This window comes from Aquarana catesbeiana, linkage group LG03 (genome assembly GCF_042186555.1).
Source record: "Aquarana catesbeiana isolate 2022-GZ linkage group LG03, ASM4218655v1, whole genome shotgun sequence".
NCBI lineage: Eukaryota > Metazoa > Chordata > Amphibia > Anura > Ranidae > Aquarana > Aquarana catesbeiana.
This window is the reverse complement of record NC_133326.1, coordinates 431,021,864-431,093,952: the sequence shown is the minus strand read 5'-3', so window position 1 is coordinate 431,093,952 and position 72,089 is coordinate 431,021,864.

Sequence of the window (72,089 nt, the reverse complement as noted above, 5' to 3'; positions counted from 1 at the left end):
CCTTTTGAATGCCAGTTTTGTAAGTCTGAACATATTGTTTTCAGTAAGGGAGTGAAATTATATTCAAAAATTTGAGATAATTTAGGGGTCAACCATATTCCTAGATATTTAAGCGCTGTGTTTACCCATTTAAAGGGGCAATTTGATTGGATAGTATCTAATTTATTTGTGGGAATCGAGACATTTAAAATTTCCGACTTGGTATAATTAATTTTGAGGTTTGAGAAATACCCAAAGATAGAAAACTCTTTCATCAAGGAGGGGAGTGAAATATGAGGGTTCCTTATGAAGAACAACAAGTCATCTGCATATGCCGCCACCTTGTATTCTTTTTTCCCCACCTCGAAGCCCTGTATTGCCCTCTCTGCTACAATCCGTCTGACAAATGGCTCTAAGGTTAGGATAAACAGCAGGGGCGAGAGAGGGCATCCCTGTCTCGTCCCGTTTTTTATTTCAACTGTGCTTGAGAGGGAGCCATTGATCTTCAGCTGCGCAGAAGGGTTTTTATAGAGCGTAGAGATCCAAGACATCATATTGTTTCCCAAGCCAATGAACCTGCATGTTTCTAGCATGAAATCCCAGGCTACGCGGTCAAAGGCCTTCTCCGCGTCCGTGGACAGGAGAAGGCCTTCGAATTTCCGCATCCCTGCCGCATGCATCAAATTGAGCGTTTTGATAACATTATCTCTGGTTTCTCTTCCTGGCATGAATCCTGCTTGCTCGCTTCCTATCAATTTGTGAAGTAAAGGTTTCAATCTGTTTGCTATTATTTTTTACATCAATTTCACATCAAGATTCAGCAGCGAGATTGGCCTGTAGCTTGCGCATTCTGTCAGGTCCTTGTTTGGCTTGGGAAGAATTGTAACATGTGCCTTAAGGAAATCCGCCGGGATCTCCCTGGGCTTAGACATGTAGTTCAGGGCCTTTAGTAATGGTCCCAGTAGAGTTTCCTGGAATGTTTTGTAATAAATTGCTGTGAAGCCGTCCGGTCCCGGACTTTTCCCTGTCTTTAGGTGTTTGATCGCTTGTTGCAGTTCATAAGTTTCTATGGGATTCTCTAGTTGGGTAATATCTTCAGTTGACAGTGAGGGTAGTTTAGAGTCTATCAGATATTGACGTATGGCATGTAATCTTGTTCCTTGAATTGAGCTAGGTTTCTGTGGGTTGGGTAAGTTATACAAGGATGTGTAATAATTATGAAAATGGTGTGCAATTTTTTCGGTAGTGATGTCTAGTTTCCCTTCTTTTGTTCGTATGCCTGAGATATTTTGTTGTGTTTTCGCGTTTTTTATGGCTCTTGCTAGTAGGCTACCTGTTTTGTTGCCTTGTTCGTAGTAGATTTTTTTTCTAAAAAATAGGAATCTTTTAGCTCTTGTGTCAAAGATCTGTTGGAGTGATTTTCTGTGGTTTAAAAGTTCATTTGCCTTGTGTTCTGTCAGGGATTGTTTATGTAGGGATTCTAGGGTGCGAATCTTCTCTGTCAGAGATTTAATTTCATTTTCCCTCTCTCTTTTGCGGTAGGCGCCCATTCTAATGAGTTCTCCTCTAATTGTGCATTTATGTGCTTCCCATATTGAAAGGGGGTTGATGTCTGGTGTGGAGTTAGTTTTGAAGTAGTCTGATAATGATGTCGCTATGTGAGGGAGTGTAGTTGGATCTGTTAACAGTGCTGAATTTAATCTCCATGTGTTTGCTTTGGGTCGGTGTTCTGTGAGTTTCAACGACATTGAAATAGGGGCATGATCTGAGAAGGTCTGTATCCCTATTTTAGCTCCAGAGACTATATCTAAGTCTCTTTGTGATATAAAGACATAATCTATTCTTGAGTATCTGCAATGGGGAATGGAATAGAAGGTGTAATCTTTTCCCTCGGGATTAATGAATCTCCAAGAGTCTATTAGTTGAAGCGAGTTCAGTAATGTTTTGATTTGTTTGAGTATTTTGTATGTGATATAGGTTTTGCCTGTGGACGTGTCACTGAGAGGGTTCAGTGGGACATTAAAGTCCCCCCCTAAAATGATACATCCTGAGCCAAAATCTTTGAGTTGTCCAACAATTTTACGGCAGAAGGTAAGGTGTGCCGTGTTGGGGAAATAAACATTTGCTAGTGTAATAGGCTTACCGCAGCAGTTCCCTTTCAGGAATATAAACCTTCCTTCTGGATCTATGAGTTTGTCAGTTAATTCAAAGGAAGCCTCCCTACCAATGAGTATGGACACTCCCTTGGATTTTGCTAGGTCATTCGTTGCATGGTATGCTTGTGTGAAGAATGAGTCTGTCATTTTGGGGATTTGTTGAGTTTTAAAGTGCGTTTCCTGTAAAAATACAAAACGTGGTTTACCTTTTTTGAGTTCCTTTAAGAGGGTCCTGCGCTTTTCAGGAATGTTCAGGCCCTTCGTGTTGTGAGAGATTACTGTAGGCTCATGTCCTAGGGATGAGTATGCCATCCTGAGGGTTCAGAGAGAGCTGTCGAGGCAATAACTGGAGAGATAACTGAAGTTTCCAATGAATTATACTTTACCCCTTAAAAGGTATAGGTAAAGAGAAATGAGGAAAAGAGAACAAGGAATTAGTACTCTGAAAGTGAGAGCACTTAAAAAATAAGAGTAAGATAATGTGATCTCCTTGGACACCCAATGGGGCCAAGGTAAAATGTTAATGCCTCCTGCCAGGAAAGTCTTCTCCTGTCAAGGGGCACTTTGTCAGAGCGTGATTGGCAGCCGTCCAATCACTTTGGTTATTCCAACCAGACAGATTAGATTAAACTGAATTAAAAATATAATACTCAATTAGTGAGCAATAACCGGCAGCAGCCCTAGTAAACATATTGTAAACGTTAATGGTCAACATTGCACCCTAATAGCAACCGTAAAGGAGCATACAATCTCCCCTGTTCTCTTTGACCCAGATAACTTTACAGGTAGAGATGTCGATGAGTTGTTTGATCATTTCTCTATTCTCCTGGGAGATTTCAAGGCCCCCCTCCAAGCGGGGGTATCATCTTGTCGTCTTCCCTTTAGAGGTGGATTTAAATTAAACCTATTATTTTGCGTTTTATTTTGCTTGCTTTTTTTTTTCTTTTTTTTTTTTTTTTGAGTTTTAAAGATATTTCTTTCATCGACATTTCCATAATCAATGCTTGCTGAAGTGAGATCTTGACAGTTATGCTTCAAGAACTGCACATACCCATTAGTATCAACTATTCTGATTTGTTTTCCTTACAACCATATTTTATCTATAGAATTGGCCTAAGCCATCGTGGGGGTAAAAGCAACAGTCCCCATAAACATAAATTCCAACTAAAACTGCTGAGCTATAAGAACTGGTACTTAGTGTGTTGTTGATTCTTGATGTGGAGTTCCATTCTACCAGATAAAACTAAACCAGCCGAAGTGACTCGGAATGTTGATGCCAGCAAGCATTAACTTTGGGGTCAGCATTCAAAGTGATATTTCAGGAAAGATGCTCGTCCTCTTCCTTGTGTAGTGTGGTTTTCTATGGACATTTTCAGGCTTCTTCAGAGCCCCTGGGAGTGTGAGGTCTGTTATTTGGAGTCCCCGCCTGTGAACCTCCAGGGCGTGCTGATTTCATCTTCTTGGAGATGCGTTTATCGGGCGATGAGAAGGGGGATCTTTCCAGTGGAGGTAGCATGAATTCCTGATACCACTCTGGCAGTTCTACCTGTTCCAAATGTAACGCTTGGCAAAAATCTGGGAGATCCTCTGGTGATCGCAAGATATGCTGTCTTCCATTTTGGTTCACTAGGAGTGCGAATGGGAATCGCCATGAGTAGCGGAGGTCCTTTTCTCTCAGCTTGTCTAGTAATGGGCTAAGAGCTCTGCGGTTCTTTAGGGTGATCTGAGACAGATCATGAAATAGCATGATGGTTTCTCCATTAAAGACTATCTGATCATTCCTGCGTGCTTTCCTCATGATGTCTTCTTTTAAAGCAAAGCTCTGTAAACAGCATATGATGTCACGTGGTGGCATGTTGTCAGGGCCTCTTGCTCTGAGTGCTCTGTGAGCTCTTACAAATTCAATGTCTGTCTCCTCTGGTCTTTCTAGCAGGCTGTTAAAAACCCTCTGTAAAGTTGGGGTTATTTGATCAGCCTCCACAGTCTCTGGGATCCCCCGCACCCTAATATTGTTCCTTCTGCCTCTGTTATCTAAATCCTCGAGATGTTTATTGATCTCTATAAGTTGCTGGGACTGTGTCTGTGTAACTCTGTCCAGGCGATTAAGAGCCTTATCCCTGCATCTGCCTGCATGTTCTGCCGTGGCCATCTTGTCTGTGAGGATCAGCATACTGGATTTTAGATCCGTTATCGCCGCCGAAAAGGTGGCTTTTATGTCAGCTGCAAAGCCTGACATGCCGGCATATGTTAGGGGGAGGTCGGAGTGAGGGGTAATCCTACCGTTCTCCTCAGCCGCTGATTGTGAGTCCTCACTGAAGTCGTCCTCCATTACATGCGGCGGCGCCATCTTGGCTCCTAACAGGCCTTCTCGTGCAGGCGGGGGGTTCCGGAACAAATCTTCAATGTTCCTTCCCTGATAAGCTGCCGATGCGCGGCGTGATCTCGTGCGGGGTGTCCCTGTGTTCCTCTTGCTCATTATCGAGTGCTTTGGGTGCAAGGTGACGGGTTAGGGCTGCCTGGATGCCGGAGCTCTTGTTTCAAGCGTCCATCGCTGTTGCGCGTCAAGCCACGCCCCCCCTTTCCCCCCTTCTTTACCTACGAGTCCAAACGAGGGAGTGTTTACATCAATGCGGAAGTGTCGGAACCATCTCCAGCTGTGTGGTGAGCTGACATCTACTGTCCCTGCAGAGGGCTAAATCTGCATGCTTCTAAGACCTTGCTATAAAAGAGGTCCAACGTGTCTGGTAAGGATACATCTATTATCAACCTTCGGATCCACTGGTGGTTGGAGGTCCCTTCACGTCCCCTTATTCCTTTATACACACTAAGGAATGCAATTCATGAACTTTGGATGTGCGTTTTTCCTGCGACTCAGGAGGCAATTTTGAACTTTATGACTTTGCACTTGGGTGGAATAACCTTTGTTTTTTTGTTTTTTCTTTTTTGCACACCAGTTTATAACTTTATTGTTGGTTTATATGTATGCAATGGTCAATATTAGTATTTGACTTACATGTCGCTGTTTGCTCTGTAGCATAGCGACTTTCTAAATCACTCACAATTAACTTTGATGGTGTTTTTTATTTATTTTTTATTTATTTGTTTATCTACTTATGATAATCATGTAGTAATATAGATTTAAATATCTAATGCAAGCGCACAATTTTTTCTTTGTATGTAATTTTTCACCTCATTGATATTTGTGGTTTTGTTGCAGCTGCAGTTATATTAATAATTTTTTGCTTGATAGCGCAGGTTTTCTCTTTCTTTTTTTATCCAGGATACCTGCATGAGGCAAACCATCACTCCAGAGCAGAGGCTAGTCGCCACGTTGCAGTACTTGGCAACGGGGAGAAGCCTGCAAGACCTCAAGTTCTCGACAGGCATCTCTCCCCAGGCTCTGGTGATCATTATCCCAGAGACCTGTTCTGCCATCATCCAGGTCCTGCAGAAAGACTATATTAAGAATTTTTATCCTTTAATATCACATTTTATTGTATTTAATGTTTGCTAATGTAATGTATTTCTTTACTCAAACACTAATTACCATGATTGCAATATGCTGTGAATGTCCCCTTTGTCCTCATGCATGCTGTAATTTTTTAATGCTCTTTTTGTCCTGCATGCATATTTGGCCTCACTAATCTCCCCAGCATACTATGCTGGGCCCATATCCACCTAGTCAAGTCACTTAACAATGTATTTTATCAGCTCCATTGTAGTGCTTTACTCTAAAATGTATCCAAATGGTCTGTGTGTCCTTAAATTGCTTTATAATCCCCCCCCAAAATGTACCCAAATGGTCTGTGTGTCCTTAAATTGCTTTATAATCCCCCCCCCCTAAAATTTATCCAAATGGTCTGTGTGTCCTTAAATTGCTTTAAAATCCCCCCCTAAGATGTATCCAAATGGTCTGTGTGTCCTTAAATTGCTTTAAAATCCCCCCTAAAATGTATCCAAATGGTCTGTGTGTCCTTAAATTGCTTTAAAATCCCCCCTAAAATTTATCCAAATGGTTTGTGTGTCCTTAAATTGCTTTAACCCCCCCCCAAAAAAAAATGTATCCAAATTGTCTGTATGTCCTTAAATTGCTTGATAATACCCCCCCCCCCCAAAAAAAATTATCAATGGGCCATCAGTGGGGGTGAGGAAACTGATTAATGGGCCTTATATTTTAGTCTTGAAATAATACTTAAAATTAATGTTATACTGATGCTGGGCAAGAATGTTTTTTTGTGTAATGTGCTTGCAATGTTATGTGCAAAAGTACTTATATTTTGTTTTTCTTGTTTGACTACCCAGTTTCCTTCAACGCCACAGGAATGGCAGACTGTGGCGTCCCATTTTGCCACTCGTTGGGACTTTCCCAACTGTGGAGGGGCTATAGATGGGAAACACATCCACATCGTGCCACCACCCCATTTGGGGTCATACTATTTTAATCATAAGGGGTTTAATAGTATTGTGTTAATGTCGGTGGTGTCGGCACAATATGAATTTCTGTATGTGGACTGAGGAAGAATGGCCAGATGTCGGATAGAGGAGTCTTCACCCAGACGGAGTTCTACCAGCGTCTCCAGAGTGGTGACCTGGGATTGCCACCTGATGTGGATAACATGGAAGGACTCCCCTTTGTCTTCATTGCAGATGAAGCCTTCGGTCTGGGCGAGCACCTGATGAGGCCATTCCCCCAAAGCACCCTAACCCTCAAGAGGAGGGTTTTTAACTACCGGCTGGCCAGAGAGAGAAGAGTCGTGGAGAATTCCTTCGGGATAATGGCCAGCCGGTTCCGCCTGTTTCAGACAGCCATCCACATGGCGGACTACAAACTTAATCACATTGTCCTAGCGTGCTGCATCCTGCACAATTATTTACACAAACATTCAAGCAATTATCTTGCATCTGTTGGGCCTGAGGCCGGACTTACAGAGAATCCTCTGACGGCCTGGATACTGGCCGTACTGGCTTGGCCCCCCAAAGCGCCTGTCAAGTTCGGGATAAATATGTTTTTTTTACGGGTAGGGGGGCCATTGCAATGCCAGACAATCTTTAATTTTTCATAATAAAAAATAATGATCAGATAAAATCTAGAAATGTATTTATTGCTTGCCTTTCTTTTTGACTGTCTCCTAGGTTCTCCTAGTGCACTTGTAGTGCCAAGTGTATTTTCCTTTAGTAAATAAGCCCCATTGTCACTGTAAACACCAAATAACTTACAAAATTGGTATTGAGCATTGAAAGAAGAAGCCACACATTTTGTTGATTAAAACTGAATTTTTTCTGATCATGCTCAGTTTGAAGCAGTTTGAAGCAGTGGAGCTTGGTGTAAGTGGAGCTGGATTAAGTGGGAGTTAAACACAAGAGTTTAAAACAGGAGGTTATAACAGGGGTCATAGTACCTGTATAGTGTGAGTATCTGAGTGTTGTCTGAGTAGTGTGTGTGGATCGTTAGTACTGTGTATTGTGTACCTGTGTATTGTCGTGTACCTGTGTATTGTCTTGTTGTGTACCTGTGTATTGTCTTGAGTATTAGTGCCAGGAAGCTAGCTGTTAGGTAATTTGGACAGGGTAAAATCCCCAATCCTCACTAAATTTAATAGGTACGATGCCCGGCGGGTGTGGAGAGGCGGCTCTTTGTACATCTTGCCGCATGTATGCGTTCCTTGATCATCCGATCGAGGGCGAATACTGCTGTGCAAAATGTAAGCACATTGTTTCCCTGGAAGCCCAGGTTCTGAATCTGGGGAAGCAACTGTCAGCACTGAGAAGTCCCTCCATACTAAAGGTGAGCCAGGAACGTACATGGCAGGTGCCGGCAGGGGCCAGCACAGAGGCGGGTGGAGACAAAGAGGTGCAGGCACTAGCAAAGAGTAGATGGGTGACAGTCAGGAGGGGTAGAGGGGGAAGTACCAGAGAGGCCGTTCCAGGACTGGAGCATCCCAATAAGTACGCTCCATTGAGTGACATTGGTGAAACCAGTCAGGGACCAGCACTGCTGGAGATGAGGGACTCTCCTAGCTGCCAGGGGAAGAACTCCTCCAGTGAGAGTGGGGGGGCAGCAAAGGGAAAGGAAAGACAGATTCTGGTGGTAGGGGACTCAATTCTTAGAAGGACAGAGAGGGCAATCTGTAACCAAGACCTGAAGCGCCGAACAGTATGTTGTCTACCGGGCGCTCGGGTTCGGCACATCACGGATCTTGTGGACAGATTACTGGGAGGGGCTGGGGAAGACCCGGCTGTCATGGTGCACGTTGGCACCAATGACAAAGTCAGAGTCAGATGGAGTGTCCTAAAGAACGATTTTAGGGACTTAGGAGCTAAATTGAGGAAAAGGACCTCCAAGGTAGTGTTCTCAGGAATACTACCGGTACATCGAGCCACACCAGAAAGGCAGAGGGAGATTAGGGAAGTAAACAAGTGGCTGAAGAGCTGGTGTAGTAAGGAAGGGTTTGGGTTCCTGGAGGACTGGGCCGACTTCTCAGTCGGTAACCGGTACTATAGAAGGGACGGACTGCACCTAAATGAGGAGGGTGCAGATCTGCTGGGAATGAAGATGGCCAAAAAGTTAGAGGGGTTTTTAAACTAGGCGATGGGGGGGAGGGTCCAGAGACAGTGATAGCCAGCGCGGAAGATATTCCAGAGGGTAGTATTGGGGGCATTAGTGGTAGGTTAACCAAAGCACAAAAACACAAGGTGAGTATAGTAGCAAGTCCTAGTTGCAATCTTGAAACACCCAATACGAGGACAATATGCGACCAGTCTAAACTATGTGGCATGTTCACCAATGCCAGGAGCATGGCGGACAAGATGGGTGAACTAGAGATACTGTTGTACAAGGAGGATTTGGATTTTGTGGGAATTTCAGAGACCTGGTTCAACAGCTCTCATGATTGGCTGGCAAACATTCAAGGGTATACCCTATACCGCAAGGATAGAGAAGGTAAAAAAGGGGGAGGGGTATGCCTATATATCAAGAATAATGTACAAGTGAGTGTGAGAGATGACATCACTGAGGGGGCTAGGGAGGAGGTGGAATCTTTATGGGTAGAGCTCCAAAGGGATGAAGCTAAGGGGAAAATAATACTGGGAGTATGCTATAGGCCCCCAAACCTGAGGGAGGAAGTGGAGACGGATCTCCTATCACAAATTGGATTAGCAGCAAGGATGGGAAGTGTTATCATAATGGGGGATTTTAATTATCCAGACATAGACTGGGCAGAGGGAACCGCGCATTCATTTAAGGCTCGCCAGTTCCTTAGTGTCTTGCAGGACAATTTTATGGGTCAGATGGTAGACGCACCAACTAGAAATAAAACATTACTAGATCTACTGATTACCAACAATACAGACCTGATAACATGTGGTAATACGGGGCAATTTAGGTAACAGCGATCACAGGTCAATTAGTTTCAGTATAAATCACACAAATAGGAAACATGAAGGGAACACAAAGACACTGAATTTCAAAAGAGCCAACTTCCCTAAACTACAAACCTTGCTAAAAGGCATAAATTGGGATAAAATATTAGGAACAAAGAATACGGAGGAGAGATGGGTTTGCTTTAAGAGCATATTAAATAAGGGCATTAGCCAATGTATCCCATTGGGTAATAAATTTAAAAGAGCGAACAAACATCCTGGATGGCTTAACTCCAATGTAAAAATGCATATAAAAGCAAAGGAGAAGGCCTTCAAAAAATACAAGGTTGAGGGATCATCCTCAGCATTCAGAATTTATAAAGAATGCAATAAGAAATGTAAGGGTGCAATTAGGATGGCTAAGATAGAACATGAAAGACACATAGCGGAGGAGAGCAAAAGAAATCCCAAGAAATTCTTTAAGTATGTAAACAGTAAAAAAGGGAGGACAGACCATATTGGCCCCATAAAGAATGAGGAAGGACATCTGGTTACAAAGGATGGGGAGATGGCAAAGGTATTGAATTTATTCTTCTCCTCAGTCTTCACAAGTGAATCGGGGGGCTTCAGTAACCAAAACTGCATGACACATCACAGGAAGCACCTACATGGTTAACAGAGGACGGAATTAAAATTAGACTTGAGAAACTTAACGTTAATAAATCACCGGGACCAGATGGCTTGCATCCGAGGGTACTTAGGGAACTCAGTCAGGTGATTGCCAGACCGTTGTTCCTAATATTTACAGACAGTCTATTGACTGGAATGGTACCAGCTGATTGGAGAAAAGCCAATGTAGCACCAATATTTAAAAAGGGCCCAAAAAACATCCCTGGGAATTACAGACCAGTTAGCCTAACATCAATAGTATGTAAACTCTTGGAGGGGATGATAAGGGACTATATACAAGATTTTAGTAATAAGAATGATTTCATTAGCAGTAATCAGCATGGATTCATGAAGAATCGTTCTTGCCAAACCAATCTATTAACCTTCTATGAGGAGGTGAGTTGCCATCTAGATAAAGGAAGGCCCGTAGACGTGGTGTATCTGGATTTTGCAAAAGCATTTGACACAGTTCCCCATAAACGTTTACTGTACAAAATAAGGTGCGTTGGCATGGACCATAGGGTGAGTACATGGATTGAAAACTGGCTACAAGGGCGTGTTCAGAGGGTGGTGATAAATGGGGAGTACTCAGAATGGTCAGGGGTGGGTAGTGGGGTTCCCCAGGGTTCTGTGCTGGGACTAATCCTATTTAATTTGTTCATAAACGACCTGGAGGATGGGATAAAGAGTTCAATCTCTGTATTTGCAGACGATACTAAGCTAAGCAGGGCAATAACTTCTCTGCAGGATGTGGAAATCTTGCAAAAAGACCTGAACAAATTAATGGGGTGGGCGACTACATGGCAAATGAGGTTCAATGTAGAAAAATGTAAAATAATGCATTTGGGTGGCAAAAATATGAATGCAATCTATACACTGGGGGGAGAACCTCTGGGGGAATCTAGGATGGAAAAGGACCTGGGGGTCCTAGTGGATGATAGGCTCAGCAATGGCATGCAATGCCAAGCTGCTGCTAATAAAGCAAACAGAATATTGGCATGCATTAAAAGGGGGATCAACTGCAGAGATAAAACGATAATTCTCCCGCTCTACAAGACTCGCACCTGGAGTATGCTGTCCAGTTCTGGGCACCAGTCCTCAGGAGGGACGTACTGGAAATGGAGCGAGTACAAAGAAGGGCAACAAAGCTAATAAAGGGTCTGGAGGATCTTAGTTATGAGGAAAGGTTGCAAGCACTGAACTTATTCTCTCTGGAGAAGAGACGCTTGAGAGGGGATATGATTTCAATTTACAAATACTGTACTGGTGACCCCACAATAGGGATAAAACTTTTTCGCAGAAGAGAGTTTAATAAGACTCGTGGCCACTCATTACAATTAGAAGAAAAGAGGTTTAACCTTCAACTACGTAGAGGGTTCTTTACTGTAAGAGCGGTAAGGATGTGGAATTCCCTTCCACAGGCGGTGGTCTCAGCGGGGAGCATTGATAGCTTCAAGAAACTATTAGATAATCACCTGAATGACCGCAATGTACAGGGATATGTAATGTAATACTGACACATAATCACACACATAGGTTGGACTTGATGGACTTGTGTCTTTTTTCAACCTCACCTATTATGTAACTATGTAACTATGTACCGATCATGCTCACTGTTAAAATCCCATCCCTACCCCTTAAATCCACTAATTGGAAATTGAATGAGGAACTCCTAACGGACGAAATTGATTAAAAAATGATAGATGAAGAACTATCCCTTTATTTTAAGGAAAACTCGCACCCTGATATTTCACCAGGGACACTATGGGAGGCTCATAAGGCCCATATTCGGGGCAAATTAATAGAATTGGGAGCTGTGAAAAAAGAGAACGCACATCCCATCAATCCAAGTTACCAGGGACACTATGGGAGGCTCATAAGGCCCATATTCGGGGCAAATTAATAGAATTGGGAGCTAGGAAAAAAAAGAGAACGCACATTCCATCAATCCAAGTTACTTAGCGAAAGTAAAATACTAGAACAACAACATAAAGCTAGACAGTCCCAGGCAATATTTTACACCCTGACTGAGAACAGGGAAGAACTGAAATCTCTCTTACACGTAGATCAAAAGCAACGGACCCACTTAGTGGCTCAAAGTTTTTATGAATGGGGAAACAAACCAAGTAGATTGCTAGCCCGTTCCCTTCAGCAAAAGAAATCTGCCTCTTTCATAGCAAAAATTTAAAACTCTTTAGCAACTATGGTACACGACACACCAAATATAGCTAAAGAATTCCGAGAGTTTTACCAACAATTATATCATGTCCAACACTCGATTGTTGATCGAGATGTTAAGACGAGACTCATTAGGGAATACCTAGTGTGTGCAAACCTACCTAGTCTCTCACCTGATATTTTAGCCTCGCTAGAGGAGGAGCTTACCACCTCGGAGATACGCATTGCCCTAAAAGCCATGGTTAATGGCAAAGCACCGGGTCCAGATGGACTTACAGTAGCCTACTATCGACCTTTTGCGGATATACTACTACCTCGTTTGACCGACTATGCTAACGTGACCTCTAAAGATGGTAACCTCCGACCCGAGACTATTCATGCGCATATCACAGTCATCCCTAAACCCGGAAAAGATCCCAGTATCTGTGGAAATTATCACCCCATTTCGTTGTTGAATATTGACGCTAAATTATATGCCAAAACCATCGCAAACAGACTTCTCCCCCTGATCCCGCAATGGATTTCAAAAGACCAAACGGATTCATCCCGGGTAGGGAAGCAAGGGAAAACTCCCTTCGCACTCTCTCATTGATGGCGCATGTTCACGGAACCTCCCTGCCCAACCTTTTACTTTCGACCGATGCTGAAAAGGCATTTGATAGGGTGGACTGGGAGTTTCTCATGGCAACATTGACCCATCTGGGAATTGGCCCATCTCTTAGATCCCAAATTTCCGCATTGTACAATCACCCCACGGCACAATTACGCATAAATGGCACACTAAGTGATCCCTTTACTCTACGCAACGGCACAGCCAAGGTTGCCCCCTTTCACCAATTTTATTTGCCTTATCATTAGAGCCCTTCCTTTCTATAGTATGACATAATCCATGTATTCACGGGATAGGTACAGGTAAATCAGAACATAAATACGCTGCATATGCGGATGATATTTTGTTTTATATTCAACAACCCCTGATAACCCTCCCTAACCTCATGGCAGAATTCTCAACACATAGTGCCATCTCTAATTTCAAAATTAATATGACCAAATCTAAAATTCTAAACCTATCTATCCCCTCTTCTACTGTGACACATTTAAAACAAGTCTTTCCTTTTAGCTGGCAGGCAAGAAAAATGAAATATTTAGGTATTTTTCTTACTCCAAATCCGGCCGCATTAATTCCATGCGAACTTTCTCCCCCTTCTGAACACAATTAGATCTGACCTGCAGAAATGGTCCCAGCTTGCTCATTCATGGTTGGGGAGAATTGGAGTTGTAAAAATGAATATATTGCCCAGGGTGTTGTTTCTGTTCCAAATGATACCGAATGGTATACCGGTAGGATTTTTTACACTATTAAGCTCTCTAGTTGGTAAATATATATGGAACAGGAGAAGACCTAGACTTCCTAGGTCCCTTCTCATTAGACCCAAGAGAGAGGGAGGCCTCGCACTACCAGACTTTAAGAAGTACTTTCGATCAATCGTCTTAAATAGAATTTCTGACTGGAAATATCACAGAGATACCAAACTCTGGGTAACCTTACAAATGGAGCTCAGCGGCACAGATCTTTCTACACAAATTTGGATACCAAGGAAATACAGAAATTTGTCTTCTGACACATCTCCACTAACACGTTCCTCTCTCATGACATGGGACTCCCTGTGTAAGGCACATAAATGGCCATAATATTGACCCTGGGATCTATACATGGAACCTTGGGTCCAAGATTCTATGACACCAAGTTACCAGCCCCTCAGGTATAATACCTCAATCCACATTACTACATAACTCCACCATCTCTACCATGGATCAATAGAGATACCGACAACTAGCGGCTTTTGTACATTCTCTCCTGAAACCCCTGAGATCCTTTTCAGATTTGACTCCATTGGAAGCCGCATTCTCCGAAGATCGACCTGTAGAGAAACCTATTTCCCACTTCTACAAAATTTTGCTAACTCTGGCTTCCACAAGAACCCCTACCTTCATTAGCAACTGGGAACAGGATTTACAAAGAGAATTGACAACAATTCAAAGGTCCAACATTCTCATATTGGCCCACACCTCATCTGGTGCATCTAGAATGGTGGAAGTAAACTACAAATTATTGACGAGGTGGCACTAGACACCTGTAATACTGCACAAAACCTTCCCACAAATTTCATCTACGTGTTGGAGAGGTTGCGGGGAAAGAGCAACACGCTCATGTTTGGTGGTTCTGTCCAAGGATACGTCCGTTTTGGCTGACTATTCTACACTGGATCAAGGGAATTCAGGGTTGGGAGGTCCCCAATGACCCGTGGTTTGTTTTATTTCACTGTACAGGTAAACCAGCGGGACCCTATAAAAAATCAATAACACCATACCTTCTCAATGCTGCAAAGGCACTTATTCCTCAATATTGGAAAAAAACGACCATTCCGACACTACATCAATGGCTGGTGAAAATAGACAACAGGAAGATATGACTCTCTCCCTTAGAAACAAATCTGTCCTAGCAAAGAAGATATGGTCCTGCTGGTTTGCCTTCAAATTCACCACCGCATACGCGGAAATTATGTCTCAACCCATGTAACATGTTTATAGACATGGATTTTGCATAGGTGAGTTTGGACCGAGGCAGCTATACCCCCCCCACCTCCCTTATTCCTATTCTTTCTTATCTTTCGCTTTTCACTTTTTCTTCTTTCTTATTTAAATTATACTGTTTAAGGATGTGTACCTCTGAGATGACGTACGTACAGTAATTTCTGTTATATTGTTTCAGGTAGCGCATCCTGAACCTTGATAGGAGGTATAGTTGATGCGTAGAGTGTATCTTTGGTACGCCCTGTTATTACAAACCTATATGACATGTCTGTTCAAATCTACTCTGTATTGCACATCGGTGTTATATGTTATGAAACACAGTGTATGCCTCTTTTTTTTTCAATAAAAACTAATTAAACAAAAAAAAACCTGAATTTTTAATCTATGCACATTCACATGTGCGTTTAGGAATTTTTTTATTTTTAAAAAATATATATATATATATTTTTTAAAACAATATATTTTTTTTTGGTTTTTAAAAATTTTTTTTTTACAAACAGGCATCATTGGTTTTTATTTATTTATATTTTTATGTTTTTTACGAACAAGCCTTTTCTTTTGTTTGTTTTGTATTATAAACAGGCCTCATTTTTTTTTGTTTTTTATTATAAACAGGCCTCATTTTTTTTTTTTTTTTTTTTTACAAACAGGCCTCTATTTTTTTTTGTTTCAACAAACGGGCCTAAAATTGTTAAAAGTCAAAAGCCCAGAATGGGGTCAGCAAAAAAGGAAATGAAGAACATGATCAATATTTTTTTGGGGAAAAAGGGATTAGATTCTCCCCAAAACATCGATCATGTTCTTCATTTCCTGCTGCATATTGTCCAGCCGATTACCCATTATGTCCAAAGCTAGTGCACATGGCATCAATATCCCTATTCCAGGCCATGATCTGCCCAATTAATCTTTGGGCACTGTCTGTGGTAAATGGTTCCCCTTCTTCCACAAGTAGCACATCACCTAAAATTGAGGAAAAAAATGTCTTTAGAAATATGCAGGCATACATAGATTGCCAGAAGCTGGGGTGTCAGACACTCACTTGGTGGGGTGCACATCACCCACTTCCTCCACCTCTCCTTCGTCAACATCCTTGGGGGGGTGCTTGTGCTTGGAACTGATTCCACCGTTTTCCCTTCCACAACCAGAACATCACCTAAAAATGATGAAACAAGATGTCTTTAAGAAATATGCAGGCATACATAGATTACCAGAAGCTGAGGTGTCAGACACTCACCTGGTGGGGTGCCCATGTCACCCACTTCCTTCGCTGCTCCTTCCTCCACATCCTCGGTGGGGCTTGGGCTGATTTCCCAATCCGGCAGGCAAGGTCGGGGGTCCCTGGGATCAGGTTGTCTGAGTGTTTTCTCCCTTATGAGAATGAAACAAAAGGTATGCTTAGCACACAGATATTTGAGTCCAGGAATAGGAATATGAAACATTGTATTGAAGTGGTGTACAATTGTCTGTTTGGGCAGAGATCCAAGTTGAAGACATGATTAAAATTCCCTTTGAAACAAGCCGGAATACTTACCTTTTTTGGCCACATTTCACAGATAGAGACACCCCAACAAATATCCACTGGAGCACCTGTGTGGGTTACCCTAAAAAATGTATTCTGGTGTCCCACACTAGTGCTCCTGAGTCCAGATGTGTAAACAGCTGCTGAGTGTCCTCTCCTTACATTCCACTGAATTAAATTTGCTATTCATTCTAAGACATCTAGACAACAATGTCCTAAACTTCTTTTAATAAGACAAATTTCCAAGACCAAAATTTTGTTTAAACCCTGGATCAACTAAATACATCATCATACACCCGCCATTGTTACTCCTACTGCGCACTGTAGAGAGAAGAGGTGGAGAATATTCATCAAAAAGAACTTCAGGGGCGGGCGACGCAGGCAGAGTTTCACGCATGCACAGTGTATATAAAGCTAACCCGCATGTGCTGTACGCACGTTCTGTGCGTAGAGAAAGGGGCGGGGAATATTCGTAAAAAAGAGCGTCAGGGGTGGGCGACGCAGGCGGAGTTTCAGGCATGCGCAGTGTATATAAGGCTAACCCGCATGTGCCGTATGTACGTTCTGTGCGCGGAGCAAAGTGAAGTTTGCGGAGTGAAGTTACAAGCGTCCGAAATGAAGGTACATTTTCTTTACTTTGTAGCGGCCTATACTGCTTTTAAAGAGTGATACTTATGTTTGGGATAAGATTATGTGAGTTTAGGCTGACATTAGTGTTTTTGTCTTGTGTATTGTCTTACAGCAAAAATGAATAACAAGTTTAAGGACCCTGAATTTCTGATACCATTTATTGAGAAGTACAGGGAGATGAGAAATCTTTGGCAGGTCAAACACGATTAATATTACATTAAACCAGTAAGGAAGTCAACGCTGGAGAGACTTCTGGCATTTGTGCAGACTTTCATCCCAGAAGCAACTGTGGAGATTTTGGAAAAGAAAATTGGGATCTTGCGAAATATGTATAGGAGGGAGCATAACAAGATCCAGACTTCCCTGAGATCAGGAGCATCAGCAGATGATGTGTATGTACCCAGGCTGTGGTACTTTGAGAAACTACATTTTCTTGATGACCAGACTGAAGCCAGGGAATCACTTTCGACCCTTCCCTCCACGCTTCCCTCCACCCTTCCCTGCACCCTTCCCTCCACCCTTCCCTCCACCCCAGCGGAGGCTGATGAGGACCAAGCTGGGACTTCCATCTTGGAAGATGCGACCATCCTAATATTAATGATGTTAACTAGATGTTCTAATTGATTACCTATTAAGGATTGTATCCGCAAAATGATGTCTACATATCAATTGACAGTAGTGGCCAAAAATGTTTGTCACCAGCTTGAAAAAATGCTGGTGGACGGGGGGCAGGAGGCGGAGCCTAGCGGAGCAGACATGCATTGTTAGAGCTCCACACCGCTGAGGAGAGAAGAGAAGGACAAAGTGGAGCCTGCAGGCTCAAAAGGTATCCATTTGAACCTTTTTACCCCAGGGAACAAACTGTGAAAGTTTGGGCAGGAAATATGGTACTGGGAGGAAACCGTGGCAGAAATAAAAATCACCTCACAAAGAGCTCACAGGCACTCACTGCAGCTGAAGCAGCTCCAGTCACCTCACAAGATACAGCATCAGGGCGCTCTCACAGACAGAAAATGTCACAGCAAGACTCTCCATTTGAGTCAGATACAGAACAAATCCTCTCACAAACTTCTCCACAAGCCTCCTCAGCATCCCCAGTAATATTATTACAGTTTGAAAAGATGCTTCATAAGGCTTTAAAACAAACCTCAGACCAAATAACAAAAAGCCTAACCAAAGAAATAAGAGAGCTGGGAAACTGCACCGCAGCCTTAGAAATAAAAATGGATGAAATTGAAATTACAACCCAAGAAAATATAACAGAATTGGAACAATTAAAAAAAGAGAATTTAATACTTCAAACTAAGCTCGAGGATTACGAAAATAGAGCCAGACGTTCAAACTTGCGCATAAGGGGAATACCTGAAACTGTGACAGACCTGCAATCTACTATTACTGCTCTATTACAAGAACTAAAGCCAGATATCCCTATTGAACGTTTAGAACTGGACAGAGTACACAGAGCCCTCACAGCCAAAAAGGAAGATGGACCCCCACGTGATATAATCACAAAATTTCATTATTACAGAACGAAAGAACAAATACTAATTGCTGCAAGAGAAAAAAAGGAACTTAATTTTCAAGGACACAATTATCAAATTTTTGCTGACCTATCCCAACTTACTATTACTAAAAGACGATCCATGAAACCTCAACTAATGGAACTGCAACGCCACAACATTATGTATCAATGGGGCTTCCCCTTTTCAGTCAGATTTAACTACCAAGGTACAATTTACAGAAGCAGATCAGCAGATGAACTACAACAAACCCTTTTAAAATTAAATCTGACAGAACCCACAAGCAGCAACACCCCCACACGCAGAAGAATGGCATCATCTTCACCTTCAGGCAGCACCCAGAAAATTTCAGAACAAAATGGGAATCATCATTCTCACAAAAGAGGCCGTTATGCCACATCATCCATGGACCAAGAAGATTCAATGGACTGACATCCTAATTCCTGATATCTCTTCATTTATTATACTAAGAGATGGTTCTCTATAAAAAACCTATATTTATAACTGAATGTAACTGCATTCTGATAGTCACACACTGTGTGGGATCATGTTACATTCCAGTTATATTTCTTATTACTTCTGATTCATATAGCCTTAGAATATATAAGTGAAATAAGGAAATTCTTGTTCAGTTATATAATATCAGGTAATAACAATAGATTTATTACATTTTAGGACAAATATGTTCAATAATCCAGAAGTAATGGAAGCTTTTTCTTTCTTTTCTTAAAACAAATATATTATTACCTAACTAGTTCCTAGAATTATGTTTTTGTTTATTCTAATCTGAAGCAATACAACCTCAATTTTATGAGTTAACATATCTAAACAGTTACATATGAATAAAATATGTAATTGTTTACTCTAAAAGGGTTAAAATCCCAAAATAATTCAAACTATCTTCATCAATACCAAAGTTATTAACAGTACCTTTCTAACTGAATTATTTAGCCTAGGGCAAGACTAACCATATACAACCACCCTGGAATAAATAATTTCAACAAAAACTATATTCTGCACTCCAATTAATGAAACATCATTTTGATGTTTTTTGACATAGCACTTCTCTCCTGTAAGCGGAAGATCCGTGTACCCCCATTAGCCCTCCTAATTCTCCCAACCATATTATGTGGGAGTGTGACGAAGGCACTTATTCCCCTGAGAGAGATATTTACTCTCTTTCACGGGTAAATTGTGATTACTTGCAAAAAATAATTTATACAATGTATCATCTAATCTCATATGTTTTTTGTTTACTCTTTACTCCAGAATTCACTGGTTTCTTTTCTATCTATTCATCTCTTCAGTCCACACAGGTTGATCTGCGCAGTCAGCTCTGCATAACAAAAAGTAAGTCAAAACTATTTGATCTGTTGCCATGGCACCACTGAATATACTTTCCCTGAATGTTCAGGGAATAAATGTCCCTCAAAAAAGGACCAAAGCCTTCCGTAGTTTCCATAACAAGAAGGCTCACATAGTATGCCTCCAAGAAACACACTTCACCAAAGATTCTACTCCAAAATATATTTCTCCTTTTTATCAACAAATTTACACGGCTTCTGCCTGTACCAAGCAAAGGGGAACTCTAATTGCATTTCACCGATCCACACCATTCACCTTATCATCAGAAATTAAAGACCCAGAAGGTAGATACCTGATACTCATGAGTTATATAATGGATACAGCAATCACTGTGATTTCCTACTACGCTCCTAACAAACAACCTACACCATTCCTCTCACATATATTACAAGTGATTAATACACACAAAATAGGAACAGTGATAATGTGTGGGGATTCGAACCAGGTCCTCCTCCCATTTCTAGATAAATCACCTTTTACACCATCCAAAATAACCTCTAGATTACCTTTTTCTCAACTTCTTTCCAAATACAATCTGGTAGATTCGTGGAGAGAAAGTAACCCAATGAAAAAGAAATTCACTTATTTCTCGCACCCTCATCAAACCTTCACCAGAATAGATCATATTTTTCTAACAATAGGAATGATACCAGAAATTATTGCATCAGATATAATTCCGATTCCGTGGTCTGACCATAATGCAGTATACACTACTATAGCCTCAGCCATACCAAAAGCGCATGACCCAACGTGGTACTTACCGGACATAATGCTCAAACACCCACTACATCAGATGGCCATTGAACAAGCTTTAAAGGAATACATATCAATTAATAATACAACAGACATCTCCCCAATAACACTGTGGGAAGCTCATAAGCCTGTCTTGCGTGGTACAATACAAAGACAAATGGCACTATTTAAACGGGAACGCAAAAATCTAGCAAAAAAACTAGAACTCAATTTTAATGCAGCCTACATATCATTTCAAGATAATCCATCTCAGAGTACAAAATCTCATCTGGAAAAATCTAGATTGGAATACGATCTATTTCTCACTGAGTCAGTTGATAAATCCCTCAAACGCTCCAAACACAATTTCTACATGAATACAAACAAACCAGGTACATAAATGGCTCGGGCATTAAATTCAACTAACAAATCTTTCAAACCAATACGTTTGAAATTATCAAAAAATGTTTACACTTGTAATCCAGTTAAAATAGTCCATAAATTTCACTCACATCTCGCAACTTTATACAAGACAAACAATGAATTTAATCCTACAGAGGCTGAATCCTTCTTCTCAAAAATAACCTTACCTGAGTTATCTCAGAATCAAAAAAGCAGTTTGGATGAGCCTATAACTATAGATGAAGTTGCTAACGCCATAAAAGACCTAAAACTTAACAAAAGACCAGGCCCAGACGGCTACTCGGCTTTATACTATAAAACATTCTCAGAAATACTCTCTCCCATTCTCACTGAAACTTTTAACAAACTTCTAGATGGACATTCTTTTCGGCAAGAAACACTAATGGCAATTGTTTGTATGATCCCAAAACCCCTTTCTGATGATACTTCCTGTGTGAATTATCGGCCTATCTTTCTGTTAAACCTCGATATTAAATTATTAGCAAAAATAATAGCAAAACGCCTCAATAGCATTATAGGAAAATTAATACATAGAGATCAAGTAGGCTTCATGCCAAATAGACAGGCAGGCGATAATATACGCAGGGCAGTGTTATTGGCACATATTGCTAAAAAACGGAAAATCCCTTTATGTTTTCTATCTCTCGATATTAAGAGGGCATTTGACACAGTATCCTGGCAATATATGCAATATTCATTACAAAAATGGGGTTTTGGACCCCACTTTTTAACATGGATCAAAGCATTATATAATAAACCCAAAGCCTATATAAAATATGCTGGATACAAATCTGAAGCCTTTAATATCGAAAGAGGTACCCGACAGGGTTGCCCATTATCTCCCTTATTATTTGCCCTTATACTCGAACCCATGGCCTAATACATCAGAACAAACCAAACTATAACTAGCATTGAAGTAGGAGGTATTACACACAAATTATGTATATTTGCAGACGATATATTACTTTTTCTATCATCACCACAGGTCTCTGGTCCTAACTTAATACCAGCTCTTGATGGATTTGCAGCCCTATCCGGCCTTATGATTAATCCTAAGAAATGCCTAGTGCTTAATATTTCACTCACAAACATGGAATTGATCCCGGCTAGGGCTGCACTCCCATTCACATGGGCAGAAAAATCAATCCCATATCTTGGGATTCATTTAACAGCATCTCATTCTGACTTATTCTCAACCAATTATCCTCCTGTATTAAGACAGATCACAAATCTAATAAAACAATGGTCGCAACTTCCTTTATCCTGGATAGGGAAGATTAATGCAATCAAAATGACTATTCTACCCAAATTGCTTTATCTATTCAGAGTCCTCCCTATTCCAATTCCTTCCTATTTTTTGAGAATAGTACAAAAAAGAGCAACTTCGTTTATATGGGGCTCTTCTAAACCACGTATACCTATACACACACTACATCTTCCCAAAAATAAAGGAGGCCTGGGATACCCTAATTTTACTAACTACTACAGAGCAGCACATTTGGCCAGTCTGTCCAAATACCATGCAAAACAGGAAATCCCATTATGGGTATTTATAGAGGTTTCAGAAAATGACCTTCTATTAATATCAAATTTATTATGGCTTGATCCTAAAGACCGCTTTAAAATTCATAATCCCATAACTAAACACTTCTTATCTCTCTGGGATAAACTAAAAACCAAATATCAGTTACAATCTCCACACAATCCTCTCCTTTCTTTTATCAGAAATCCGGCCTTTTATCCGGCATGGATCTACCCAAATTCTTTTAAAGCTTGGACAACATCAGGCATTCAGACACTAAATGACTTCATAGCATCTAAATCATTCCTTTCATTCCCATCGCTTAGAGAAAAATATGATCTACCAAACTCTGAGATATTTAGATATCTCCAAATCAAAAATTTCTATACACCATTCCTAAAGGGGGATACACCATTATCCCAATTATCCATTTTTGAATAAATCTGTACAAAAGATCCATTTGCTAAAGGTACAATTTCATCACTTTATAATCAATTATATGGAGTACCAAATCTTAATAGACCCTCTTATGTTCAGAGGTGGGAGGAGGACCTGGGACGAACTTTAGAAGACACGGACTGGTCTAACATATGGCTCACATCTAAGTCATCTTCACCCAACATCTTAGCACTGGAGACACATTATAAAGTCCTAACTCGCTGGTACCTTGTACCCGCTAGAGTGGCAAAATATTCACCTAATACCTCAGCTCTTTGTTTTCGAGGATGCCCAGAAATAGGCACATATTTACACATATGGTGGACATGCCCAGTAATCCAAACCTTCTGGAAGGAAGTCTTCGTGATTGCATCTAAAATATTTAAAAAAATAATACAACCAGATCCATATTTAACTTTACTTAATCTAAAACCGGAATGGTTAACACTCTCTCAATTCAAACTTATGATCCAACTAATAACGGCTGCAAAACAAACAGTGGCCAAGGCATGGAAATCTCCTACATTGGTACTAGCAGAAACAATTCACAGAATGAATAATACAATGTCCCATGCTAAGATGGTAGCCATCGATCAAAATCAAATTCCAAAATTTGAAAAACTTTGGCATCCTTGGATAAAACAACAGTTCCTGTCAAACTTCAATGACTCTGTCCTGTTGCCATGGTAACAGATTAAATGACTTACAGAGACACCCATTCTAAGGCTTCAAAGAGAACTAAAAAGAATAATAAACTGACGAGCGGGACAAGCTTGTGGACCATACCGCTACCTTTCAACCCTTTTTCTTCTTTCTCTTTCCTTTTCTCCACCTTACGATTAAAGCTCATTATCAGAATTTATTTGACCTATATACACTCTACTTGTAAACAATATGTATAGTAGGTATAAATCATTTAAATACCTACAAAAGTAACTAAGGAAATGATATATATCTTTAATTTAGATTTATGTGAACCCAATGTTTAATATTTGAAATTTCATGATATTTACCTATATAAACCCTACTGTAAAACAATGAGCTTACTTTATAGATCCTTGTAAACTTACTTTATGTATCTTTATAACATTGTATACTCAATAAACTTCTTTTGACAAGGAAAAAATGCTGGTGTCAGAATGATACTCTTTTATATGTATTAACATTGAATTTGCAAGTCATGAGCTGAAAATTGGGTGTGATTGATGAACCAAAAACTAAAACTAAAAAATGTGTTAGGGGCATCAAGAGACTAAGAAAAATTGGGACTTCTAAAGGCACAACTGTAACGGACTACATAAGGTATATAAAAAATTGAATTTTATTAATAACATACAAAAAACATGGGGAGAAGACAAAACAATGTTAAAAACACATCGACTATAGGCATACAACACATGTAATAACACCCTTAAGGATCCTATCCTGCAGTCTCCTAAATAATCCTATATACTCATATACAGTTATTTCATATTCCAAGTAAGAGGAAAAGAATAAACTTCCCCTAAGGAGTTGAGGTTACAGGAGCACTGCAGGTCTGGTAATCCAGAGTGGTGTATTCTCCAATTGCTCTACATGTTTCGCGTTGACATATAACGCTTCTTCAGGAGCTAGAGGTTCGAATGGATGTGGAAAAGAAAAAGAAAGTTCACAAAAATGGACTTGGTCAGCGGATCGCTGTTAAGTGATCAAAATAAAAGTGTATCTGAAAAAAGATTCAGACGGGCAGCAAGCAGGAACCAGGGCCTCCCAGATAAATGTCACATCAGGTGAATGTAGGTAAGGAGAAAGCTTATATAAGCTGCAATTCCCATGGTAAAAAAACTGAATCTGGGAGTGCACCGCTCTGCTGGGTTGCTGCCTCCAGGCCAGAGTCACCCAACTGGCTAGCGTTTGTTCTGACTACCAGCATCCATAACCCAACGTTGAACCCTTCTGATAGGCCTCAAAGGCCTTGACGCAACCGGCGATCTCAACGCAGAAGACCACAGGCTCCTCAGGACAATTAATTAGGAACCGCTGGAACTGAGTTGCTTTCAGGCGGGAAGATTGTTTCAAATGTTTCTTGTTGTCCCCCTACACCTCCTGTTACACCTGTTACCTCTCATTGTTTTGGTCGTACTTCACCATCTACATTTGACCGGCTGACCGGAAGACTCTTTTAGAAAATGGTCCTTGGCCCTCCTGGACTGTCTTCCCTGTGCTACCCTGGCCCGTTGGCCTTATGGAAATACACCACATTCCCATTATCATGGACTAATGTTATACAGCGGGAGACAGGGGGAAGACACATGGTCCTAGCTACCACACTCACATGAGGTTTTATCTTGGGGAGGGTCAGACCCATTTGGTCCTACCGCCATAATCTGAAGATAGTAGACTATATAGATATCTGCCTAGGGACCTCCTATCCGTTAGATCCCTATACTCTAAGTAGCTCCGCACTTCAAAGAATAAATAAAAAATGGGTACACCTAGGTCACAGTGCCTTTTAGCTCTGATGCCCGGGGCTGGGGCAGGGGTGGTTCTGGGAGGAGACTTGGGGGGGCCAGGTGGCAGCAAGCTGAGAGAGGATGGAGGTCCCCCTGCTGTTGGGTCGGCCCCAGCTCTCCGGATACACTCCCCCTTCTACCTGCCTAGGGTTCTGGTGCAGTGACCGGTTTGTGAAAGCTCAATTATAATAACATCTAGAGATATGTGTCTGCTTAGAGATGATGTTCTGCTACAACTGGTCCCTTCTTTACTCTTCCCCTCCTCCACCCCTTCCCCGCTCCTCCCCTTTCCCTCCCTCCTTCCCCGCCCCCCCCCTTCCCCCCCTTCCCCCCACCCCCTTTTTTTTTTTTTGGGACCCATGGGACAGAGTAACAATTTTTCAATACAAATGCCCCGTCTTGGGACCCAGGGGTTGTTCTGGCTGGAACTTGATCCCCTCAGGAATGTTGGCTTGGGGGCAGGGTGGCGTCTCGCTCCCATTGGGCCTAGGCCCTGTGGGGGCGAGCGGCCCCTCCATTAGACAGAGGCGGGGACGGGATGTTGGTGTCTGTAATAGTTTACCTAATATTCAAGATATATTCAAGATACTACTGAATGTCACATTATTGCCTGTTAAAAATGTTTTAAAAAATATTATGTCAATCTTAATGTTTAAAAATCCTTATAGCTTGTGTTTCCTTCTGGAGCTATTTCTGTAATAAGAAGCCTAACGTAATATCGCGGATCCTGATAGGACGCTTCCAGTGAGATGTGGTTGAGGGGAGCCCGACCTCTGAAGTGCCTTACCTCTTCCCCCACTAGGCCCTAGCTGTCCAAATAGGTGGTAGCCCTCCATTTGGAGACTTAGTTTACTCCCACCTTTTCCTTCTCGTCCTCCATTTCTCTCTTTTCCTCTTTTTTAGCCCCCCTCTGTGTCCCTTTTCGCCTTTTCTCTTCTGCTTTCCTAATCTAGTCCATCTTCCTCTCCCCCCTCCCTCCCCACACCACCTACAGCTCTAATTGCTGGCGAGGTCTGGCGACCCGTCCCCGCCCTACCTGATATGTCTTTGAAGTTGGTTTTCTGGAATGTGAAGGGCTTAAATGTTCCAGAGAAGCAAACCAGTTGTCTCACAGATCTCTGGAGACAAAGACCACAGGTAGCTTTTTTGCAAGAGACCCACTTTCGGGCGGATAGTATCCCAAAACTTTACAGTAAGCATTTCCCAATAGCGTATCACAGTGCATCGCCCTCCTCAAAATCAAAAGGAACGAGTATCCTCCTAGCCAAAACTTTGCCCTGGCAGCTGGGAGGCCTCCACGCCGATCCCGAGGGTAGATACCTTTTTGTTAAGGGTACACTTCAGTCGCAGACATTTACCTTCACGAACCTGTACCTGCCAAATGTGGACCAGCTTCCGGTGCTTGAATCATGCTTAAACGCCCTGGCCTCCTTCACAGAGGGAACATTGGTGTTGGGAGTAGACCTTATTCTTACCATTGATCCTCGCAAAGACACATCGACGGGTTCCTCGGCCCTGTCTCTGAGGTCCCGGAACCGAATCAGGGAATTGTTACACTCCCATAGATTAGTTGACATTTGGTGGATTCTATATCCGCAGGAGACTACACCTTTTTCTCGGCAGCTCATAGCTTATACTCCAGGATTGACCTCTTCTTGGTCTCCCACGCTACGATCCCACTGGTCTCGAGAGCCCAGATTGGGCACATTGTGCTCTCAGACCATGCTCCGATCTCTTTGACCTTAACCTTGCAGCGTTCGGCACCTAAAACAGCCACATGGCGACTAAACAAATCTCTTATCCAAGATCCCGAGGTTAGAGCAGACATTTTACGAGAGTTGGGACTCTTCTACGAGAGTAACAAACATTCGGTCCCCAATCCTCTATCTATTTGGGCAGTTCATAAGTGCTACATAAGAGGTATATTCATCAAACATAGCCACAGACTCAAAGTGGCCAGAGAGAAAACTCTGTCCGAATTACTCGTAAAACTCCATGAATGTGAAAAACGCCATAAAACTCATCCAGACAGGGCCATAGAAGCAGAGGTAACCAACCTCCGAGAGCAAATCAGAGAGCACTCTCTATTCCATTCTAAGAATAGCCTTTTGAAGGTACGCAGAACCTTTTTTGAGTTCAGAGATAAGTGCAGCAGGACATTAGCAAATGCCATAAGGACCCAACGCAACCTATCCTACATCCCCGCCTTATCTTACTCCACAGGAACCAAAATACATGACTCGCGGAAATGGCAGAGCCCTTCAGGGTATTCTATGAAGCTCTCTATAATCTGCATTCCCACCCCTCGGGAGAATGGCCCCAGAATAGTTTAGAGGCCATAGAGACCTATCTGGCGGCGGCGAACCTGCCTTCCCTCAACAAGGGAGAGTTGGACTTGCTCTCGCAGCCTATCACTATGGATAAGCTCGCGCATGCCCTAGCTGGCACTCTGAGGGGGAAAGTGCCCGGTCCCGACGGCTTCACAATTTCTTATTATAAAACCTTCCAAGCTCAACTGGCAACTCACTTTGTCACTGCCTTCAATGCAATATTAGATAATCATGCCATACCTCCAGACCTCCTGCAAGCCAACATATCTGTCATCCCTAAGCCTGAGAAGGACCCGCTTCTTTGCGCAAGTTATAGGCCTATCTCCCTTCTTAATTGTGATTTGAAATTATTTACGAAAATTTTGTCAGAACGAATAGGCTCTGTTCTCCAACGCATAATCCCATTAGACCAGGTGGGCTTTGTCTGTAACAGAGAGGCGTGGGACAACACTATTAGGACGATGTGGTGGCTAGAGCCAAACTCCTCAACATCCCATTCATCTTGTTGTCCACAGATGCTGAAAAGGCATTTGACAGGGTGAATTGGACTTTCCTCTTGGCCACCCTGTGACACCTCGGCATGCCGGCCCCCATCCTATCTTGGATATCTGCCATCTACTCTTCCCCTACTGCATTAGTTAGAGTAAACGGGATGACCTCCAACCCCTTCAAGATAAGTAACGGTACGAGACAGGGATGCCCACTTGCCCCGTTCCTTTTTATAATTTCCCTAGAACCCCTATTACAACATATTAGGCTTAACCTGGACATCAGAGGGCTTGAAACGAGCACTTACCACCATAAAATTGCTGCCTATGCGGATGACCTGCTATTTTACATCTCGGACCCGCATACGTCTCTCCCAATCTTATTATTGGCAATACGCAAATATGGGGAGTTCTCAGATTTTAAAATTAATCTCCAAAAGTCGGAGGCGCTAAACATCTCTCTTACCCCTGGCTCCCGGGCTTCCCTTATCGGCAATTTTCCCTTCCGGTGGACTCCCCAAGCCATCCAATATTTAGGCACTAAAATTCCCTCTGACTTACACCTCATTTACCAACTCAACTTTCAACCACTCTGAGCGCTTTCTCCTCAGGCCTAGACAGATGGAAGAACCGGGCGGTCTCCTGGTTTGGTAGATGCAATGTCTTAAAGATGAATATCATGCAGAGACTGCTTTACCTCTTACAAACACTACCTGTTAGGATACCTCAGAACTTCTTTCGTAAGTTACGTTCAGTCTTTATTAGATATGTATGGCTGAGCAAACCCCCGAGGCTCAGGAGATCTCTTTTACAACGGCCAAAATCCAGAGGGGGCCTTGGTCTCCCTGACCCAGCTCTGTACTACACAGCAGTCCACATGAACAGAGTGGTATTCAGATGTTGAGTATGGCCTAACATAACATTCAAATAGCAGCAGTAAGGGAGTACCATCATCCAGATTGACATATGTAATGAGGGAGGGTGAGGATGTGGGGGTAGCTGCCAACGCTAACCCACACACATAGACTTTCTCAGTACTGATATAACTACGAAGTTTGATTAAAAATATACAAAATTTGATTCTGTAACAATGTACAAAGGTATCTTAAAACCACAAAGAACAACAAAAAAAGGGGGTAATACAAAAACAAATTATAAAATGTATAATATAATATACACCACACAGAACTAACTCATAGCAGGTTTCCCCGGTACAGTTTCTGTTAGGGTGGAGTATAAATATTCCTCTACCGGTTTCACAGTATAACCGCTTATTCAGGAGGATGAGAAGTCTATAGGAAAACAATATATTAAAAGGTATACAAAAAGGAAAAAAATATATAATTGCAGAGCATGGCAAAGATAACAAAAGCACGGAAAATTCTGCTCACCCAAATGGACCAGTCACGGTTAACAGCAGATCCCACATATTCCCCCCCCCCCCCAGCGGACAAGGGGGAGTGCAAAAAAACATCTCTAGTTTAAAAATAGATCAATTATGGGATATGAATTGTAAATATTGATAGTTATTATCAGAAAAACAATAGAGGTGCTGGTGGGTAAAGACTTATAGTGATGAGAAACCGATAAAGAGTGCATGTGTGGTTTTAATTAAGGAAGGTTAGACCGGGAGAGAGGTAAAAAGGGGAAAATTGAAAGGAAGGAGGGGTGAAAAGGGGGAAAAGAGAGGGGGGGAAGGGGGGGAGGAAACGAGGAGGGGAAAAGGGGGGGAGGGAAGGGGTAAAAAAGAAAGAAAGAAGAGGGAAGAGGAGGGAGGAAAAAGGGGAGGAGAATGGGAAAGAAGGAGGAATAGAAAAGAGAAACCATACCAGAAAATTTGGAAAGCACCACACCGCATACTGTATAGGGGTCTCACCAAATTGCAATATGCTGGTAGAGAGGATTATTAAGGCTGGGCTGTTGAATGGGCAGAGACGTTTGGGTGTACAAAGTAGCTATCCGATTAGAGCAAAAGCCATTGGGTACTGTAGGTCTAGATAACTGGTAAGTCTGACAGGTCTCTGGGTGGGAGCACTGGCTGCAGGAAAAAGCACATAAGGGGAACTCTGTAAACAAACAGTCACAAACAGCATAAGGGAAAAAGCAAATAGGATCGAGTAGCATAGGTAACAGGAGGTCCAAAGCAAACTGGAGAAGGATGCCTTAATGGTGATCTACCATATCCGTGCTTCTGCCTGTACATCCGCCCAGCATGGAGAGGCATTGCTGCTCATCTAGTAGTCCATGAGGACTGCTATAAGAGCTCCCCAACCTTGGTGTCAACCTTTTCCCTGGAACTCCAAGTACTTTGCAGTGAGGCCTTCAGGCTAGGCCTCATTGACAAGGACACATAGGAGTTCCTTGTTCCCAAGTTTCCACGGATCCCCACCTTTTATGCTCTCCCTAAGATTTACAAGAATGTACATACCCCTCCTGGGAGACCTATTGTTTCCGGGATTGGCTCCTTAACGGACAATGCAAGCAAGTTTATTGATGCCTTCCTGATGCCCCATGTGCGTCATCTTCTGTCATACATAAGAGATAACACGGATCTCCTACAACACCTGGAGGGGATCCAGATCCCTCCAGATGCCCTGCTTGTGGCTATCGATGTTGAGGCGTTGTACTCGAGCATCCCCCACGAGCAGGGCGTCAGGATGGCTGGATCCTTTCTTGGAGAACAAGATACTACCACCTGGCCCCTCAATGATTTCATTCTTAAACTGCTGCACTTCATTTTGACTAAAAACTACTTTACTTTCAACGACCAACTGTTTTTGCAGACCTGCGTTTATCTAGGTGGATGAGAGAGATACATCCATTCCAATGATACATTTTCGGATTTTCTAGATAACCTACTCCTATGGTACAGGTTCATAGATGACCTGTTCCTGTTGTGGAGTGGGACCAGGGAGAGACTTTTGGAATTTATTCAGAATATCAACAATGACTTCAATCTTAAATTTACTTTTCACTGTGATAATGACCAGATCCCATTTTTGGATCTGTCCATTATCAAACAACCTGATGGCACACTAGGCACCGATTTATTCCGGAAATCCAGCGCCGGGAATACACTATTATACGCAACCAGTGCCCACCCTAAACCATTGGTACGTAGCATACCCTTTGCACAATATTTGCGCCTTAGGAGGAATTGTACGCTTGAGAGTGACTTCAGGATTCAAGCCAACATCCTGCATGAAAGATTACTACTAAGAGGGTATTCTCGCACTAAACTTAGAAGGGCCTTTAACAAAGCCCTTTCACGTCCGAGAAATTCCTTTATATACAAACATCCCAATCCACCCCCTGCTAATGAATCTGTCAAATTTATTACCACATATTCAGCTCATCATAAAACATTGAGAACTATTCTATCCAATCATTGGCATTTACTCGTTGAACATCCCATCCTGCATAGGCATGTACAACCTGCCCCAGAACTTGTATTCCGTAGAGCCCGTTCTTTACAGGACTGTTTGACTTCTAGCCATTACGTGGCAGAAAAAAACCTTAAGCTGGGACCCCCTGGTACCTATAGATGTGGCAATTGTCCCCGATGCCCATGGGTTCTAGAAGTTAAACACTTCACCTTACCTAATGGTGAAGTTCTATCTCCACATGTCTTTGCGGATTGTGGAACGAGCGGAGTCTTACCTGATGGTATGCAGGTGCAAAGCATTCTATGTTGGCAAAACTATCTGACAACTTAGACAAAGGATAGGGGATCATCTTTATTACTCCGATAATGGCAAACTTACCATCATAGGAAAAAATGGAAGATTGCTAAATCTCATCACAGGATGGACTGTGGAGATTTCATATATAGGGCAGTGACAACGTCCTAAACTGCAAATGCTAAAGGGGTACACCCCAAAGAAGGGAAGACATGGACTTTGTAGGCACCAGTCATAAAATTAAATATGGATTTTTATTTATACAAAAGATACAAAAAAGCACAAACATAAACATTTTTAAAATCGCAATACATTGCAAAAATAGTGATAGGTACTACCACATAAATACATTGAAAATAGACCGGGGGGTATCCCTTACAAGGGGGGATCCAACCCCTCTATTTCCACTAAGAAACCTCAAACTGATGTAGCTCAGTGTAGCTCTACATGTTTCGCAATTAAATGCTTCTTCAGGAGCTTGTTTGAGTTACCTATAATAGGGAAAAAATTGAAAAAAGGCATACACCAAAACAAGGAATAAAATATTAATATTGTTTTTTTAAAACCTTGACAGTACTGCGTCTCAATCAAAAACAATGAGTACCATGAGGAAGCAAACCCAAGGACCCAACACTCAACATGCATGTGGTGACAAACAATCACATGCGGGGACGTGTCTGGTAGGGGGATCATAGCACCAATAGGTTCCAGAGGGGTAGTAAACTGAAAGGTCCCAGCTGTCCGAAAAAGGATAATCAAAGGCTATATAGATGTAATGAAAACAGAGCTACACTCAGTGTGTGAGGGGGGGAGGGGGGAAGAAAGACAAAAAGGGGAGAAAACAGAAAAAAAAAGAGATAGAGAGAGGAAGGGGGGGGGGAAGGGGGGGGAAGGGAAGTGGGGTTGGGAACATGAGGGGAAGGGCTATGGGTGGCAAAAAGAGAGAAGAGGAGAAGAAAGAAAGGGAGAAGGAAGAAAGAAATAAGAAGGGGAAAAAAAGGAACAAGGTAGATAAGAGAGACCAAGTGAAATGGAAAAAGAAATAATGATATACCAGCAAGTGCAATTGGGTCAGTCTTCAAGCCGAGTAAGGGCTGCAAGTCGTTGGAAGGTATATATTCCAAGATTTTGCCTCCAGTAGCCAAGCTGCATAAGATATTCTAAAGTCTCTGATCTGAAGAGTATAAATAATGTCAAGTCAGCCAGTATTTGTACCAGCTCCATATAAATATGCCATAACACTGGTAAGTCTAATGGCAGAATAGATCCATTGATAAAAGGCTATTCACAATCACCAACAGAGCAAGATAAATACATATAGAGCCACTCCTACCTTATAGGATGATGCAAGCTGAACGGATCTGACACATAATCTGACACATAATCACACACATAGGTTGGACTTGATGGACTTGTGTCTTTTTTCAACCTCACCTACTATGTAACTATGTAACTATGGATCATATAGCCAGCATCAGTCAGTTAATTCCTTGTAAACCTAGCATCAAACAGAGCTTAGCTAGCAGGGCTGTAATGGAGCTCTAATCATGCCCATAAAAGCAGCTAATTTGTAAAATGCCAAAAGCGCCATCTGAGGAAGAAGCAGAAAGGGCATCATGTAACCAGTCTACCCACACAAGCAAAGTGCAGCCATAGGGAATTTTGTTAAGTTTATATATGCAGACAGAGCAGGATCTTACCAGCCAGCTTGTATTGTTGGAAGTAACGCCCAAGAACCCGAGCGCCATAAACAGTAGTGGCGTGGTACAAGGCTGGGTTGATAGCCTTAAATACACGCCCCAATCAGGTGTGCAACAAGCTGCGTGCGCACTCACACCTCGCCGCACATGCGCAGTAGCCAGCGGGGCCATCTGTCATAGACTCGGCGTGTGGAGGGAGCGCAGTCCTCAAGGCAGCAGATCTTAATGCTCCCCCTAGTGGTTCCTCTTGTGTACAGCATGTGAGGCGCTGTAAAGGCTGAAACAGGCAGGTGGAACAAGCCCAAAGATGTTAATGCACATAACCAAGAGGTGCATACTGCACATCTAGGGGGAGGGGGCAGGTCTGGACCAGAAGCTGCAAAAACCATCCCCTTGGTTAGGGGGCGGAATGCGGCTACCCGGCCGCACATGTGATCAGTACACCAGCAAGTCGATGGGGTCCAAGGGTTGATCTAACCTCAGTCCTCGTTACAGGCCTGGGACGCAGGGCCAGTAAGCATAAATACATGATGCTAACTACCATGGAGAGGATATGCTCATTCATGGTGCGTACAAACCAAAAAACATATAAAATTGGCAATAATTGAGTGAGTAGATGCATATACATTTTGCAAACAACAATGTAACTGAGAATTGAGACTTCCTGAAATTACACAACACTCTAAACCAACAGAATCGCTGTATATCTATAAAGTATAGTGACAAAGGTATGGTCACCAATACCTGCCCAAAGAGGACTACAATGGGCGGGGCGGGGGACAGAGGGGTCTCCAACCTAGAGAGGGAGGGGAAAGAAGCAGGTTGATGGTACATAACTGTAATATAAATATATTAAGATTGATTACGTACTAAATGGTTCAAGGTTATTACTGGACAATATCGGACAATATTTGGTCGTCATGTAGATCGACCTAAGGTCCTTATCCAAGAAAAGATTTATAAGATTGTACTTCATTAATGCCTGGCCGTGTGGCATTAAGGCGTTCAATCCATTTTGCCTCCTGTTGGAGTATCCTCCTGTCCCAGTCGCCCCCCCTTGGGTCTTGTGGGATTACTGCCAACACAATAAAAGTCGCAACGGAAGTGTCAAATCTCTGGCACAGATCAAGATGTCTACTAATGGGACTGAGCATCTTCCCATTCGCTGAATAATAGACGTGGTCACGTATTCTTTGCCAAAAATGGCGGATGGTCTTGCCAACATAAAATATCCCACACTTACAGGTCATCAAGTATATCACACCCTGGGTCAGCCCAAAAGCGTGGGTAGAATGTCTCGCCATTTGGTAGCTGGAATTTCTGACCTGTAGATACTCAGGGGCAGAAGGAACAATGCCCACAAGTGTAAATGCCCACTCGGTTGGTCGTATGAGCCTGTAAGGGGACAAAATGGCTCCTGGTCAGTTTGTCACGCAGGGAGGGTGCTCTTTTGAACACGATCTCTGGGTGATCACTGACATATTTACTCAAGATGGGGTCTTCAGACAAAATGTGCCAATGTTGCTGCAGTATATTGCGTAATTGGTACTGTTGATGCGAATATTGTGTAATGAATTTGACTGTTGAATGTCCCTCCACCTTGGATTTGTTAGAAAAGAGCAATGTATTTCTAGATTGGTCACAGGCTTTGTTAAAAGCTTTACGGATGTGCATTAACATCTTTGGGCTTGTTCCACCTGCCTGTTTCAGCCTTTACAGCGCCTCACACGCTGTACACAAGAGGAACCACTAGGGGGAGCATTAAGATCTGCTGCCTTGAGGACTGCACTCCCTCCACAAGCCGAGTCCATGACAGATGGCCCCGCTGGCTACTGCGCATGTGCGGCGAGGTGTGAGTGCGCGCGCAGCCCTGCCCGGCCGAATCAGGTGATGCACTTGTTGCACACCTGATTGGGGCATGTATTTAAGGCTATCAACACAGCCTTGTACCACGCCACTACCGTTTATGGCGCTCGGGTTCTTGGGCGTTACTTCCAACAATACAAGCTGGCTGGTAAGATCCTGCTCTGTCTGCATATATAAACTTAACAAAATTCCCTATGGCTGCACTTTGCTTGTGTGGGTAGACTGGTTACATGATGCCCTTTCTGCTTCTTCCTCAGATGGCGCTTTTGGCATTTTACAAATTAGCTGCTTTTATGGGCATGATAGAGCTCCATTACAGCCCTGCTAGCTAAGCTCTGTTTGATGCTAGGTGCTAGGTTACAAGGAATTAACTGACTGATGCTGGCTATATGATCCGTTCAGCTTGCATCATCCTATAAGGTAGGAGTGGCTCTATATGTATTTATCTTGCTCTATTGGTGATTGTGAATAGCCTTTTATCAATGGATCTATTCTGCCATTAGACTTACCAGTGTTATGGCATATTTATATGGAGCTGGTACAAATACTGGCTGCCTTGACATTATTTATACTCTTCAGATCAGAGACTTTAGAATATCTTATGCAGCTTGGCTACTGGAGGCAAAATCTTGGAATATATACCTTCCAACGACTTGCAGCCCTTACTCGGCTTGAAGACTGACCCAATTGCACTTGCTGGGATATCATTATTTCTTTTTCCACTTCACTTGGTCTCTCTTATCTACCTTGTTCCTTTTTTCCCCTTCTTATTTCTTTTTTCCTTCTCCCTTTCTTTCTTCTCCTCTTCTCTCCCCCCCCCCCCCCCATAGCCCTCCCCCTCGTGTTCCCAACCCCCCCCTTCCCCCCCCCTCCTCTCTCTATCTCTTCTTTTTTCTGTTTTCTCCCCTTTTTGTCTTTCTTCCCCCCTCCCCCCCTCACACACTGAGTGCAGCTCTGTTTTCATTAAATCTATATAGCCTTTGATTATCCTTTTTCGGACAGCTGGGACCTTTCAGTTTACTACCTCTCTGGAACCTATTGGTGCTATGATCCCCCTACCAGACACGTCCCCGCATGTGATTGTTTGTCACCATATGCGTGTTGAGTGTTGGGTCCTTGGGTTTGCCTCCTCATGGTACTCATTGTTTTTGATTGAGATGCAGTACTGTCAAGGTTTTAAAAAAACGATATTAATATTTTAGTCCTTGTTTTGGTGTATGTCTTTTTTTCTATTTTTTTCCCTATTATAGGTAACTCAAACAAGCTCCTGAAGAAGCATTTAATTGCGAAACATGTAGAGCTACACTGAGCTACATCAGTTTGAGGTTTCTTAGTGGAAATAGAGGGGTTGGATCCCCCCTTGTAAGGGATATCCCCCGGTCTATTTTCAATGTATTTATGTGGTAGTACCTATCACTATTTTTGCAATGTATTGCGATTTTAAAAATGTTTATGTTTGTGCTTTTTTGTATCTTTTGTATAAATAAAAATCCATATTTAATTTTATGATTGGTGCCTACAAAGTCCATGTCTTCCCTTCTTTGGGGTGTACCCTTTTACCACCATAGGAAGACAAATAGGTCTGTATCACCGCTATGATGTCTCTATGGTACAATTTCTGGTTCTTGAAGTGGTGCAACCAAGCCCTAGAGGTGGCGATTGGGACCGAACGATCCTACAGAGGGAGACACTATGGATCGAACGGCTCAACGCCACCTATCCCCTAGGCTTGAATGAGATGATCTCTTATAAACTCTTTCTATAAATTGTTGTGAGTCCCTGTGTGGCCCCTTCTTTTCCTTTCTTCTCTCTTGGGCATTTCCTATGTATCTTTACGTGCCCTTGCGTCATTTGTGCGTCTCACGCGCTCCTTTGTATTTTTGTTTGTCTCTCCCCTTCCTCCCTTCCAATTCTCCCTTCCCCTCTTCACCATCTTCCTTCTTCCCCCCCCTTCTTTCCTTTTCCCCTCTTCTGTTTGCCCTATCCTATTGTCTGTTTGTTCCCCTGAATGGAAACAGATCTTATTTGGCCATAATGTTATGAATAACTATTGGCCTCCTTTTTCCCAAACGTTCATTGCTCAGATTCATGTGGATGATCCTTACCCCTTGATTGTGAAATACCTTTGGTGATATTCTGGTTAAATTATTCCAGCATGTTAATCTTGTTTAATATAATTTGTGCAATCCTACTCATTTTGATGTATATCTAATTGTAAACACTAGACCCTGCATTTCTGTGTTATTATCGGCACGGCTGGTCTGCTCCCCCTTGTGGTGGTTCGGTGGCATGCCTTCCCCCTTGTTGTTCTCCCCGGCGGACTTGTGTTTACCCTGGCCAGAGGCGGCTCTTGCCACCCTGGCTTGCCCCAATTGGCCTGGACCCTTTGGCCTATGGGCTTCTTCGGGACGCACATGCACAGTAGTACGGAACCGTGCACCTGCGCAGTGTGGGCAAACTGACCCCGTGACGTCAGACGCCGCCCTCGGTGGCGTACACTGACACTCGCGGGGTTGGGGAGCTCTTATAGCAGTCCTCATGGACTACTAGACGAGCAGCAATACCTCTCCACGCTGGGCGGATGTACAGGCAGAAGCACCGATATGGTAGGTCATCATTAAGGCATCCTTCTTCAGTTTGCTTTGGACTTCCTGTTACCTATGCTACTCGCTCCTATTTGCTTTTTCCCTTATAATCTGTGACTGTTTGTTTACAGAGTTCCCCTTATGTGCTTTTTCCTGCAGCCAGTGCTCTCACCCAGAGACCTGTCAGACTTACCAGCTATCTAGACCTACAGTACCCAATGGCTTTCGCTCTAACCAGATAGCTGCTTTGTATATGTACACCCAAACGTCTCTGCCCATTCAACAGCCCAGCCTTAATAATCCTCTCTACCAGCATATTGCAATTTGGTGAGACCCCTATACAGTATGCGGTGTGGTGCAATTTTCTGGTATGGTTTCCTTTTCTATTCCTCCTGTTTTCCCATTCTAATCCCCTTTTTCCTCCCTCCTCTTTCCCCCCCTCCTTTCTCCCCCTTTTTCCCCCTTCCCTCTCCCCCTCCCCTCTTCCCTCACCCCCTTTCCTCTCCTCATTTCCTTCCCCCCTCTCTTTTCCCCTTTTTCACCCCTCCTTCCTTTCAATTTTCCCCTTTTTTACCTCTCTCCCGGTCTAACCTTCCTTAATTAAAACCACACATGCACTCTTTATCGGTTTCTCATCACTATAAGTCTTTACCCACCAGCATCTCTATTGTTTTTCTGATAATAACTATCAATATTTACAATTCATACCCCATAATTGATCTATTTTTTAACTAGAGATGTTTTTTTGCACTCCCCCTTGCCTGCCGGGGGGGAATCTGTGGGATCCTGCTGTTAACCGTGCCTGGTCCATTTGGATGAGCAGAATTTTCCGTGCTTTTGTTATCTTTGCCATGCTCTGCAATTATATATTTTTTCCTTTTTTTCCTTTTTGTATATCTTTTAATATATTGTTTTCCTATAGACTTCTCATCCTCCTGAAGAAGCGGTTATACCGCAAAACCGGTAGAGGAATATTTATACCCCACCGTAACACCCCACCCTAACAGAAACTGTACTGGGGAAGCCTGCTATGAGTTAGTTCTGTGTGGTGTATATTATGTTATACATTTTATAATTTGTTTTTGTATTACCCCCTTTTTTTGTTGTTCTTTGTGGTTTTAAGATACCTTTGTACATTGTTACAAAATAAAATTTTGTATATTTTTAATCAAACTTTGTGGTTATATCAGCACAGAGAAAGTCCATTAAATTCCCCGTGGGTGTCTATGTGTGTGGGTTAGCTTTGGCAACTACCCCCACATCCTCCCCCTCCCCCATTACATATTGAACAGAGTGGTAGACTGGTGTAGGCATGCATCACATAAGCTATGGATTGGTCTAGAACAGTAAACAGTTCTGTTTCCCCTTGAGGGCCTACCCTGGAGTGGAACTCATTCCTCCAGAGTCTCCCCTTCACACCCATTAATTGAACCTACCCTACAGGAGCTTCGCAGATACTTTAAGATAGCGGAGACGCCCAGTTTTCCCTCCCCGCTGACACGCATAATTGGACATCCGGACTTTTTACCAGGCCTTTCCAATAGGTCCTTCCGACCTCAAATAGATCAGAGCCTCATCTTTTTGTGGGCCATCTGAATGGATCGACCTCTCAAGCATGTATCCTAGCCTTAACTCATCCATATTGGGCAGATGGAAGATCTTACAACTGTCATACTTTCTCAGATCCCTACCGGAGATCGATGGTTTCTGCAGACAACCGACGCCCTTTGAGGAGTTGTGCCTGGGAGCGGAGCCAATACGGAAATCTCTTTCTTATTCTTACAATATCTTACTGACCCATACATCCCAAAAGGATCCCCCGTATCTGAGGAAGTAGGAGAGAGATCCTAATATTACGTTTACGGAAGATCAAAAAGTTTGAATCCTCTCTTTTGCACATAAATCATCCTTGTGTAGCAAATACCAAGAAGTCACCTACAAAATCCTGATGCGTTGGTATAGGACCCCCTCTGTGTTAGCATCCATATTCCCGGGACATAGTCCCCTCTGCTGGAGATGTGGCACACAGAACGGCACATTACTTCACATTTTCTGGGAGTGCCCGGTCTTGACCCCTTTCTGGAGTCAGGTCTTGGGAATGATCCACAAACTTACTGATGTGGCTCTCCAGGACAACCCAACAGCTATACTCCTGAATCTGACTCTGTTACCGCAAATCCCTATTGAAACATCTCTTGAATGCGGCCAGGGCGTGTGTCCCCAGCATGTGGAAGCAGCAGTCCCCCCCGACAGTAACACAGTGGTTTGTTAGAGTTTGTGATGTTCAGCGGATGGAGCGCCTTACAGCTGTTATGAGGGAAAAGGAGGAGGAACATAACACCCGATGGACACATTGGGACCTGTTTTGATTCTCACATGAGAACAATCCTATTTTTAGGCGTCCTGTCCTTAGATAATTTGGGGTCACGGTCGTCGGCCCGTGACCCCACCCACACCCACCCCCCTTCCTTCTTATTTCCCCACTTTTGCTCCTCTTTAGCTCTATCCCTTTCTTCCTCCAATGATACCACTGGTGTCACTTACCCTTCTTCCCCATAATTAAGAAAAAACCCCGGTTTGCGGTATCCCATTTTGGTACCACTCCTATGTTCCTAGGATTGAGAACCTTACCTTATATGGAATATGACGTTTAGAATTAGATTACCAAAACATAGTAGCGCGATATTTGGCCAATAGGGACAAGCAAGTCTTACACCTTGGGAGGTCACTTATCCCCCAGTTAGTCTTACTGAATAATCTGTGCAGCTCCATTGGAACTACGTTTAGTTTATTTTTTTTATTGTTTCTGGTTAGAGGGTTTTCTCTTCTGTACTGCTAGATAAAACAGGCTGAAATCGCTAATCCACGATTTCCTGCTTCAATAGCTCATTCCAATGGAACCTTGACTGCTATCACACCAATGTACATTGTCTTGCTTGAATTTTTATGAATAACTATCAACAGAAACGGTTGATTGCCATGTTGTATTCCTTGTTTACTTGTATAAACAGCATTCCTTTAAATAAAGAATTAAAAAAATATATATATTTTTAAAAGACAATGTCAAATTAACAAGGGACAACAACCTCCTTGAGGTTCCAAAAAAATAAAAAATATCTAATGTTCTTGTGGTAACTTTACAAAAAAATAAATAAATATATATATATATATATATATATATATATATATATATATATATATATATATATATGGAGATCACTATAAAATAATTTTGTAACAATCCTAAAAAAAGATCTTGATGAAATAAAAAATAATAAAAGATGACTCCAAAAAACAAATGTGTAAACATTAATATGGAGACCGGTCTTTTAAAAAATACAAGATCATTCATGAAATCAAAGATAAAATAATCCAGAAATCAGTTTGTGAGAACTCTGTGTAAATATGAGCAGCAAATCAACTTCGTTCTTCTAGCATTATAAAGAAGCCAATTGCGCTGCATTCAAGATCACAGAATTTGCAGCGTGAGGAATGTGCTAGCTACAATACGAACACTAGTTTTACCAGACCGAGGGCTTCCGTGTCATACTTGCTTCTGAGCATGTGTTGTTTTTTTGTCCGTCGGACTAGCATACAGACAAGTGGATTTCTCGATAGGAACTGGGTCCGGCGGAGTTACGGCAGAAAGATTTAAAGCATGTTCCAAATCTAAAGTCCGTCAGACTTTCGACAGAAAAAGTCCGCTGAAGGTCTGATGAAGCCCACACACGGTTGGATTGTCCGCCGGATTCGGTCCGTCGGACCAGTCCAGATGAAAAGTCCGGTCGTGTGTATGCGGCATAAGACTTACCATACCTGCAAAGCAAATACAATTAAACATAGTAAAAATAAAACATTGCAATCTGTGCCTAAAAAAATATATGCTGAAGCATGGGGGAAATCCGTCCCTAATGTTAGGAGCAAATCGCTCCTCCACCCCTGCCCCCATGCTTCGGCATGTATGATCTTTTTTTTAACTGTGGTGGTGAAATCACCTCCGACAGCGCTGGTGTCACGGCTTTATGTATCGTGGGAGCAAACGCTGTTGCTGTCAAGATAAATAAACCCGTGCTGCAGCTGAATGGCGTACCTGCTAAGCAAATGATGGTTAACAATAAAACAAATATTACAGTATAACATACCACACCTGCAAAGCAAATACAATAAAACATAGGACAAATAAAACAGAGAGAGAACGATAGATATAGAACAATAGTGAGAGAACAGTAGAGCGGACAGTAGAGAGTGAACATAAGAGAAAGATCAATAGAGAGAGAGAGAAGAAAAATACAACCACAGCTATTTTTGGAATTTTTTTTGCGTTTTTGTGTGTTTTTTTTTTTCACTTTTATAAAAACTGTAAAAAAAAATTGTAAACTGAACTTTGCAGATTAGGGTCTCTCAAAATGTGATGGCCATCACATCTTTCGAGACCCTGTGTAGGTGTGCCTAGGACTGTGTGGTGCTGTACCCTACGCTAATACTCCACTAGTGTGTGGTATTGTTGGAAACAGTCCCGGTGCAGGGACCAGGTTGGTCAAGACTGGACAATAAAAGCGGGTGTCACACCTAAATCCGCATTTTCTGCAGACACAACATCTTCTTTGGGGTGTTCTTTGGGCAGGGGTACCAGGGAGGACATAAGGGAAATGCCTCTCATGCAGCCGGCTCACTGCATTTGCGTTGGGAAGTTGGGCCAAAGCACCGTCTGGAAACAGAAGAGGTCTGACGATCTCTTCCTGGAATTTAAGGAAGGATCCTGTCCGTCCTGAAGCTTTGTATAGCACAAAAGCGTTCAGCAGAGCCAATTGAAATAAATATACACACACATTTTATTGTACCAGAGTCTGGCCTTACGGGCCAACAACTGGTCGTTGAGGTCCACCCCTCTCATGTTAAGGTTGTATTCGTGGACACAGAAGGGTTTCTCCACAACACCAGTCGCCGTAGGAATTTGGACTGCCGTGTCTGCGTGAAGCGAGGACAGAACGAAAACATTCCATGAATCCCTCCACTTCACTGCTAACAAATTATTACACCTCAAGCAGGCTCTCTCCCCTGTCTAAGTTGGGATTCTACAAGCCGTTGGGGGAAGCCCCGGCGATTAGATTGCACGGTGCCACATGCGCCAATTCCACAATCAAAAAGGTGACTAAAAAGTGGCACGCTCGTATAATAATTGTCCATGTACAAGTGGTACCCCTTTCAGAATTAGGATGACACAAACTCCCACACTATCTTACCAGCACTCCCTATGCAGTCTGGGCAGTTCTCCGGCTCTACGTGACTATCTCTTCCCTCGTAAACCATAAAACTATATGTATAGCCTTTTCCCCTGTCACAGAGCTTATACGTCTTGACCCTGTATCTGGCACGCTTGCTGGGAAGATACTGTTTGATAGACAAGCGGCCAGAAAACGTAATCAGGGACTCATCAACGCAGACAACTTGATCGGGAGTAAACAAAGCTGCACCAATATGACCGCAACTCACTCTTTTTAGTTATGACCATGAAGAGGGATAGGCCCAGAAAGGTCTTAAATTTGAAAAACGTAATTAGTTTCCAATCCCTGGCAAGGGTCAGCTGGGGATTAGCGGCGATGAATTGACCAGCATACAAACTGACTTGGTCCACAATAGATCTACAGTATATAGAGATCTTCGGTGAAAAACAGCGAATAAAAATCAAGTGATGTAAAATCAAGAGTTTCCACCTGAATTCCATGTTGGCCAATGAATGGGGGAAGTATGGGTGCTGCAGAAGTGGTGGGTTCCCAATTAGGATTGGCAAATGCAGCAGGAAGGGCACTTTGGGCTCGACGGGCCTGTGTTTGTCTTCTTGGTGGCAGGGGGGCAATACTCGTGCTTGCCACCTCGCCAGCTTAAACTGCACTTATGGGACTCGCCATGTCACCAAGTGTTACTGCAGTGCTGGATGTATGACCAGGATGTACTAGGCCGCTGGTGCTTGCCAATTCACCAGAAGGATGAGCGGCGCTTGTACTGATTCTATGCTCCATACGAGGGACCTGCGGTTCTTGCACCTCAACAATAGAAGAAGAACAGGGTCTGGTACGCCTGACCTTGGCAGGGACCACAACTCTGTCATCAGAGCTATCTGTCAGGGTGCCGCTGCTGTCTACAGGTTCGTATTCTGAGCCTGAATCTGGCAGATGAGTGACTTCCTCTTCACTATCTGTCATGCTCAGAAACGTGTAGGCCTCTTCACTAGTGTACCTTCGATTTGACATTTTGGTCTCTAAATTTACTGGTACACTAGTGAAAAAAAAAAAAAAAGCACCTGACTGTCAGCGACTGATTCAAATGCTACCAAAAAAACTGTTAGCGTTCGCATGGATCAGGCCTGACTCTGCGAATGTTATGTGTTTAGTGTTTTTGTAAGTGACAGTGATCGCTTGATACTGCACTTGGGTGGGCTGGGCTGGGCGGAGGGGCTAAAACGCAGGTGCTAGCAGGTATCTGGGCTGATCCCACTAACACTGCGTTTTTGGGAACCCTAAACTGCTGGGGACACTAGTATAGATCTGATCAGATATTGATCCGTTCATATACTATACTACTAAAGAGATGTGTATGGTGCGTGTGAGGGTGTTAGCGTTACTGGCTCTGATCTGACGCTGCCTGGGGCGACACAGACCTTGATGCTAAAACCTAACTTTGATCACCCGCAGGGTGATCCGGGGGTTAAACCTTTATTGGGTAAAATACGACGGGTGCCCTGACGCTATAAAAAAAATCTAGCTAAACTGCGTCACCGTGACACTTATACAGTGATCACTGGTGACAGGGGTGATCAAGGGGTTAAACCTTTATTGGGGGGTTTAGGGGGGGTCCCTAAACCTATCTGGGCCTAAGACTACCCTAACGCTAATTTTTGTCACTAATGACACCAGTGCAGCGATCAAAAAAAATCTGAATGCTGTCCTGGGTGACACAGTAACAGGTGGTGAAGGGGTTGACTGGGGGGGTGATCAGGGGGTGAATTGTATGCCTACGTGACCTGGTGTCAGTGTAGTGTTGGTGCAACTCACTGTTAGATATTATCTCTCCTCGGTCTGCAACGGAAAAGACCGACACGAGGAGAGATGACATCACTTCCCCTGTCAGTGTTTACAGTTACACGACAGGGGAAGGATCTCATTCGCCGGGACTGATCACCAAGTCCAGGCCAGATTTCATTGCCCTGGGTCTGGAGATTGATCGGTTCCTGATCGAATCTGAAAGTCACGGCCCATGGGGGGGCGCGCTCGCCCCCCAGCTGACGCTTCGTGCAGCCAGACCAACCTACCGCAGTATAACTGCAGCGGTTGGTCCGGAACCGGTTAAACAGCGTTTTTTTTCCCTTTAGCCTACTAATAAAAGGGGAGTTTTTAATTGGTCACAGGTGTTTGAGGCCTATATAACCTTGTGTAGAGCACATCTGAAATTGCCAGACTGCTGGTTGGAAGCTAAACAGTGGACACCTTGAGTTGAGAGTGAACAAGTCTTGCTTTTTGACTGCTGGTAATTGCTGGGTTGCATTTTTAGGTTCTTTTTGGGGCTTTTCCTTGTAGCTTTTTAACACCTTTTTCTGACACTTTTTAAACAGCTTTTTTTCTTTGCTTCCTTCAGCCTACTAATTAAGGGGAGTAGGGATGAGCCGAACACCCCCCCGGTTCGGTTCGCACCAGAACCTGCGAACGGACCGAAAATTCGCAAGAACGTTAGAACCCCATTGACGTCTATGGGACTCGAAAGTTTGAAATCAAAAGTGCTCATTTTAAAGGCTAATTTGCATGGTATTGTCCTAAAAAGGGTTTGGGGACAAGGGTCCTGCCCCAGAGAACATGCATCGATGCAAAAAAAAATTTTAGAAACTGCCGTTTTTTCGGGAGCAGTGATTTTAATGATGCTTAAAGTAAAAAAAAAAAAGTGAAATATTCCTTTAAATATCGTACCTGGGGGGTGTCTATAGTATGCCTGTAAAGTGGCGCGTGTTTCCCGTGCTTAGAACAGTTCCTGCACAAAATGTCATTTTTTAAAGGAAAAAAGTCATTTAAAACTGCTTGCGGCTTTAATGTAATGTCGGGTCCTGGCAATATGGATGAAAATCAGTGAGACAAACGGCATGGGTACCCCCAAGTCCATTACCAGGCCCTTTGGGTCTTGCATGGATATTAAGGGGAACCCCGCACCCAAATTAAAAAAGGAAAGGTGTGGGGCCCCCAGGCCCTATATACTCTGAACAGCAGTATACAGGCGGTGCAAACAAGACAGGGACTGTAGGTTTGTTGTTAAGTAGAATCTGTTTGTAATTTTGAACTGGTACATTTTTAACGTGTTTAGCTCCAGCCAAAAAATCTATTTTAAGCTTTTTGGAAAACCTAGGGAAGGGTTATCACCCCTGTGACATTTGTTTTGCTGTCTGTGCTCCTCTTCAGAAGATTTCACCTCACTTTTTGTCCAAATGACAAATGTTTTTTGAAAATTTGGGTTTTTTTGTGAAACAAGGATTGGTGATAAAGAATCAGTGGAAAGGAGAAAAGTTTTTCCCATATTAACTCTTACAGGAGAGAATTTCCCTTCCTAGGGGTAGATTTCATCTCACTTCCTGTTGTCTCCTTCCGTTTGCAAGTAGGAGTCGTTTGTAAGTTGGATGTTTGAAAGTAGGGGCCTGTCCTATATACTCAGTAGAAATTTGGGCCTTAGGTGTTGTTGTGACCACAACACTGTAAGCCCTCACAGGGCCCTGCTGTGAAATATTAGATCAAGAATTGTAATTACATGCCCCTGTTGAACAGGGGCAGAAAAATTGGGCCTTTGGTGGTGGTGGTGGTGCTGGTGCCACAACACTATAAGTCCTCACAGATACTCTTGGTGGGTGCAGAAGCGGGCCCTGCTGTGAAATATTAGATCAAGAATTCTAATTACATGTCCCTGTTGAACAGGGGCTGAAAAATTGGGCCTTAGGCACTGGTGCTGGTGCCACAACACTGGAACCCCTCACAGATACTCTAGTTGGAGAGCAGGAACTAGCCCTCCTGCAAAGAATTGCATGAAAAATTATAATTACACGCCCCTGTTAAACAGGGGCTGAAAAATTGGGCCTTAGGCACTGGTGCTGGTGCCACAACACTGGAACCCCTCACAGATACTCTAGTTGGAGCGCAGGAACTAGTCCTGCTGCAAAGAATTGTATCAAAAATTGTAATTACACGCCCCTGTTAAACAGGGGCTGAAAAATTGGGCCTTAGGCACTGGTGCTGGTGCCACAACACTGCAACCCCTCACAGATACTCTAGTTGGAGCGCAGGAACTAGCCCTGCTGCAAAGAATTGCATGAAAAATTGTAATTACATGCCCCTGTTAAACAGGGGCTGAAAAATTGGGCCTTAGGCACTGATGGCGGGACTGGCGGCGCCCAGAACCAAAAATGTTCTTACAAGCTATCATCATGATCATTGAGGAGGAAGAGGATAATTACTCAGTATAACAGGATAGTCACTCAGCATCAGCATAGGCAGTCTTTGAAGGGATCTGACATTTCAAAAAAATGTATTCGGTTATATCAGCATCAGGTGCTTGGTAGCTGGTGGTGATCCAAGACTGATTCATTTTTATGAAGGTCAGTCGATCGACCGAGACGGTGGACAGACGCACCCTGTGATCGGTTACAAAGCCTCCAGCAGCACTGAATGTGCGTTCCGAAAGAACGCTGGATGCAGGACAGGCCAGTAGCTCAATTGCATACTGTGCAAGCTCTGGCCAGTGATCCATCCTCAAGACCCAGTAACCCAAAGGATTTTCGGTGGGAAAGGTGTCCAAGTCAGATCTTGCCCCTAGGTATTCCTGCACCATGTAAAAACAGACGCTGGCGATGGTTGCTGGAACCGATCATACCTTGGGGCTGCGGACTAAAAAATTGTCTGAACGCATCGATCAGACGGCCACCTTCTCCACCGCTCGTTCTTTGACTGACCGAAGCCTCAGCAACACGTTGTCCAGAAACAGGAGTTTGTAACCTCCCAGTCTCTGGGAACGCGTTGCACAGACCATTCTGCAAGGCCTCCCGAAGATGTTTCATCCTCTGCTTCCTCTGCGACGGCAAGATAAGGTCCGCAACCTTACCCTTGTAACGTGGATCAAGGAGGGTTGCCAGCCAGTAACGATCCCCCTCCTTGATACCACAAATACGAGGATCCTTTAGCAGGCTTTGCAGGATCAGGGAGGCCATGCAGTGTAGGTTTGCTGAGGCATTCGGTCCGGAGTCCTCTGGGTCACTAAGGACGACACGATCCGCAGCCACTTCCTTCCAGCCACGTACAAGTCCATGTGTTTCTTGGGACTGTAAATGATCCCTTAAAGACTGCTGCTGATGCTGAGTGCCAGGCTCCACCTCCATACTGATACAATCCTCCTCCTCCTCGTCCTCTTCCTGTGTGATCGTCGGGTACGCAGGAACACTGTCTGGATAAAGGGGGCCTTGAGAGCTAAGGAAGTCCTCGTCTTCCTGCCTCTGTTCTGCCTCAAGTGCCCTGTCCATTATTCCACGCAGCGTGTGCTCCAACAGGTGGACAAGATGGACATTGTCACTGATGCATGCACTGTCACTGCTCACCATCCTCATAGCCTCCTCAAATGGTGACAGGACAGTGCATGCATCCCTGATCATGGCCCACTGGCGTGGGGAAAAAAAAACAAGCTCCCCTGACCCTGTCCTGGTGCCATAGTCGCACAGGTACTCATTGATGGCCCTCTGCTGCGTATGCAGCTGCTGCAGCATGGCCAACGTTGAGTTCCACCTGGTGGGCATGTCACAGATTAGGCAGTTCTTGGGCAAGTTAAATTCCTTTTGGAGGTCTGCCAGCCAAGCACCGGCATTATATGACCAGCAGAAATGCACACAGACTTTCCTGGTCTGCCTCAGGACATCCTGTAAGCCCGAGTACCTGCCCAAGAACCGCTGCACCACCAAGTTGAGGATGTGAGCCAAACAGGGCACATGGGTCATTTGTCCCTGTCGGAGGGCAGAGAGGAGGTTGGTGCCATTGTCGCAAACCACCATTCCTGCCTTAAGTTGGCGTGGCGTCAACCACCTCTGAACCTGCCCCTGCAGAGCTGACAGAACCTTTGCCCCAGTGTGGCTCCTGTCCCCCAAGCATACCAGCTCAAGCACCGCATGGCATCTTTTGGCCTGCATACTTGAGTAGCCCCTCGAATGCCTACGGAGCACCGCTGGTTCCGAGGACAAAGCACAGGAAGAGGCCATGGAGGAAGAAGAAGAAGAGGAGGGGGTGGAGAAGAGAAGTGTGTCAGAATCATTAGTAGTGGCATTTTGGAGGCATGGTGGCGGAACAACCTCCAACACTACTGCACCTTGTCCTGCATCCTTCCCAGCTGCCAGCAGAGTCACCCAATGCGCCGTGAAACTTACGTAACATCCCTGTCCATGCCTGCTGGACCACGAGTCAGCGATAATATGCAACTTACCGCTGACCGCCCTGTCCTGGGCATTGCCCTCCACATGTCGGTAGAGAGCCGGAATCGCCTTCCGTGAGAAAAAGTGGCGTTTGGGTACCTGCCACTGAGGAACCGCACATTCCACAAACTCACAGAAGGGTGCAGAGTCTACCAACTGAAAAAGGTAGCAGTTGAAGTGCTAGCAATTTTGCCAAGCTAGCATTCAACCGCTGGGCATGTGGATGGCTGGGATCGAACTTCTTTCGGCGGTGCAGCAGCTGGGGCAGGGAAATTTGCCTGGTACAATCTGACGTCAGTGTAACGAAAGCAGATTGCCCACAAGTACTTGGCTGTGACACACCTAATTCTACACATTCATTCCTCTCAGTGCAGGTCTCAGAGAGGACTGAAGGTATAGTGGGGTTGGAGATCTCAGCTGATGAGGAGCAAGGAGAGGTCCTCTTTGGTCTTTGGTGTGGGTCTTTTAGATACACTTGCCAATGAACTGCATGGCAGGTCAACATATGTCTGGTCAAGCATGTGGTACCCAAGCGGGAGATGTTTTGGCCACGCGAGATACGCTTGAGACATATGTTGCAAATAGCAGCAGTGCAATCTGATGCACTCGTCTCAAAAAAGGCCCACACCAAAGAACTTTTGGAATAACGCGCAGAGACAGCAGCGCCCTGCACATGCGGAGCTTTGCGGTGTGATGCAGTCAGTGTGCTGCCCTTAGGCTGGCCCTTGGAGGGCATCCTGCCTCGTTGGTGATGTGCCTCCTCCTCCTCCTCCTCTCTCCTATCAGGCACCCACATTAAGTCAGTGACCTCATCATCCCCTCCCTCCTCATCACTGGAGCAAACCTGACAGTATGCTGCAGCAGGGGGAGCATGACTGCCAGATTGCTGTCCTTCTTGAGCACCCCCTCTGTCTGTGCTCACGTTACTGCCTTCATCTAGCTCAGTATCATCATCAGAGCCTTCTAAACGCTGGGCATCCTCCTGGAGCATGTACCCAACACTGTGGTCAAACAGTTCGAGGGACTCCTCAGGAGGACATGGTGGGGCTACGGAAGGAGTCACTGATGCCATTGAGCCTTTGCCAGACAAAGTACCCTGAGCATGGGTGAGAGAGGATGAGGAGGATGAGGACGGCTTGGTCATCCACTCGACCAAGTCTTCCGCATGTTGCGGTTCAACACGGCCAGCTGCCGAAAAAAAGGCCAAGCGTGTCCCACGGCCACGTGCTGATGAGGATGCACCGTCTCCACGACCAGCACTGTTGCCTCTAGACACAGAGCCTGCTTGCCCTCTTTTATTGGCTTGTGACTGTCTGCCTCTCCTTGTTGGCTTTCCAGACATACTTATGGCCTGTAGTGAGATGTAGCTGCACTAAGCTGGGATATATATATATATATATATATATATATCTATAGATAGATAGATAGATAGATATACATATATATATATATATACTGATACTGCAGCTAGCAAAATCAACTGCCTGCCTGTAGTATGTGAACACCACCAATCTTCTACAGGTAGCATTAGATGAACACTGTGCAAAGATCGCACTACACTAACTTGTAGCTTTAGCTGACCACTGTGCAGAGGACGCACTACACCAATGTTAAGATAATGTAGCTGCCTGCGGTAGTGATAGGATCAGGAAAACACCACCAACCATCTACAGATAGCTTTAACTGAACACTGTGAAGAGGACGCACTACACTAACGTTAAAATAATGTAGCTGCCTGCGGTAGTGATAGGATCAGGAAAACACCACCAACCTTCTACAGGTAGCTTTAGCTGAACCCTGTGAAGAGGACGCACTACACTAAAGTTAAAATAATGTAGCTGCCTGCGGTAGTGATAGGATAAGGAAAACACCACTAACCTTCTACAGGTAGCTTTAGCTGAACACTGTGCAGAGGTTGCACTACACTAACTTGTAGCTTTAGCTGAACACTGTTCAGAGGACGCACTACACTAACTTGTAGCTTTAGCTGAACACTGTGCAGAGGTCGCACTACACTAACTTGTAGCTTTAGCTGAACACTGTGCAGAGGTCGCACTACACTAACTTGTAGCTTTAGCTGAACACTGTGAGGAGGACGCACTACACTAACTTGTAGCTTTAGCTGAACACTGTGAGGAGGACGCACTACACTAACTTGTAGCTTTAGCTGAACACTGTGCAGAGGTTGCACTACACTAACTTGTAGCTTTAGCTGAACACTGTGAGGAGGACGCACTACACTAACTTGTAGCTTTAGCTTAACACTGTGAGGAGGACGCACTACACTAACTTGTAGCTTTAGCTGAACCCTGTGCAGAGGTCGCACTACACTAACTTGTAGATTTAGCTGAACACTGTGAGGAGGACACTCTACACTAACTTGTAGCTTTAGCTGAACACTGTGAGGAGGACGCACTACACTAACTTGTAGCTTTAGCTGAACACTGTGCACTTCACTAACTTGTAGCTTTAGCTGAACACTGTTTAGAGGATGCACAACACTAACTTGTAGCTTTAGCTGAACACTGTGCAGAGGTCGCACTACACTAACGTTAAAATAATGTACCTGCCTGCGGTAGTGATAGGATCAGGAAAACACCACCAACCTCCTACAGGTAGCTTTAGCTGAACACTGTGCAGAGGGCGCACTACACTAACTTGTAGCTTTAGCTGAACACTGTTCAGAGGATGCACTACACTAACTTGTAGCTTTAGCTGAACACTGTGCAGAGGTCGCACTACATTAACTTGTAGCTTTAGCTGAACACTGTGAGGAGGACGCACTACACTAACTTGTAGCTTTAGCTGAACACTGTGCACTACACTAACTTGTAGCTTTAGCTGAACACTGTTCAGAGGACGCACTACACTAACTTGTAGCTTTAGCTGAACACTGTGCAGAGGTTGCACTACACTAACTTGTAGCTTTAGCTGAACACTGTGAGGAGGACGCACTACACTAACTTGTAGCTTTAGCTTAACACTGTGAGGAGGACGCACTACACTAACTTGTAGCTTTAGCTGAACCCTGTGCAGAGGTCGCACTACACTAACTTGTAGATTTAGCTGAACACTGTGAGGAGGACACTCTACACTAACTTGTAGCTTTAGCTGAACACTGTGAGGAGGACGCACTACACTAACTTGTAGCTTTAGCTGAACACTGTGCACTTCACTAACTTGTAGCTTTAGCTGAACACTGTGCAGAGGTCGCACTACACTAACGTTAAAATAATGTACCTGCCTGCGGTAGTGATAAGATCAGGAAAACACCACCAACCTTCTACAGGTAGCTTTAGCTGAACACTGTGAAGAGGACGCACTACACTAACGTTAAAATAATGTAGCTGCCTGCGGTAGTGATGGGATCAGGAAAACACCACCAACCTTCTACAGGTAGCTTTAGCTGAACACTGTGCAGAGGTCGCACTACACTAACTTGTAGCTTTAGCTGAACACTGTTCAGAGGATGCACTACACTAACTTGTAGCTTTAGCTGAACACTGTGCAGAGGTCGCACTACATTAACTTGTAGCTTTAGCTGAACACTGTGAGGAGGACGCACTACACTAACTTGTAGCTTTAGCTGAACACTGTGCACTACACTAACTTGTAGCTTTAGCTGAACACTGTTCAGAGGACGCACTACACTAACTTGTAGCTTTAGCTGAAAACTGTGCAGAGGTCGCACTACACTAACTTGTAGCTTTAGCTGAACACTGTGAGGAGGATGCACTACACTAACTTGTAGCTTTAGCTGAACACTGTGAGGAGGACGCACTACACTAAGTTGTAGCTTTAGCTGAACACTGTGCAGATATCGCACTACACTAACTTGTAGCTTTAGCTGAACACTGTGAGGAGGACGCACTACACTAACTTGTAGCTTTAGCTGAACACTGTGCACTACACTAACTTGTAGCTTTAGCTGAACACTGTTCAGAGGACGCACTACACTAACTTGTAGCTTTAGCTGAACACTATGCAGAGGTTACACTACACTAACTTGTAGCTTTAGCTGAACACTGTTCAGAGGACGCACTACACTAGCTTGTAGCTTTAGCTGAACACTGTGCAGAGGTCACACTACACTAACTTGTAGCTTTAGCTGAACACTGTGAGGAGGACGCACTACACTAACTTGTAGCTTTAGCTGAACACTGTGCACTACACTAACTTGTAGCTTTAGCTGAACACTGTGAGGTGGACGCACTACACTAACTTGTAGCTTTAGCTGAACACTGTGCAGAGGTCGCATTACACTAACTTGTAGCTTTAGCTGAACACTGTGAGGAGGACGCACTACACTAACTTGTTGCTTTAGCTGAACACCGTGCACTACACAAACTTGTAGCTTTTGCTGAACACTGTGAGGAGGACGCACTACACTAACTTGTAGCTTTAACTGAACACTGTGCAGAGGTCGCACTACATTAACTTGTAGCTTTAGCTGAACACTGTGAGGAGGACGCACTACACTAACTTGTAGCTTTAGCTGAACACTGTGCACTACACTAACTTGTAGCTTTAGCTGAACACTGTTCAGAGGACGCACTACACTAACTTGTAGCTTTAGCTGAAAACTGTGCAGAGGTTGCACTACACTAACTTGTAGCTTTAGCTGAACACTGTGAGGAGGACGCACTACACTAACTTGTAGCTTTAGCTGAACACTGTGAGGAGGACGCACTACACTAACTTGTAGCTTTAGCTGAACACTGTGCAGATATCGCACTACACTAACTTGTAGCTTTAGCTGAACACTGTGAGGAGGACGCACTACACTAACTTGTAGCTTTAGCTGAACACTGTGCACTACACAAACTTGTAGCTTTTGCTGAACACTGTGAGGAGGACGCACTACACTAACTTGTAGCTTTAGCTGAACACTGTGAGGAGGACGCACTACACTAACTTGTAGCTTTAGCTGAACACTGTGCAGAGGTCACACTACACTAACTTGTAGCTTTAGCTGAACACTGTGAGGAGGACGCACTACACTAACTTGTAGCTTTAGCTGAACACTGTGAGGAGGACGCACTACACTAACTTGTAGCTTTAGCTGAACACTGTGAGGAGGACGCACTACACTAACTTGTTGCTTTAGCTGAACACTGTGCACTACACAAACTTGTAGCTTTTGCTGAACACTGTGAGGAGGACGCACTACACTAACTTGTAGCTTTAACTGAACACTGTGAGGAGGACGCACTACACTAACTTGTAGCTTTAGCTGAACACTGTTCGGAGATCGCACTACACTAACTTGTAGCTTTAGCTGAACACTGTGAGGAGGACGCACTACACTAACTTGTAGCTTTAGCTGGACACTGTGCACTACACTAACTTGTAGCTTTAGCTGAACACTGTGAGGAGGACGTACTACACTAACTTGTAGCTTTAGCTGAACACTGTGAGGAGGACGCACTACACTAACTTGTAGCTTTAGCTGAACACTGTGCAGAGGTCGCACTACACTAACTTGTAGCTTTAGCTGAACACTGTGAGGAGGACGCACTACACTAACTTGTAGCTTTAGCGGAACACTATGAGGAGGATGCACTACACTAACTTGTAGCTTTAGCTAAGCACTGTGTACTACACTAGCTTGTAGCTTTAGCTGAACACTGTTCAGAGGACGCACTACACTAACTTGTAGCTTTAGCTGAACACTGTGAGGAGGATGCACTACACTAACTTGTAGCTTTAGATAAACACTGTGCACTACACTAGCTTGTAGCTTTAGCTGAACACTGTTCAGAGGACGCACTACACTATCTTGTAGCTTTAGCTGAACACTGTGCAGAGGTCGCATTACACTAACTTGTAGCTTTAGCTGAACACTGTGAGGAGGATGCACTACAATAACTTGTAGCTTTAGCTGAACACTGTGAGGAGGACGCACTACACTAACTTGTAGCTTTAGCTGAACACTGTGCAGAGGTCGCACTACACTAACTTGTAGCTTTAGCTAAACACTGTGAGGAGGACACACTACACTAACTTGTAGCTTTAGCTGAACACTGTGCACTACACTAACTTGTAGCTTTAGCTGAACACTGTGAAGAGGACGCACTACACTAACTTGTAGCTTTAGCTGAACACTGTTCAGAGGTTGCACTACACTAATGTTAAAATAATGTAGCTGCCTGTGGTAGTGATAGGATCAGGAAAACACCACCAACCTTCTACAGGTAGCTTTAGCTGAACACTGTGAAGAGGACGCACTACACTAACTTGTAGCTTTAGCTGAACACTGTTCAGAGGACACACTACACTAACTTGTAGCTTTAGCTGAACACTGTGCAGAGGTTGCACTACACTAACTTGTAGCTTTAGCTGAACACTGTGAGGAGGACGCACTACACTAACTTGTTGCTTTAGCTGGACACTGTGCACTACACTAACTTGTAGCTTTAGCTGAACACTGTGAGGAGGACGCACTACACTAACTTGTAGCTTTAGCTGAACACTGCAGAGGTTGCACTACACTAACTTGTAGCTTTAGCTGAACACTGTGAGGAGGATGCACTACACTAACTGTAAATAGTCTAGTTGCCTGACTGTGGTACTAATAGGATCAGAAGAACACCAGCAATTTTCTTCAGGTAGCTGTAAATACTGTAACAACACAGGCCTGCCTGTCAGTAGGAAGATAATAACAGGAACGGATCTAGCTAAACTGAATACAGTGTGTATATATATATATATATATATATATATATATATATATATACAACACCTGGGATGCATATATATATACACAATACACTGTAAGTGCAGCTAACTGACTGACTGTCCTGCCTAATCTATCTAACTTAAATCAAATGACACTGTCTCTCTGTCTCTGTCTCTCAACGCCGGAACACACACTACACAGGGCCGCCATGCAGGTGTCCTTATATAGTGTGGGGCGTGTACTAAACCCCCTGAGCCATAATTGGCCAAAGCCACCCTGGCTTTGGCCAATTACAGCTCTCTCTACAGACGGCGCTGTGATTGGCCAAGCATGCGGGTCATAGTGCATGCTTGGCCAATCATCAGCCAGCAATGCACTGCGATGCCGCAGTGAATTATGGGCCGTGACGCGCCACACGAATTTGGTGCGAACGGCCCATATCGTTCGCAATTCGGCGAACGGGTGAACAGACAATGTTCGAGTCGAACATGGGTTCGACTCGAACACGAAGCTCATCCCTAAAGGGGAGTGGTTAATTGATCACATGTATTTGAGGCCTATATAACCTTCTGTAGAACTCATTGTGAGCCTGCTCACCTTTGAGCTTACTGGAACTCTGTCCAAGTGGAACTGGACTAAGTGGTGAGTTAAAAAAACAGAGTTTAAGGCAGGAGGGGTGGAGCCTAGCTGGACAGTCATGTTTGACTAGAGCTCCACTTCGTGAGGAGAAAGACCCGCTATACAATTCTAGCCCGGATGAAATACAAACAAAGAAATACCTTCTCGATACGCCCGAGAGGTGAGAGGAACTTTCTAAAACAAAATGGTGTTAGAAGGAGCCTGTGTTAAAACAAAAATCAAAGCAAGCAGTGGCACGCAGGCACGGATATCGTCCAAAATGGCGCCGGTCCCCTCAGCATCAGCACCAATTACCTCAGAGCCCTCTATGCAGCCTAAAACTATACAACATGTATCTTCTGGATATTCTGACACAGAATTTAACTTATCGTTGCCTTCCTCACATGAACCTATGGCCCCTCACAATATTTTAAAACAATTTGAAAAAATGCTTCACAAAGCACTAAAACAAACCTCAGAACAGATAACAAATAACCTCACAAAAGAAATCAGGGAAATTGGTCAGCGTACAGCAGCACTTGAGCTAAAGGTAGATGAAATTGACAATTTCACACAGGAACAAATGACTGAAATCGATACACTAAAAGAAGAAAAATTTGTTTTACAAAACAAATTAGAGGATTATGAAAACAGAGCAAGAAGATCTAACCTCAGATTTAGAGGTATACCAGAAAGTGTCATAGATATACAATCCTCTATAACTGCACTTTGTCAAGAATTACTCCCAGGGATACCAATAGAGTGTCTGGAAATGGACAGAGTGCATCGTGCCCTTATGCCTAAGAAAAGTGACGGACCCCCAAGAGAAATCATAGCAAAGTTCCACTACTATAAAACTAAAGAACAGCTTCTTGTTGCAGCCAGAGGAATAAACAATTTAAGTTTCCAAGGACATACTTTCCAATTGATTGCAGACCTTTCATAAACTACTGTTTCTAAAATTAGAGCAATGAAACCCCAGCTCCTGGAGTTGCAACGCCATGATATTAAATATCAATGGGGATTTACCTTTTCTCTACGCTTTTCTCATCAAGGAACTAGATTTGTCTGCAGATCTGTGGAAGAGCTACAACAGGCACCTCAAGATCTTAACTTGATAGAAATCTCTCATAACACAAACACATCGAGAAGAAGAACAGCTGCTCATACATCCGCAAAGAACTCATCCCCAGACACAGGCAAAAATGGAAATCATCATTTACACAAGAGGAGTCGACATGAATCCCCACCTCAAGACCAAGAAGACAACATGGAATAAAAATCTGAAAAATTAACTGACTTAATTTAATTTTTTGTCGCTCTATTGGAAATTGAACCACAAGATTTAAATTTTAATGTTATTATAATTGAATGACACTCTTTGGAAAGTTCACATAATAATAGTGACATCAATCTGTCTGAGAAAGGACTCACTTTTTTTTTTTTTTTTTGTATATATAAATTGATATTGATCGAGTATATCAGATCTGTTGAGCGGATAAGATTTTATTATCCATTTTTTTTTTCTAATCCCTGTTATTAGGTCAAAATTAAGAAATGTTCTTTCTTTTAGCTTAAATAATTCTCTATTTAAATAATATATATATATATATTTCTCAATATACCACACCTCTAGAAATTTTACATTGTAGATTTAAACATAGATGGTGTTCTCTAAGTATTTGGGCTTATATGCGCACATCACTATAATGTTCACTTTAAATTTTTAGGGCGGGTGTTCCTCCCGCGAAAACTCCATGTGCCCCACTTTACCTGACAGGGGACTGTATCCTCCATCACGGGTAAACTTTGAAAACGCTTTGTACCTATATTTTAATCATATGTAATATAATCTCTTATGATTTTTATTTTTCCCCTAATCTAGATAACCCTGGACCCTTCCCTCTTCTCTTTCTCTTCTTGTCCGCAGTTTGGTCGGGACGCCACCACATAGTAATAATTGGTAAGAACAGATTGTTGTTGCAGTTAATATGGCACCATTAAATATAATTTCCCTAAATGTACAGGGCCTAAACATACCACAAAAACGCACAAAAACATTTCGATCTTTCCAGGCCATGAAAGCACACATAGTGTGTTTACAAGAAACCCATTTCACAAATAAATCTACACCCAAATTTTTTAGTTCCTCCTACCCACAAGTTTTCACAGCTTCAACAGAAACTAAACAGAGGGGCACTCTAATAGCGTTCCATCGCTCCACCCCATTCACAATTCAGGCTGAAATAAAAGACCCTGAGGGGTGATACCTAATACTTACTGGCATAGGTGTGCGCAGCCTATTGCATAAGGGTGTGCACCCCAAAGCTCAAACTCACATGTGTCTGCATATATATACTGTGTAGATAGATAGATAGATAGACAGATTGATTAATATATGAATATATATATATATATTTATATATATATATATATATATATATATATATATATATATATATATATATATATATATATATATATATATATAAACAGTGTCAGTAGGGCAGAGATTAGTGTCAGTAGTTTATTTTAATTATTTGTTTATTTTTACTCTTTTACAATTTTTTTTATTAATTATAATAAAATTTTAATAATTTTAATAATTAATTATTATTAATTTATTAATTTTAGTAATTTTTTTAATTATTTTTTTATGATATTTATTTATTTTATTCTTTTTTACAATATTTTTTCAAATAATTTTATTTTTTTTTTTTTACATTTTTTTAGGAGCCCCATTGGGGGGCTTTGGTGAAATTTCAGGGATCTAAACAGACCCCTGATGTCTCACTTTTGACACAGAGAAAGGGACTGAGGACAAAGACTCCCCAGTCTCTTTCTCTGCAGCCAAGCAGCAGGCGGAATCTGCGCAGCACAGGGTGATTAGGGTGTGCCCAGGCACACCTGGCACACCCTGTGCGCACACCTATGCTTACTGGATATGTTTTGGACATGGCAATAACTATTGTTTCATATTATGCACCCAACAAAAATCCTGTACCCTTTTTATCACACCTTTTTCATATAGTACAATCTCACAAAATGGGCACACTCATCGTGTGTGGGGATTCCAATCCGGTCATACTCCCATTTTTAGATAGATCCCCTTATATCCCATCTCGGAATCAAACCAAACAATCTCTTTCTCATCTCTTCTCTAATTATAATTTAGTTGATTCTTGGAGAGAAAACAATCCAGCAAAAAGGAAATATACATATTTCTCACATCCATATCAATCATTCAGTCGAATTGATCATATATTGCATCCCTCATACCCAAAGCACATGATACAACATGGTACTTACCAAATATATTATTGAAACACCCTTCTTACCGTACAAATATAGAACAGGCTCTAAAAGATGCCCAGAAGTTTCCCCATTAACCCTCTGGGAAGCACATAAACCTGTCCTGAGGGGGATATTCCAACAACAAATAGGGATACTTAAGAGGGAATGCAGAAATCTGGTGCGGAAATTGGAAAATGAGTTTAACTCATCTTTTACAGCCTTTCAAATTAATCCCACTCTATCGTCAAAAAATAAACTAGAAAAAGCAAGACTGGAATATGATTTATTTCTCACAGAATCTGCTGAAAAAAACATTGCAACGCACTAAACATGCATTCTACATAAAATCTAATAAACCTGGTACCTACCTAGAGCGGGCACTTAATTCCATAAACAAATCTTCTAAACCAATTACAGGTAAACCTTAATTGTCTAAAAACATATATACGAGTAATCCTTTAAAAATAGTTAAAAAAGTCAGCTCAGATTTGAGTAATTTATACTCAGAAACCAACACTTTTGACTCTAATAAAGTAGAATCCTTCTTCTCGAAGATAACTCTGCCCCAAATATCTCCTTCTCATAAAACAAATTTGGAAAAACCCATAGACGTAGTAGAGGTAATAACAGCTATTAAAGAGCTAAAATTAAATAAAAGACTGGGCCCCGACAGCTTCTTTGCTTTATATTACCGCACTTTTACTGATATAATTTCCCCTTTATTGACTAAAGCATTTAATAATATCCTGGATAACAACTTTTTTAGACATGAATCACTAATGGCTATCATTTCAAAAACACAAATTAAGTGCAGCGCAAATAGTATAAAGTCCATATATGAGGGAAACACAATTCTCCTGAAGTACAATACTCCTTCCTATTATTGGAACACCACGAGATCTTCTCCACTAATGTGCATATAAAAATGCATACCAGATGGAAGGTCATACAAGGCATGGATTCCAGAATCCTGGATGTACACAGCTCGGATCATCCAGTGATCTTCACTTATTCCTGGCAGATGTCTCCAATGAGGAGATGGACTCCCAGTGTGAAGTAAAAGAAGGTGGAAAAAACATCTAAGAGCAATCCGTGTGGAGCAGCCATGAAGTAATTTATTAAAAGATCATAAAATATAATCCACTTTAAAAAGCGCGCTAGTATAGCGCTGATCACAAGCAGTGAAAGAGCCACAGTGTAAAACAAAGCTGAGACAGACTGTTCGCTCCCGAACAGCTGTGAGATGGCAGCGGGTGAAGTCAGAGCAAAAGACTCCACCCCCCGTACGCGGCGTTACGTCCACTGGACTTCGTCAGCGAGGGTGGAGTCTCGCTGTCACCCACATGCTTTTATAATAGCCGACTGTCAGCAGAGGACGTGTCTCGTATCGGAACCGGAACGGGATGTAGAAAACATATGATTCCTCAATGGGGACATCTACCAATAGTCTGGCGATTAATAAAAAACTTAAAAATAAAACTAAACACCCAGATTCCTGAGCAATTATTGGTCTCTAATAGAACCCATTATTTACTTCATAATTAGTGTGCATATAAGAAGTAAACTATAAATAACACCCGCGGCCATCTCATACATAAAATCTAGTGCACATAAAGCACCTGAAACAATATCTTACAGTCATTAAAATACAAAGCAGGTATAAAATAATTACGCATGAACTAATCTATATTGCAAAACCCCGTGTATAAATGCATACATGTATCAGTATACACTAAAGAAAACAGAATATAAAAATCTAAACGGTACATTATGCTCATTTATCAGAAATAAAACAATTGAGGTCAAACTCAATGTTATAAATCTGAACCCTTTAATATTCATAGAGGTACATGCCAGGGATGTCCTCTCTCTCCCCTATTATTTGCCCTCTCAATCGAACCACTAGCTCAAATGATCAGATTGGATCCCACTATAACTGGAATTGATGGAAATCGGTGGATATCAACATAACTTATGTCTATTTGCGGACGATATCCTTTTTTTCTGTTTTCCCCACAAATATCTGGCCCCAACCTTATTCCATTACTTAATCAATTTGCATTTATTTCAGGTCTACATATTGATCCTAAAAAATGTCATGACTTAAACATATCCCTCTCAAATGTGGAACTAAGTTCAGCAAAGATGGGTCTACCTTTTGTTTGGACAGACAGATCGATCCCTTATTTAGGGATTAATTTATAGTCTTCCTTGTCAAACTTGTTTTCAGATAATTATCAATCCATTCTGAGAAATATTACAAACTTACTAAAATCCTGGTCCCACCTCTTGCTGTCATGGTTCGGAAAGATCAATGCCATAAAAATGACAATCTTACCAAAAATTTTGTATTTCTTTCGTGTTTTACCAATCCCTGTTTCTGCTTATTTCCTAAGACTCTTACAGGAGAGAATAATGGCATTCATATAGGGTTCATCTAAGCCACGGATACAACAACGTACTTTGTTTCTCCCCAAACCTAATGGAGGATTGGGATGTCCTAATTTTGCATGTTATTATAGAGCAGCACACTTAGCTAGTAAATATCATACACAGAAAGAAATCCCATTGTGGGTTTCTATTGAAGCGGCTGAGTGTGACCCTATATCAATATCAAACCTTCTTTGGATCTTGCCTAGAGATCATAGAAATTTACGAAATCCTGTCACTAAACACTATATATCTCTCTAGGATAGATTTAAAACAGGAAATCGTTTGCTATCTACTCATAATCCTCTATTGTCTTTCTATAGAAATCCAGCATTCTACTCTGCATGGGTTTCTCACAAATCTTTTAAAGAATGGGTATCATTAAATATTCTTACCATGCATAAGTTTGTGGACTCCTCATCCTTCATTCTCTTTTCCACTCTTTGTGACATATATGGCTTACCCAATTCAGAGATTTTCAGGTACCTCCAAATTAAAAACTTTTTCTCGCCCTTTTTAAGTACGAACACTCCCCTCAACAAATTAACTAATTTCGAAGTTATCTGTAAAGATGAACCACATGCCAGAGGATTGATATCCCTTCTGTACTCTCAAGGGTTGACCCAACTCTGAAATCCATCTTATGTGCAAAAATGGGAAGAGGATCTAGGAAAAACACTTGAGAGTGCAGACTGGAATTTAATATGGTCAGTTACCAAATCAGCATCTCCTAATTTGCAGGCTGTAGAGGCCAACTACAAGGTATTAACAAGATGGTACCTGGTACCAGTCAGGGTGGCTAAATATACACAGAACTATTCGGCTCAGTGTTTTCGCGGGTGTACAGAATTGGGTACATACTTTCATGTTTGGTGGACTTCCCCTATTGCACAAAACTATTGGAAAGAAATATTTCATATTACGTCTAAACTACTTAATATAAATTTACCTCTGGACCCTACAATGGCGCTACTTAACACCAGAATTTTTATCACATACACGATTCAAATTACTGATACAGCTTTTCACGGCAGCAAAACAAACACTAGCGAAAGCTTGGCAATCCCCGACTCTGGTAGTAAATGAAACCATACATAGAATGTATAATACAATGATACAAGCGAAAATGCTACCTATTGAAACGGACAGGATCACTAGATATGAAAAGTTGTGGTAACTTTGCCCTCAGCATTTGATAAGAAAGTACTTTTACCATGGTAATTTTCTAGATAGGATTTGTTTCAAATATTGTTGTTTCAGGTCGTTAAGGTGGCTCCCGACTGAACTCTGCGGACCTCATTACCCCTTTCTTTATCCATTCCTTTCCTTCTCCTCTCCCTTCCTATCTTTACTTTATCCATATCTATCCTGTGATTTTTGAAGCTTCCATGCATGATATTTATTCCTATATAGAGTTTTTACAAAAATTGGTTTTTGTTCATATCATAACTATAGAGGTTTAAATATCTTACTTAAATACGGATCAAAAGATGATTGTAGTATTATTACTTTTATTTAATAACATATAGTAGTAATCTAAACTATGCTTTGAATTTATATAATTGAGCTTCATTAATTTGTTTAAGAATCGATTATATCGTACATCTGTATAAATTATCTGTGAATATTCAATAAAATACTTTGACAAGGAAAAAAACAGAGTTGAAAACAGGAGGTTATAACAGGGGTCATGGTACCTGTGTAGTGTGAGTACCTGAGTGTTGTCTGAGTAGTGTGTGGATCGTGCAAGTGCACATAGTTCTGCGAGTGCAAGTAGGTCTGCGGGTGCACGTAGGTCTGCGAGTGCCTGTTTATTGTCTTGTTGAGTATTAGTGTCAGGAAGCTAGTTAGGTAATTTGGACAGGGTATAATCCCCAATCCTCATTAAATTTAATAGGTACAATGCCCGGCAGGTGTGGAGAGGTGACTCGTTGTACATCTTGCGGCATGTATGCGTTACTTGATCATCCGATTGAGGGTGAATACTGCTGTGCAAAATGTAAGCACATTGTTTCCCTGGAAGCCCAGGTTCTGAATCTGGGGAAGCAACTGTCAGTACAGAGAAGTCCCTCCATACTAAAGGAGAGCCAGGAACGTACACAGCAGGTGCCAGCAGGGGCCAGCACAGAGGCAGGTGGAGACAAAGAGGTGCAGGCACAAGGAAAGAGTAGATGGGTGACAGTCAGGAAGGGTAGAGGGGGAAGTGCCAGGGAGGCCGATCCAGGGCTGGAGCATCCCAATAATGCTCCATTGAGTGACATTGGTGAAACCAGTCAGGGACCAGCACTGCTGGAGCTGAGGGACTCTCCTAGCGGCCGGGGGAAGAACTCCTCCAGTGAGAGTGGGGGGAGGTGAAGGGAAAGGAAAGACAGATTCTGGTGGTAGGGGACTCAATTCTTAGAAGGACAGAGAGGCCAATCTGTAACAAAGAACTAAAGCACCAAACAGTATGTTGTCTACTGGGCACTCGGGTTCGGCACATCACGGATCTGGTGGACAGATTACTGGGAGGGGCTGGGGAAGACCCAGCTGTCAAGGTGCACATTGGCACAAATGACAAAGTCAGAGGCAGATGGAGTGTCCTAAAGAACGATTTTAAGGACTTGGGAGCTAAATTGAGGAAAAGGACCTCCAAGGTAGTACTCTCAGGAATACTACCGGTACATCGAGCCACACCAGAAAGGCAGAGGGAGATTAGGGAAGTAAACAAGTGGCTGAAGAGCTGGTGTAGTAAGGAAGGGTTTGGGTTCCTGGAGGACTGGGCCGACTTCTCAGTCGATAACCAATACTATAGAAGGGATGGACTGCACCTAAATGAGGAGGGTGCAGATCATCTGGGAATGAAGATGGCCAAAAAGATAGAGGGGTTTTTAAACTAGGCGATGGGGGGTAGGGTCCAGAGGTAGAGATAGTCAGCGCAGGACATATTCCAGAGGGTAGTATTGGGGCATTAGTGGTAAGTTGACCAAAGCACATAAACCCAAGGTAAGTATAGTAGCAAGTCCTAGTTGCAATTTCGGAAAAAACCCAAAAAGAGGATAATATGCGACTGGTCTAAACTACGTGGCATGTTCACCAATGCCAGGATCCTGGCGGACAAAATGGGTGAACTAGAGATACTGTTCTACGAGCAGGATTTGGATTTTGTGGGAATATCAGAGACCTGGTTCAAGAGCTCTCATGATTGGCTGGCAACCATTCAAGGGTATACCCTTTATCGCACAGGTAGAGAGGGTAAAAAAGGGGGAGGGGTATGCCTATATATCAAGAGTAATGTACAAGTGAATGTGAGAGATGACATCACTAAGGGAGCTAGGGAGGAGGTGAAATCCTTATGGGTAGAGCTCCAAAGGGATGAAGCTAAGGAGAAAATAATACTGGGAGTATGCTATAGGCCCCCTAACCTGAGGGAAGAAGGGGAGACAGATCTCCTATCACAATTTGGATTAGCAGCAAGGATGGGAAGTGTTATCATAATGGGGGATTTTAACTATTCAGACATAGACTGAGCGGAGGGAACCGCGCATTCATCTAAGGCTCACCAGTTGCTAAATTCCTTGCAGGACAGTTTTATGGGTCAGATGGTAGACGCACCAACTAGAAATAAAGAGTTACTGGATCTACTGATTACCAACAATACAGACCTGATCACGGATGTGGAAATACGGGGCAATTTAGGTAACAGCGATCACAGGTCAATTGGCTTCAGTATAATCACACAAATAGGAAACATAAGGGGAATACAAAGACGCTGAATTTCAAAAGAGCCAACTTCCCTAAACTACAAACCTTGCTAGAAGGCATAAATTGGGATAAAATCTTAGGAACAAAGAACACAGAGGAGAGATGGGTTTGCTTTAAGAGCGTATTAAATAAGGGCATTAGCCAATGCATCCCATTGGGTAATAAATTTAAGAACGGACAAAAGTCCTGGATGGCTTAACTCCAATGCAAAAATGCATATAAAAGCAAAGGAGAAGGCCTTCAAAAAATATGAGGTTGAGGGATCATCATCTGCATTCAGAATTTATAAAGAATGCACCAAGAAATGTAAGGGTGCAATAAGGACAGCTAAGATAGAACTTGAAAGACACATAGCGGAGGAGAGCAAAAAAAAATCCCAAGAAATTCTTTCAGTATGTACACAGTAAAAAAGGGAGGACAGACCATATTGTCCCCATAAAGAATGAGGAAGGACATCTGGTTACAAAGGATGGGGAGATGGCGAAGGTATTGAATTGATTCTTCTCAGTGTTCACGAGAGAATCGGAGGGCTTCAGTAACCAAAACTGCAGTGTTTATCCTCATGACACATCACAGGAAGCACCTCCATGGTTAACAGAGGACAGAATTAAAATTAGACTTGGGAAACTTTACATTAATAAATCACCAGGACCAGATGGCTTGCACCCGAGGGTACTTAGGGAACTCAGTCAAGTAATTGCCAGACCATTGTTCCTAATTTTTTCTGACAGTCTACTGACTGGAATGGTACCAGCTGATTGGAGAAAAGCCAATGTAGCACCAATATTTAAAAGGGGCCCAAAATACATCCCTGGGAATTACAGACCAGTTAGCCTAACATTAATAGCATGTAAACTCTTAGAGGGGATGATAAGAGACTATACATAAGATTTTAGTAATGAGAACGGTATTAGCAGTAATCAGCATGGATTAATGAAGAATAGTTCTTGCCAAACCAATCTATTAACCTTCTATGAGGACGTGAGTTGCCATCTAGATAAAGGAAGGCCCATAGATGTGGTGTATCTGGACTTTGCAAAAGCATTTGACACAGTTCCCCACAAACGTTTACTGTACAAAATAAGGTTCATTGGCATGAGTACATGGATTGAAAACTGGCTACAAGGGCAAGTTCAGAGGGTGGTGATAAATAGTGAGTGCTCGGAATGGTCAGAGGTGGGTAGTGGGGTCCCCCATGGTTCTGTGCTGGGACCAATCCTGTTTAATTTGTTCATAAACGACCTGGAGGATGGGGTAAACCGTTCAAACTCTGTATTTGCGGACGATACTAAGCTAAGCAGGGCAATAACAACTTTTCCGCAGGATGTGGAAACCTTGCAAAAAGATCTGAACAAATTAATGGGGTTGGCAACTACATGGCAAATGAGGTTCAATGTAGAAAAATGTAAAATAATGCATTTGGGTGGCAAAAATATGAATGCAATCTATACACTGGGGGAAGAACCTCTTGGGGAATCTAGGAAGGAAAAGGACCTGGGGGTCCTAGTAGATGATAGGCTCAGCAATGGAATGCACTGCCAAGCTGCTGTTAACAAAGCAAACAGAATATTGGCATGCATTAAAAAGGGGATTCATTCCAGAGATAAAACAATAATTCTCCCACTCTATAAGACTCTGGTCCGGCTGCACCTAGAGTATGCTGTCCAGTTCTGGGCACCAGTCCTCAGGAAGGATGTACTGGAAATGGAGCGAGTACAAAGAAGGGCAACAAAGCTAATAAAGGGTCTGGAGGATATTGGTTATGATAAAGGTTGCGAGCACTGAACCTATTCTCTCTGGAGAAGAGATGCTTGAGAGGGGATATGATTTCAATATACAAATACCATACTGGTGACCCCACAATAGGGATAAAACTTTTTCGCAGAAGGGACTTTAACAAGACTCGTGGCCACTCATTAAAAAATAAGAAGAAGAGAGGTTTAACCTTAAACTGGGTAGAGGGTTCTTTACTGTAACAGCAGCAAGGATGTAGAATTCCCTTTCACAGGCGGTGGTCTCAGTGGGGGCATTGATAGTTTCAAGAAACTATTAGATAAGCACCTGAACGGCCGCAACATACAGGGATATATAATGTAATACTGACATATAATCACACATATAGGTTGGACTTGTGTCTTTTGTGTCCTCACCTACTATGTAACTATGCTTCACTCACCAGCCTTCCAGGCTGCGGCCAGTTGTCCTCTCTGGAGTCTCTTAGCAGTGTTCTCGCCTGCTGTCCTCTCCTTGCTATCTCATGTGCCTCTCTCCCAGGATCTCTTCTCTCCTCCTAGATGCACCTGAGCCCCAGCCCAAGGTCACCCCCCGCCAGACTGGGGAGCTCCCTGGGGCCCCGACAGTCTCCACACTCTCTCACTCCAGCTCTTCCACCCAACAACTCATCCCCAGCTGGGCTGATCCTGTGTATTTAAGGAGGCCTGCCCCCTGCCAATCCAATGTCAAGGCTCCTCAAAATACCCCAGGCAGCTCCACCTCTCCTCTCCTCCTCTCTTTCTAGCGCTTTCTAGAAAGAAGAGGGAGGTGACAGTGATGGTACCTGTGAGTCACCCAGCCTTGCCCTGAGCCACTCCCAGCCCAGAATGAAAACAAACAGGCCTAGCCACCAGCTAGGCCTGCCTAAATTTTCCTACTGCTAGAAAAATCCTCACTACATTCAACTCTAATCTGCCCGCCTCAATCCTACTGCTATGCATGAATCTATCTATTATGCATATGGGGGTGGCGAAAATAGGGGGGCGGCGCCCAGGTGCCACTAGTGGATGGGCCGCCCCTGGGTATGTAAGCCATGTGTGGGCTGTTACACTAGACGCATTTTCCAATGGCTCTCCAAAAACCAAAATGTGTTTGTCTCTACTTTCACCCTCTCTCCGTCTTTCAACCCTGAAACAGGAAAAGGATGTGATGACAGAGGAATTAAAGGAGTTGTAAAGTCTCAGTACCTTCTGTGCTGCAGTAGCCCCCCAGAGCCCCCCTTTTTCTTACCTGAACCAGATTGTTCCAGCGATGAGAACGAGCCCAGCAGCTACAGCCGCTGTCTCAGGTCCTTATTGGACAGATTGATAGCAGCAATAGCCATTGGCTCCCGCTGTTTTCAATCAAATCCAGTGACACGGGAGCCGGGGGGCAAGGCCAAGTTGTGCTGTCTGTGTCAATGGATGCAACAGCAGGACTCGGGAGAGCGCCTGCACGAGTGCCCCTATGGAAAGCGGCTCTCCGTGGGTGCACTCGATGAAGAGGAGGATCCAGGAGGAAACCCTTTCACAGAGCAGGTAAGGATAACATGTTTGTTATTTAAAAAAAAAACAAAAAACTTTACAATCACTTTGCAGGTTATGCAAAATGCATAGCAATTTAACGCGCAGAAAAATGTGCGTCAACGGAAGGCAATGAACATCCATTTTTCAAACACTTTCATTACTTTTAATGCATGTTTATGTGTGAACAGGCCCTAAAAAGTGCATTGTGGTGTGGTGCAATGCATGTGCGTCAGATCTGTGTGCTGGGGAGCAATTCAAAACAAAGAATTGCGCTTATGCAAAAAGCATGTTGCATGTAACTGCAACACACTGCATTGCAAAAGTGTATATCGGCTCTAGAGGCAGGGCCGCTGATATGCCAGTATAACCTGCCCAAGCCAATTTTAAGCTTTCAGCGCTGTCGCAATTTGAATGACAATTACGTGGTCATGCTACATTGTACCCAATCAAATTTTTTATCATTTTGTCTATCAAAATTACAAATAGAGCTTTCTTTTTGTGGTATTTGATCACCTCTGCGATTTTTACTTTTTGCACAACAAATACAAATTTTCTTTGTTTCTGTAAAATTTTTTTGTAAATAAGTACGTTTTCTTCTTCAATGACGGGCACTGATATGGCTGCACTGATGGGCACTGATAAGGCGGCACCAATGAGGTGGCAATGATGAGGTGGCACTGATGGGCACTGATAGGTGGCACTGATGGGCACTGATAGGTGGCACTGGTATGTGGCACTGATGGGCACTCATAGGCAGCACTGATGGGCACTCATAGGCGGCACTGATGGGTACTTATGGGTGGCACTGATGGACACTGATGGGTGGCACTGATGGGCATCACTTGTTTGATCTGGACTATAATGTTGCCAGTCAGTGCCCATTTGTGGGCACTGATTGGCATCTATTGTGCATATTTTTTCATATGTAGATGACCATGGGAAACATACCTGTCCATCCACATGTTGCCCCCTTCCCTGGTGGTCCTGGCAGCTTCCCTGGTGGTCCAGTGTGGGCATCTAGCGGGGGGGCTGCGCTGATAAACAATCGCTAGTGAGGAAAAGCGATCAACAGCTCTTCCTGTTTACATCGTGATCAGTCGTGATTCAACATGGCTGATCACGTGGTAAAGAGCCTCCGTCGGAGGTTCGGTGTAGCGGTGTGTCAGACTGACACACCGCACCACCAATCGCCACGATTCATGCCCCCACGGGCGCACGTTGGCGCATCGCAACTCCCGAGATTGAGATCCCCGTCAAGTAAAGCAACCCAGAGGTCAACCACACCCCCACTACAGGGTTCTGTCAGCAAAAAGTGTAAAAACTCCTGAAGATTGGAAATATCCATGAAACGCGTCGAGATATTAGATGCCGTTCATACTAATAACCTTTTCATACATCTATTATAACATGCCGTTTGGACCCCACCAACTGTTACTATGTTATTGTGAAGATACGCAACAATGAGTCTGAGTCTGTTATTTATTCACCACTGCGATTACATTATGTTGCTACGTTGCTATGCTACATTGCTACTGTGTATTATTTTGTGGAATGTGAGTTTATTTGTTTTATTATATCATCCTGTATGCATTTTGGTAGTATGCAGGCTATTTGGTCACCAGTATGGTCTATTCACCAGATTATTATTATTATTACGTTGCAGTCACATGCAACAAACAGTCTGATGTTTTTTATTATGATACCATTATGACTACATTAGACTGTTATGCCATCATGCTGCTTTATTAATATGTATTTTATTATGAAATAAAGTTTTCCTGATTTACTATATTCTACCGTATACAATTTGTTACTATGCAAATGATGTGGTCGCAGATATGGTGTATCCACCAGATATTCTCATTAGTACTATGTTGTGTTACCTTCATAGCTGCATGCCTCATTTAAAGTCCCAAACCCTTTTTCCTTTTTATATACCGTATTTTAGCTGATCACTGTATTAGTGTCACTATTGATGTCAATGTCAGTTAAGCCAGCCACAGATGCTTAGAATCTTGCCCAGTTTAGCAGGGACCGGCTAAGATTTTAGCCACCTATGGGCAGGCAGATTGTACCCAAGTAATAGATCGACTTGGGTACAACCAGCCGGTCGATGTTACATGCAATTATTGTTTCAAGGCAGAGTCTGGGAGGGGCCAGTGGTGGGGTTGAGGGTGGGGCTGAAGGGGGCCCGTCAGGTAGGCTGTATGGGGCCCCATGATTTCTATCAGCTGCCTTGTCTAAAAGTACAGTCCTTTGTATACCAAACGTGTGGCACAAATAGCTACACTGTCCTTTCTATTTGACCTTTCTGAAACCAAGTAAATATAACCGAGAGACA